The sequence below is a fragment of the Fringilla coelebs genome (genome assembly GCF_963513975.1).
Source record: "Fringilla coelebs genome assembly, chromosome: 2".
Taxonomy (NCBI): Eukaryota; Metazoa; Chordata; class Aves; order Passeriformes; family Fringillidae; genus Fringilla; species Fringilla coelebs.
In genome coordinates, this window is record NC_140029.1 from 79,523,642 (window position 1) to 79,595,157 (window position 71,516).

At 43.8% G+C, this 71,516-nt stretch overlaps 2 protein-coding genes across 3 annotated transcripts in view; one reads left to right on the forward strand and one right to left on the reverse strand.

Annotated features, from left to right (window-relative positions):
* The first annotated feature begins 19,951 nt into the window (after positions 1 to 19,951).
* SESN3 (sestrin 3) lies at positions 19,952 to 58,008 on the forward strand. 2 transcript variants are annotated; one of them, XM_084201249.1, is made up of 11 exons: positions 19,952 to 20,068; positions 43,218 to 43,283; positions 45,615 to 45,812; positions 46,486 to 46,668; positions 47,083 to 47,319; positions 48,876 to 49,023; positions 51,275 to 51,390; positions 53,731 to 53,921; positions 55,210 to 55,354; positions 56,246 to 56,369; positions 56,697 to 58,008. In XM_084201249.1, the coding sequence occupies exons 1-10, from the start codon at positions 19,967 to 19,969 to the stop codon at positions 56,330 to 56,332; spliced, it is 1,473 nt and encodes a 490-aa protein (XP_084057375.1). In that variant the 5' UTR covers positions 19,952 to 19,966; the 3' UTR covers positions 56,333 to 56,369; positions 56,697 to 58,008. The 2 variants fall into 2 exon arrangements, with proteins under 2 accessions (XP_084057375.1, XP_084057374.1); XM_084201248.1 differs by having other exon boundaries at positions 56,246 to 58,008.
* A 12,928-nt stretch (positions 58,009 to 70,936) lies between these two features.
* Positions 70,937 to 71,516, reverse strand: part of ENDOD1 (endonuclease domain containing 1) — a 10,231-nt gene continuing 9,651 nt past the window's right edge. Inside the window, exon 2 of the mRNA XM_084226134.1 lies at positions 70,937 to 71,516. This exon is cut by the window's right edge and continues 3,397 nt beyond it. The gene's annotated coding sequence lies outside the window, so the exon portion shown is untranslated.

Genomic DNA, 71,516 nt, shown 5'->3' on the forward strand with positions numbered 1-71,516 from the left:
GATGATTTTGACAACACTTTGACAGAAACTGGGCAATTTTCCAACACAGTCTCCCTTGCCAGGTGGGTTTCCAAACCCTCCCTGCTTCTTGTCAGCTCACACACAGCACCCCTGGCAGGCTGCCCTGCTGGATCCCAGGCACAAGGGTCATGGGTACACCAAGTTCCTGGAGCTTCCCTCTGCTGCACAGAAAGACCCTGGCAAAGGTGACTGATCTCAGAGCTGCCATGCTAAGAAAGCCATCCTCCCCAAGCCTTCTCTCTGAGAGTCTTGGGAATACTTGTAAATGCTTGACACACAAAATACTGTCTAAAAGTTTTCTCAAATGACTTTTGAAATTTCACCATTTCAAATGCTTATTTAATTTGGACTAAACTTTTTTTTTTGTGTGTGTCATCTGTGGAGCTGAACGTGGAATAAAATGTAGATCCATCTGTTCAAATTACTGGTTACCTCTGACTCTATCAACAGCAAGGTGTTGCTGCATTGCCTGCAAATGCTGCTGGGAGGAGAAATAACCTCTTCTCAGCAGCTTCATTCTTTCTCTCTGGGAGATCTCTCCAAATGGTCCCACTTCCCACACATCCTCCCAAAGGACTCTTGACTGTGGGACATCACAAGACGTTAATCCTGACAATTCCCCTTGCTCCCTGTGACCAAAAGGGAAGGCTGTTCAGCAAGATGAAGCATTCTTTTCTTTTTATCAGGTCTACAGTGGCCAAAGCCAAGGTGCTGTATCTCAGGTCAGCTCCTACAAGGGAACCACCAGTGCACAGCCAAGGATAACCCAAAGGGAACCCAGTGGAGGCAAGGTGAGGGTGATTATGGCAACATGGAAATGTGGTGAAAGCCATGCCAGCTCTTTTAACTACACTATTACACATTCTCATAATTCAGAGAAAACATGCAATTCAGAACTGTATTTATACTCCCTGATTTTTCCTTGGTGGTTTGAATGCAGCAGAGACACAGCCAGATGTGCAGTTAGGGTCTGCCCAGCAGGCTGTGAAAAGGGGCAGCCCATCTTTTCCATTCTTTTCTCACCTGTGATCAGGTGACTGCAATGCCCCACAGTGTTTGATGTATGCTGCAGTCAGAGCTCTGAAACAGCTTGACTCTGCTGCACAGCAGCTCCTCTCTAAGCAAGTGTGTAAAACACACTGGTTCCCAAGAGGAATTTGAGGGGGAAAAAGAAAAAAAGAAACTAAAACAAACAAACAAACAAAACCCCTCAACAAACAAACAACCCCAATTCAAATGTCTTAAGCCAGTCTGACATTTTTGTATTGAGGGAAGAGGATCCTGGGGATTTCATATGCTGCAATGCCAAACCAGGTAACAGCCAGGAGCCCCTCACTGGTGCAGGGCTGGGCTGGCAGCTGGTTGAAATCACTTGGTTCACTCTTTAAAGGAACACTTGAAAGGCTCCAACACAGAGGAAGAAAAACACAAAAGCACTGGTGTGAGGAGCTGGCTGAAGAGGCAGAGGCAGGCTGCAAGCTGGGGTTTAGCAGGTGAAGCCTATTAAATGGGCAGATCAATCAATACCCCTTTTAATGGGAGGGAAAGATCAATCTTTTTCTCTGCAAGAGCAATGAAGCTGTTGAAGTTTATAGAGCACAGCTCTGACCAGGAGTGGCTGAAGGAAGTGGGGTTGCTTAACCTGGAGAAAACATGGCTGAGGAGAGATCTCATTGATCTGTGAAAGAAGGTTGTAGTGAGGTAGGGATCAGTCTCTTTTCTTGAGCAGCAAGCAACAGGATAAGGGGAAATAACCTCAAGATGCACAAGAGGAGGTTTAGCTTGGATATCAGGAAGAATTTCTTGACCAAAAAGAAAGCACCAGATCAGGCTGTCCAGGGAAGTACCACCCCTGGAGGTACTTAAATGACGTGTAGATGAGGCACTGGGGACATGTGTAGTAATGGACTTGGCAATGCAAAGAATTCTATTTTTCGATGATTCTGTGGTTTATTCCTACCCCAGCTCCCTTCTATTCACTTCCTGTAACCAGGTAAGCCCAGAAGAGCTGGGCTGTGGGAGGCTGGATTTGGCCCAGAAAACTTGCCCTGGAGCAGTACCCTGCAGGGCTGTGCTGGCTGTGGCAGGGTGCCCACTCCATCCCAGTCCAGCTGGTCCATCCCAGCCCCAGCACAGAACTGGGGCTCTGCAGTGTCCGCATTACTAGGGGCAGGGAGGAGGAAAGTTAGGGTCAGCCATGCTGGTGTAACCTGTTAAAAAGCTGTCCTGTTAGACAACTGGGTTAGGTACAACATTTGGTTTTCATCAAAATCAAGTGAAAGTGAGTATAAATCCTTGTGATTTATACCTAAATTTGAGGAGGCCACTCTCCTGTTTCCCACAAGAGTCTGGAACTTCTTTCATAAGCAGACATGGCCTCTCCTAGCTGGGTATTAGCCCCAGCCCTGCCATGTTGCTTCAGAAATGTTCTTAATGATGTTTTGTAAGGATCCTTGTCCACAGTCAAGCAGCAAGCCCATAAGCCTTGAGAGACTGCCTTTCAACAGTGGCTCATTCTCTACCTACTTAACTTGGAAAGCTCCCGGGCACAGGCCAGCGTGCCCGCCTGCTTGCACAGCCCCCACAGAAACGGGCAGTGCTCTAGACATGATTTTTATTCAGAGTCATGAAAACAGCCCATCCAGTCAGACAGGCACAGCTTTGTATTGTTAGGAGCTGGTTCCACTGGGAAATTTTTGAATTCAGATTGCCCAACTCTAGCTCGGCAGGGCTGGGTGCCAAGGTATTTGGGCACAAAACGGTCAAGTGAGGTTTCATTCTTTTTTTGTAGACAGACAATATTTTTATGCCCCGTCATGGCTGGGCAATCAAAACAGCAATTAGGTTGCATCAGCAGATGTGCTTGCTTTTAGTGACTGTCGGTCTCAGCAGCACACAAGCTATATTCTGTTTGGTACAAAGATCTTTTCATTTCCAAATAAAACTTGGACCTTTACAGCGCTTTGTCAACCATCTGAAAAGCTGAGCAGGGGTGGCATTTGCTTTTAGCACTCTCAGCCTAGAAAAGTGCAGATGTTTATCTATAGAACTCCTCTAAGGTGAGCAGGAAATGGAGACCTTGAACCTGCTCAGCAAAGGCAGAGCACAGCGTGTGCCCTTGCTCACAGCTCTGGATAGGAACAATAGAGCAGATTCTGTTTCCACATCAGCAGAAAACCAGCCCAGCTTCTTAGGTCTGGCCAGCACAGCTCCATTTCATTACTCTTTCCCCTGGTGTGGTCTGGCACAAATTTAAGCAGCTGTTCTGAGAGTCACCTAATGCCCCTCTGTGACTGGGGGCAGTGATGGTGCTGCAGGACAAGTAACCTGCCATGAGCCCTCCAAATCCAGAGAGAAACAGTGACTCACATGGTCCTGAGCATCTGAAACAGGAGGGATAAACCATCTGCTGAGGACTCCTGCTTCTGCAGGTGACCGGAGGACATGGGCCACCAAAATGCATCACTTGGGTTACAGATTACCAAAACTGGATGCCATGAATCCTATCTTCTACTTTTACAGAGCATCTGCAACCATAATTTCCCAATCATCTTGCATTCCCAAATCCACCAAGCAGCAATGAAACTCGCTGGTACCTGCCACTTTGGAAAGCTAACTCTGAGCCATGCCTCAAGTTTCACAGGAATTTTTGCAGGCTGGAGCAACTAGGGGATTAAGTGCAATAATACACATTAATTTCACTTAAATTAACTGAGATGCAGCAATAAGGAAGTCTAGGAGAGAGATTTGTCTGCTGCTGGCTCAAGTCATCATGGGTGCAGCCACTGCCCATCCTGGCACCAAGGGAGCACAGGAACATCCACCAAGCAACACAGGCACCTTGTTTTACAGCTCACCACCCTGGAAACATGGGGCAAGGAGACAGTGCAGGAAAAACCTTGGCTTTGGAAAGCACGTAGGAAAATGGGCTCCATTTCCATTTGAGCTTCTTTGGCATTACTAGAACATGAACAGATTTAACAGCATGGTAATCTTCGGGTTGTCTGTAGGCTGCCTGTGAGGTAAAACAGTTTCACCTCTTCATGTTATGTCGTTTCTAATAATGTTTGAAACTAAGATGGAACACTTATTTTTTTCATATTGATTTACTTCTGTTATATTCACTTTATTATTTTTTCTACCTCTCTCTCCTCCCAGGTCTGTGTATGTGTTTGAGGTGAGGATGGTCAGCTTGTACAAAGTACATCCCTCATTGGATGCTAATGGGACTGGCTCAAAAATTAATTTCAAATCTGAGGTCTGAACCAAGGCAATGTAAAGTCACCTGGAAGTTTCTTACTGACTTTAGAAGAATGCTGGATACTTCTAACATGAAAGAAATAAAATTCTGAGCCTTTCAGCTTTGGCCTTGGCCCATGAGTTAGTCACTGCCAGTTGCAGTGGCCAAAGCACCAGCTTTGGGGTGAACGTGGGATGACCTGGATAAAGGGTTCATGAATGCTGAGGGGGATAATGGAGTGGCTGTGATGTATGGGCCCAGCACTGAGCTAAAAGGCTCCAAGGGAGCCAAAAGGACTTTCTCACACATGTGGCCATTGCAAGCAGATTTCATCAGATGCAATTTAAAAGATATCAAGCTCTTTCCTAATATCATTTGTCTTTATAAATAACTACTACAGTTGACAAAGGGCTGTTCTGGGATCTCGAAAAGGACAGGAACTAGAACTCAGAGCTGGAAATGGGAGGACAGACTTGAGACAGCAGTCAGGTTGGCTGTCTGGGAGCCCCCTTAAGCTCCTGCAGCAGCCAGAATGCTCACCACCTCCTGCAGGGCTGGGGCAGTCGGGCCAGGTGCAGGGGGTTGGCTGAAGATCTTCCATGTATTAAATTGATGGAGGATTTCAGCTGCTCATCCCCCTTTGGGTCAAGCAGTGCTTGGGATTCACTGCCGTTCATCCACGTAAGTGTGCTGTACATCAGTTAAAACCCACACCACCCACCTCCCCTTCACCAGCCAGTGTCACCTCCTACTGAAGGAAGGCCACCAAGGCTCAGGCCAGTAAGTGACAGCGAATGCAGTCTGCACTGCATTTCTGGCTCCTCATTTCTCCTGCCTATGCCAAAACAAGACTCACCAACACCAAGACTTGGGTGGCCTTCCTGGCCCGGACCCATGGCTGGACCGTGGCTACCAAGGGTGACATCAAGTGTCTACTGAGCTTAGGTGAGCTGAATAATGCCCAAGAGTTGTCCATGGGCCTGTGCAAACACAGGCTGAACTCCTGAGAGGAAAATGTTTGTTCATTCCTTGAACCCTTATGTGGGGCACTGTAAACATTAAAACAGGCCAAGGAATTTGGCTCTGGAATAGTGATGGACAAGGGAAGGAGATCAGCTTTGTGTGGCAAACAGGGGTTCTGTCAGTAGCATTTTGAAACAGGTGGCAAAGGGAAGGTATGAACCAAAAAGGAAGATGCAGTTTGGTTTGAAAGAAAGCCCGAGGCATTATTTTTTAATATAAATTCAGTTTTGAAGTTGCCCAAGCACCTTTTTTTTAATCCTACCTCATTCTTGTGCGATGGACAAGTACAGAGAGTAAGCAGGGTCACTGCATCAACCTCTAAGTACTTTGTGAAGCATTTCTGTCCCTCACCATCCTCTATGTATCAATAGCTACAGCAGAAGTGACCAGACACCAACCGGAGCAGCTGGTGGCAAAGTGCTACTGTTGCATACATTCAATAAAAGCAGACATTTGAACACCTTACTCCATTGTGGATTTCACAAATAATGTTTACATCCAGGGACCTGCTTTACTTGCAATAACTAAGCAGAAACATGAACAAGAAGGGCTTGTCATAGCAGTGGTTGTTACAAAACTACCGCTGTTCAAAATCTCCATCTCACTTGCTGGATACCATCCCTTTAGATGATGACTTTGCAGTATCACTGGTATGTCCTGTGTGACACCCTCGACTAAAAAGCATCATCTCTGCTGGCAATTGACTTTTCTGCTGGTGGGAGAGAACTCACAATACAACCTAAGCAAGAGTATACAGTCAAATCAAGCTGTTTCTAGAGTGCACCATTTTAGAAAGACACATTCAGAAGTTCAGTTCTCAGCTGTGCCCATGACCTGTGTTGTGACCTGTGCCAGTCACTTCATCTTCTCATGCTTCCTTTTCCATTCCAATCCTTTTGCATTTATCTCTACAGCTTGTGAACTGGGCAGATGAGTTTCATTGTGTTTGTACAATGCATACTAAACCAGAGCTGTCAGCCTGATTTGTGCCTCTTGGCACTGCCAGTGTTGCCAGTTCTTGGGGATTTACTGAAGGTCTGCATGTTTGGAGGCTGTGATGAAATATCCTTTCTTGGGATGTTGCACTAAATTAATTTTTCATTTAGAAGAAAAGTATATTTTCAGGCAAGCTTGAAAATGCACGCACTAGTAATTCATACTTGAGAATATATGCAGAGGTGAGGTGGTGTTATTTTTAACATTTGGTGTTAGCAGAAGGGCAGTAACACAGAAAGGGCACAAATGATATAGCCACAACAGTAAAAGCAATGGAGAGTCAAAATGTTGCTGTTGCAAAGGCACTAGACAAGCAAACATTTAATTACCATGTTTTAACTGTACGGAAAAACAGTTAATTTACCAGGAGTTCCATAATATATCTGCATATTCTGTTTACAAAGGAGGATGCTGCTATTCAAAGGCTGTGGGGTTGTCAGTGGTGTTTTTTCACCCTTTTCATCAGGCCAGCCCCACGCTTCTCTGCGCTCTGCCGCACACGATGCTGGCGGCCCAGCACTCCTCCCCTCCTCCAAACTGCACTGCTGAGCCAAAATCTGCCTGCTCCCTATGTGCTACTCAGGGCAGCCCTCCAGGGAGTAAGAAAAGGGGCTGGCAAGGAGGAAACATAGACTTTCTATTTTATTGTTGTTGATTCCATGGCTAGCTTCTTATGGAGTGTGGTGTCCTGCTAGCCTGCCACTAAAATGGAGATAATGGGTCATTATTCTGCCCATAACAATGTGCATCTTAATTTAATTCTCCTCCTAGAACCCTGGTTGCCAGCAGGTGATGCAGATTGCCCAGGGTGGGCGACAAGGAGCGACCACCAAGCAGCTGGGGTCAGTGCTGGGGGCCCTTGGAGGGTGCACGTACACCATGCCAGCAAGGTGACAGCACCCAAAAACCACCTCACACACGGATCTTTTGGAGAGGTTCTGGGGAGGGAATCACCACCCCCGAGGGCTGAGCACAGTGCAATGCACTGGGGAGAGGTGGGAAGCCCAGGGGCAGGGCTCCAGTCCATAGCCAGATGCCTCCCATTTGTTCATTTGCATGAATAAAATGCAAAAGTGGATTTCTGGAATCGCCCCTCCCAAGGTGAGAGGTGAAATTACTTGCTGTAGGGTGCTGGAACCTGTGGCAAAGTCCAGCCTGCAGGCAGATTTGTGACGGAAGAGAGGAGATGAGACCTTCCTCAGATCTTATCCACTAACATATTACACCTTGAGACTGCAGAGAGAAAAAAAAATTAACTTACAAATAACTTTATAAACTTAATCCTGAGGTAAGTAAGCAGTTCAATAAATTCAGTCTTGAGGCAAGCAAGTCACATGGCTCACTTTGGTAGCTTTGTGCTCAGACCCATCTTAGCTTGGTAGTTCCAGAGTTTTCCATTTCATCTGATGCTGAGGGGGTGCCCAGTGCAGCTCCACCGTGCCAGCCCCAGCTGGGCACCTGCTCAGTCCCAGCACTGCTGCAACCTGGCATCAGCCCTCGCCGGGTTGGTGTGCTGCGTACAAACCATCGCAGGCAAGAACAAGTAAAGCACCGCTCGAACCTTAGCACAAAGAAGCAGAAAACCAAAACAATAAATGCATTTTCCACAAGGGCAGAGACAGCAGCCTTTGAATAGGAATTGCTGGATCGGCTTATGACTCAGCTGGCTGCTCCCAGAGCGCTCCAGCACACGCTCAGCTTGGGATGGCGACTGAGGCTCTGTTGGCTTGGCTGGATCCAAAGCGAGCCGCTCGCAGAGATGTGCTGTAAAGGTGTGGGACGGGGCAGAGCTCTGCAGCACCAGTGGGCAGGGGGCATGTGCCGCCCACACCACCTCCCCCAGGCCGTGTGGTCATCCCAGCCCCCCCAGAGGAGGCCGAGGGTGAAGTGGCGGGCGGAGGGCGGCCGTGCTGCTCCCAGGGCTCGGCATGGCGCGGGGTGACACGCACGGGGCTTGCGGGATGCGTTTCACCACTCGGGTCAAGCCCTGCTCGTTGGAGTGGGAGGAGGGAACCAGCCCAGGCGCCAAAATGTCTGTGACTCTGCTTAGATCATAGTTATAATGTTTTTCTGCATACAGATCTACGTAAATAGAAAGAAACCATTCATCTCAGCTGGGAGGACTGGCAGTCTTTGGAGTCGCCCTGTCCACTGATATCCAGCCACCTTATTTTTTGCCCACTCTTTGATTTCTGCCCTCCTCCCCCCACCAGCACTGTTCCCAGGGCATCGTCTTCATGAAACAGCCTTTTGTTCATAGGTGCCTGAAGCCAACGCGCCTCTTTGACTAGCTGCCTCGTTTCACACCGACACCCTTAACTGCTGGTTTCATCTTCCTGGTAGCGATTGTCTCAGATGAAGTTTCAGTATCACTGTTTCTCATCTGCGGCTCCAGAGTCCCATTTTCACCAGCCAAAAGCCAAAAGCCTTGCACTTGCCTGACCTCTGCAATTACCGTCAGGACTCTTGCTTCACAGCGCTGCAGCCTCTGGCCATGAGGAACCTTTGGAGCTGGGGCCATTTGGATAAGCCACAGGAGACCTAGAAACAGCAAAGTTTGCTTAAAATGTCCGGTTCTTCCTGCAGTTTCTTTCAAATTCACTGCTGTGACCTCACTTGCTGTGAAGTAGAGTTTTGATTACAGAGTCATTTGAATGCTGCCTGTGACGGCAAAATGCCTGTCCTGACCTCTGGAGGGTCTTCCTGTTTTCTACTTTTTAGCTTCTTAATCAAAGAAAACAGTTGCTAACCACCCCAGGCTGCAAGTCTGCTGTGGGTCTTCATGTACAGAACTGCAAGAGAGTATTAAACACAAATATTTGAGGATTTGTTCCTTCCAATGCATATATGTGCAAGAACTTTATGCAAATCTCCTGGTGCTGCTCAGGATATTCTCCTAGATGCACACTACCTTTGGTTTTCATTATACCACGAGCAACTGACTTCAGCCAGCAGTTTTTAGTAGCTCTTCAGCAAACCCCAAACCTTTGCCAATACCTTCAGTGGTATTGGCACTGTGAGAAGCCCACAGCACACACCTCTTCTTAGGAGATGGAGAGTGAGGCATGGTAATACAACAGATTGTGAGGGAAAATGGCAATCCCACCACATGCCCATAATGCTGCTGCACAGAGTAGATCCATTCCTGTTTTCAGCTGCAGTGCATGGGACTTGGGGCTGGAAACCTCCTGTCACACCATTGCTGTGCTGCACGTGTGTTCAGGTCCAAATGCAAACCTTGCAGATCAGTAAAACATGCCAGAAAATGGTGGCCATTGCAGGTCTCATGGGAAGCGTGGCATTGGAATAGATCACCTTAGCTCCAAGTCCCCAAGAAATTTTGCAGCAGTTAGGCAAGGCATGCAGGAAAACTCGGAGGCCCAGGACCCACCTGCCTTCCTCTGGGCTCTTCTCAGATAGGTATTTGTCCTCTCAAGGAACAGGATGGGATTAAGGCTCGTGGTGCTGCTCACTGGCTCTGCTCAAGGGCTTGAAGAGGGCTAGGCATTCAACCCAGAGCTAGAGAAGCTAACTGGCTCTGCTCATTAATCACCTCCAGCACACCATTGTCCTGTGCGTCAGTACAAACCCTAGGAAACACAAGATTGTCAGTCTGAGCACCATGCTCCAGCACAGGCTATGGCCATGCCTTGGCTTCCTCAAGATCAGAAGTATTCTGCTCTTCTGACAGCATCCCAGCTTTCAGGGATGGATGCAACCATGGTACTGAGAGGGAGAGAGAAGCTGCTGCTCAGCTTTTCCCCTGCACTAACCAGGGGCAGCTAATTAGATGGCAAATGTCCCCCCATGCCTTGTGGCACTCCTAGGAAACCCCAACTTGGCTAATCATTTTAGCATCAACTGCGAGAAAACTCTGGATGGCAGAAGAAAATTAGCTCATATTAAAACTATCACACTGCCTTTCTTGGTGAGGAGAATAAAACTTCTGTCTATCGCTCAGATAACTTCAGACACGCTCTGCATGATCTGTTGGGTTCTTCCCCTTCCTGCCATTATCAAGAGTTCAGCAGCCACATCAGCTTTGTCTTCAGTATGAGTATTTTCCTGTTTTACTTTCTCTGCATCTTATCAAGTACAGACACTGTTCTTTGACAACTCCACAAATAACTGCTCTTTCTGGACTTTTATTTTCAACATTCATGAAGCATCTTACAGGACTGGATCTCCATATACTTCAGGAAGCTCTGGAAAGGAATATCTGGAGGCAGATGGGGTCTGATTCTCCAGTACCTCATGCTGCCCTTCATAATAACACGAAGCTTAAAGACCTGCAAAGCAATTTGAGGTGTGGGAAAGGAGAATCCACTTTCACAGAATTACAAATCCTGTCTGCCTTTCATGATGAAGTTGTATGCTAGTGGGCATTGTGTCTCTAGGAAATAATTCTCACAAAAAGACACAAGAAGTCTGTAGGAGTCCCAGAAGGTAGCAGTCAGCTGTCCCAGCCCCTTGTGCCCTGTTTTAACAGTGAGCCTCATGCACAGAGGCAGTGGAGACTCGGCCTCAGGTACCAGGTGGCTTGGGAAGATGACAGATTTTTTAGCACTTAGGATTTTTCACCACTGGTGTCACGGTGCCCAGGTGCCCACCCCCGACAGGTGCCTCCAAAGCAGCTGAGCAGCCTCCCTCCTTGTTTCTGAATAATCTCTCACGAACATCATCCCAGTGGGGAAAAGGAAAACATGTTACAGACAGGACATGCCTTGATTTTTTTTATAAATCAGACAATATTTTTTCCAGCCTTTTTCATATTAAATGCCAGCTTCTCTGCTTTGGGACAGCTAGCTCCAGGTATGCAAACCCAAAGACATGATTTATTCGCTTGTGACCCTCTCTCCAACCCACAGCCAAACAAATTGGCAATGCTTTAACAACAGCTGCATGTGGCAGCTCAGAACACAACCAAGAAAATTACCTGGCACGGTTGCAAGTTGTTCACCGCACTGACAAACAGTTACCAACCACTTTCTTCTGCTCCCCAAGCTTAATCACGTTGCAGACAGCGCTTGGAAACCACATCCTTCTGTTGCAGTACGACTTGTCGCCGCCGCTTACGACACGCTCTCTGATTAGACACATGAATGCCATGTTTCATCGCAGAGAGAACTCGCTGCGGGTGTTCAGAGGATCCCCAGTCTGCAGTGAAGATGCTTTGCCCACCAGCTGCAGAAACTTGCTTGAGGCACCAGGACCCCCTTTGCCTTTAGCCAAGGGCTGTCCTCATCCAATAGTGGACTGCTTAGCACTCTTTCTCCAGCGCTTTTGGCTCACACATTACTTGCTCGATAGCACATCACTGCTACTTTACTCAAAGGAAATCTATCAATCCTGCCAGGGATGTCGGAGAAGAAATTCACTTCTCATAAACTGACTAGAAAGAGGCAAATTCCCTGCCTACCAGCAGGAATGTGCCTATGAATAGCCGCTGTGTAAACACAGATTGCATATTGCAGAATGACATCGAGCGTAGTTACCGCCAGCCATCTCTTCCTGAAATTCAATAGACATTGATATTTATACCCAGCCTTTGAGGTTTAGCATGCTTCAGCACAAATATACATTTATTAATACCACATAACACCGGGCCTTATTGACTCTTATTGAGTCTTATGCCGCTCCCAGATATACATTTTTTCCAGGACTGTCATGCCTGAAATAAGTTAAGCCAAGAGTGAATGATCTTTCAACAGAGTAAGTAATACATTTAAGGCCACATTCAGCATTATTTTCCTTACTTCCCTTCACCAAAGTGATATTTACAGAGGGGGCTGCATTCTGCTCAGCAGTAGATCAGTGCTAATGATAGATGACTCCAGTGGTTATAGCAGAGTTGATCCGAACATATATTGACAAAACAAGGAGTGGGAATTTGGCCCAACATTCTCAGAATAGGAGTACTAGGACTGGGACTGGAGTTATGCCAGGGAAGAATGTGGTCCATACTCTTTCTGAAACAAGGGAGCCAAATAATGTACGAAAGAAAGCTGCTCTGAAGTCTGTTTACAAGAAAATCCATGCTCTCCAGTGATTGAGAGTCCAGCTAGGGGAAGGTTAAGTTCAAGAGCAATACAACCTGACTAAAATAAGTTATTTCTCCCCGTAAAATGACCTTTTAATAGAAATAAGGACAAATAAAATTCTTAAGACATGACCTTGCTGTGGAAATGGAATCCTTTTATGTTTTCTATCTCAGACCCTGTGCTGTGCAGACATCACTTCACCTATATAGCAGTCTCGGCTTCCACTGTCCAGTATTCTCACAAATCTTCATCAATATAAATGCTTCAGTGGCCTTAGCAAATAGTCTGGTCTGTGTGCCTGAGGTTCACTTACACCAGACAGATCTGGAAGTTAGCAGAGCAAGATGCAATGACCCATGTTATTATTAATTTATTTGCCCAAACAGGAGTTGGGTCCTGCCATTTCCAGCTCAGGAGACGCAGCACTGCAGCAGTGACTGCCAGGGTTTCACCAGCAGAGCAAAGTGCATTGATTACACACTTTTTTCCTTCCAGACTGACCCTCCCTTTCCCCTCTCCTGACATTACAAATAGAGCTCAAATCTACTGCAACACTGAGCTGAAATAGGTCAGGGAGCCTTCAAAGAAAAATCTCCATGCAGGAGTCATGAATTTCCGTGCGGCAGCAGACAACCAGCAGGCTAGAGGAGGCAGAAGCAGAAAGGAGTTGGCTGATGCTGGTCCAGGGAAACTGCTGTTCCTTTTCTCTGCTCTGCAGCGCCAGATGGCTGGTCCCATCCTGCTCGCTGCATTTCGGTGCATCGCAGCAGGCACGCCTAGCTGTGCAGGAGGGAGGGAGGTGGAAGTGCCAAGGTTAGCAGGCTGCGAGGCTCTGCACAGGCAAACTGTGCTGCTGATTCAGTCAGCCGACTCCCCTGCAGGGGGCTTGCTTTCAGGCTGAATCTCAACACCTCTCCCGTCCAAGAACGTCCCCAGCATCCAGACAGAGATGAATGAAAGAAGAAAACACACCATGCAAACAAGCCTTCAGCACTTTGCTGATTTTGCTGGGGAAGATCCCATGTGCTAACTGCCTCCACTCACACGCCTAATTGCTTCTAAGTGTGGCACCTTCTGAGAAAATCCCACTTGCACTGACACTCTGGTTTTTCAGGGTGTAACCATTGGAAAAATAATGAAATAGGGTAAAAACATTTTTGAAATAAAAATGAGCCAAGTCCATAACAGATTCATATTTTTCAGCACTTTAGATCTTCTTTGTCTGAAAACAAGGAATAAAACTCTGCCATAATTTAGCCTGACCCTCCAACATATTTATGTTCGTATCTCATGGGTTTCAAGGGGAAACTGAGCTAAAATATGTGCCATATCCCACAAGCTGCTAAGTTCTGTTTTGGGGTTTTTTGTATTTGTGTTTTCTATTTGAAAATAATGAAAGCCATCATTTTGCCAGCGAATACAGGAAGCTAATTTCAGCTATCAGCTCCATCCTTAATGTGGCATCATGCTGTACCAAGTGTTTCATTTGCAAAATACAAACAGACGAGTTCTGCTGCTTGAGAAACATTACAGTTTTCAGTCAGACAAAGACATTTGTGTGCTTTGCATTGGCCAGGCACAGACCTGAGCCAAAGCAGTGGGAGGAAACAGGCAGCAAACCCCCAGGTTCCAGTTCCCTTCCCCAGCCAGCTGCCTCCTGCTTGCCCTCTTCCGGCTCCTTGGCTTTTGAACTCTTGGCCTCATGGCATCCTGGCTGCAAAAGGAAAGCTGGAGGTGTTTTGTCCAGCCTGACCTACAGAGGTGTGGTTAGCCTGTGCTCCTCAGTGATACACATTGTAGCTGAGAGGCAAGGCAGGAGCTCCCACTTTCCACCCATAGGCCAACAGCATTTTTGTCTTCTTGAGGAAATCTTGCCACTGGTCCACAGAGCCAGAGGACACTTATACCTGACAGAGATGTCACAACTGCAGCTTTGATGCAGGCACATGTTTAGGAGAGGGACAAAACCTCGGGCACATCCTTACCAGGGCTGGAACTGGTGCCTTTCCTTGCGGCTGTGCAGGCAGTGCTGAGATCCAGACTTGTCCCTGCTCCGCATCCTGCCAGTCCCCAGGCACCCCTGTCTGCCCCATGAACTCCCCCTCCAGTCCTGGAGGGGAGAGCGTTTTCTGTCCCCACAGGTAGCCTTGCTGCTATCGTTAAATCTGTTTTGTAGGACTACCATCAATATTAATAGGAATACATTATAAGGGATTACTTGCAATTCTCCTTTTGTGGGGCGTTGGACCAGGCTGCCTTTGTCCTGATTTTCAGATACGATTTTTTCCATTTAATACTTTTCCCCTCTGTATCACTCCCAAAAATTGTACAGGCTGAAACATTTCCAACTTTAACTTGAAGCATAAAGTATTTTTTTTCCAGATGATCCCTATTTATGGGCTTGCAGCACTGGCCAGTGTGGTCTCAGAAGGCTGAATTGAAGTAAACAACATGTTGAAATACATTTAGTGAATTATCATGCAAACCACAGAAGAACATGAAGAGAGAGAGAAGAGGTTTCTTGGTAGATGGTGATTTAATGTTTTCTGTCAAAGAAATCAGATATTAAAAAGGCCTATTAGGTCACTGAGCTCAGCTTTCCTGGGCCAGCCCATAATTGTTTCTTAAGATAAACATAAATTCAAGCGCTTTATCTTGTTAGGGTTTAAACCCAGCAAATGAAAAGGCGTGTACCATCACCCTCAAGGAAGAATTCCACAAACTATCACATCTCTCTGTCTCACACAATTATTAGGATGTGTCATAGTAAGGATGGGAAGACATTTTATAGTGTCAGAGTGTGCATAACATCACTCAGGGCACAGACTTTACCTGTTGCTCTTCCTTTCCCTAACAACATAATATAAATGCTGTGCAAATGATATTAGGACAGCGCAACAAAAATTATGGTAAGGAAGGCAGAGCTATCACTCATTTGACATAATGTCAATGGGCTGGATTTTTGGCCTGAAGAAACTACATCTATTTGTGTGTGTATACATGTTCAGCTTTACTGAATGACTCATGGAGAGTCATGAAATGTAAGGCATGTGACATGTGTCAATCAGCTCATTTAATCACAGCACTTTACTGTGGCAGTCAGGGAGCTGGGTAAGGCTCCAGTGCTGGGTGCTCAGGTATGCTCTCTCTTCCTGCTTCTGAGCAAAACTTGAGGATCTTTTAATTTTGTATGGGATTTCTAGTCCTGCAGCAAACCAGTCAGAGCTATTGCATGGGAGCTGCCCCCTCCTGTCCTCTCTCTCCAAGCTGCTGGATGTCTATGAATAACAAACATTTCCACTGCATAAAGAGTTCAATTTTACAGCACTTGATCTTGTCAATCTAGCCTTTTCAGGAAGCATCAAGCTGTTCAATAATGTATGAACAACAAAAGCACTGCACACTTGAAGAGTAGGTGCATAATTTAGGGAAGGAGCATGTAGATTTTGGGAGCATCCCATAGCACCTGCATAGCACATTGCCACCAGGCCAACTGTTCTGGGACACACAATATGGTCAGTGCAGATAATCTACAGATCATCTTCTTACTGCTCTTGAAAAAAGTGTATGTTTATCACTCTGTGCTCCCTTACAGAATGGCTGTGCCACAGATGGTTGTTGGGTGTGATGCTCTCTGGAAGACAGTGGAGATGCATTTTCTCCAAATTCCAGGTGGAAATCCTGCAGCCTCAGCAGGAGTTCGAAGCTGGTATCACGCTGCTAAAACACAGCATGAGTATATGCTGGGGGATGAAGGCAGCTCAATGTTTGGATGCACCTGTGTCTCTCAGCCAACCTGTTTGAGCAATGTTAACTTGAAGGCTGCATAAGGCATTAGGAGAAATCTGACCTTCTAGCAAAAGCCATCACATCTCAGCCACTCCTATGGCAAGGGCAGCAGTCCACGCCTGGCTGCAATGTGTCTGCCAAAAATGCATCTGATGATTTCAGGAGGCAGAGTAATCCTTACTTCCTTTGGAAGTTTGTTCCTGCCTTGTTGTTTCATCACAGTGTTTGTTTTTTAAACCTTGCAAAAGTTATGATCATTGATGATATAAATCTACTTAAACCAGTAACCACTTGTGCAAATCTATCCCAGCAAGTCAGAAATCTCTGTGAAAGGATGTGATGGTCTCAAGACAGTATGCTCCATATCATCAAGATTAAAAAAAAATCTCCACCTTACCCTTACACAGCAATAGTTCACAGCCTGTCTAGGTGAGCTCAGCAGAGACAACTGACTGGGTTTACAGAACTGACAATCTTTGTAAAATTCCTGGGCAGGTCAAGATGCCATGCTGCTTGTAACTCAAGTACCTCTTAATTTCAGCATTCTGCTTTCCTTTATGACTCAGTAGCTGGGCAAAAACTGAAGGAAATCCACAGCAGTGGATGGCAAGCGAGGTACAGTTGCATCATAAAAACTGCCAGACAGTTGTGAAGGGAGCACTGGATATTTTTGCATACTTTGTTTGAGCAGTAAGCTTACAAGGAGAACTTTCAAGAATGTGGATATGTTCACCAAGAAACCAGCTTATACAAAGACAGGCTTTTATTCTGGAGAACTTATGCACATGTTTAACTCAAAATGGAGTCATCCAAGAGCTCAAAATCAGGCCCACATGCACAAGCCTTTGCAGGCAGCAGGACACCATGCATGCTGTAAACAGAGCACAAAACCAGTGTGTTTTACAGGAGCATTGTCACACAGAGCCCGGCAGTTTATTTCCAAATACGACATCTAGGAGGAATTCAGGTGTTTTGAAAAAAATTGTCATATTGTCTCTAGTCTATTCAGTAGTCTTCTAAGACTGATACTGGGAAAATATTGGCCCTGTTAAGTACGTCTGATCTCTATTAGCATTTAAACTCCTTATTAAAAAAAATTGCAGAGGGGGGAAATGAACTCCAGAGAAGATATACAATGGAATTCTTGTTGAAGGCAAAAAAGGGTTTTAGGCAACTTCCATTTGCTGTATTGTTTCCAAAAACAATGAAACACTTTCAAAGTTTATATTTCTCTTGACATTTCTCAGATACTAAAGTACTGAAAAGCAAGACTGGGAGCCACAAAGGTACTTAAGTGCTTCTTGTTTAATTAAGGGTTAGTCAACCAAATACTTAAGCATCTACGCATGCATGTCCTGCTTTCTTTCACAAGATGTTTGTGGCAGAACAGAGACTAGATACCAAATTTCTTTAATTTTAAACTGCCTTACAAGTCTGCCTAACTTTCACACCTGGCTAATGGAAAATTTTCCTGGCTTTAATGGACTATGATGAAGATCTGAAGTTGTCACTCAAGGCAGAAACAATTTCAGCAGGGGAATGGGACCCAACCAGGTTTCTAAGAATATTTAGTCATGTGTGCTTACCACTATGGATATAAAATAAATGGATGGATGCTATTACTGAAATCTGAGTATTTGTAAATGTTCTGATCTTAAATATTAGTAGTAACTCAGCCAAAATCTTTCTCTTACCTGTTTTTCAAACATATCTGCTACCATCATTGCCAATGGATTTGAGTTTTGAACCAGACACTTTAACAGCAAATGACTCAAAGTGATCTTATTTGAGCTGAAGAGTAAACTCCCCTTTGCTTGTGGCTTAATAACACCCATCCTCTACTGCTTCTTTTAAACATTCCCATTTCAGATAACATTATAATGAAGTTCAGCAAGAAATAAAAGGCTGTTTACATCATTCATGTAGTTTACTTAGATTTTAGCATTACATTCAGACGACACGATGAAAACGAACCTGTTTGGCTACCCTTCTCCCCTGGTTTAAATAGCACCATGCTGCAGTGTGTGGGATTCAGACAGGGCACAGCAAGTACCTGCACTCAGGCAAACAAGCTGCTTTCTCATGTTGGGATGCCGTTTCTAGTGCACTATTTGGGGAAAAAAAACCCCCAAAAAACAAAACAAAAGAACCCAACCCCCTTCCATGTATTCCTCTCCAAGCACTTTGTATGGCTGCCTGTGAGTGTAACATTTGGATGCATTCCCAACAGTGGAGTCCACAGAGTGTCCGTCTGTTGAAGGCTGCTCTGTCTAAGGAAAAGATCCCTTTTCAAATGGATAGAAGGGAAAGCATGGAGGAGAATGTTTCTGTGAATGTGGTTTTACTTCTGCTAGCAAGGTCTGATCTGAGAAACTTTTCGGTAGTTCTCAAAGACAGATCTAGGTTCAATCAGTCTCCTTTAAGATATGGAAATTACTAATTGCATTGTGCCCTTTTTAGCCAGCCAGTTGACTGAATTATACAACGCTTCGTTTTGCAAAAATAGAAAGTATTCCCAGGCAAAGCAAAACCAGCTGATTTGAAATTCTTTCTCCGAGAGAAACCTTGAAAACAACATAACATCCCAAATCTGCTTAGAAATTTTGGAGAGTAATAGCATTCTGATCCCATTAAAAAATAAAATACTTCTATATCATTATCTTCCAAAATACGAGTTATGTAACGCTCGACATTTAATGAACTTTTATTGACGTCGGTGGGACTACTTATGCTGAAGCTCCTCTGCACGCACTTAAAAGCTAAAGAGCGCACAGGCAAGGGAAACTGCAGCGATGCCGTGTTGAAAAAAAAAAAAAAAAAAAAGAGGTTCACACTCCAGCTCTCCGAGGCTGCAGATAATAGATTTGCCTCTGTCCTAATTATACACTCCATCTCCGTGCATTAGCATGGAGCCTAGAAAACCTGACTCATCATCCCTAACAATCCCGGCGACCTGAGGCAAGCACACACACACACAGACACACACAGAGACACACACATACACACACACATATGCACACACACATACGCACGCACACACACATATATATACATATACATATACACACACGCACACACAGACACACACACAAACATATACATATACACACACACACACACACACAGTCTCGCAGGCTGCTCCCAGCTGCCCCCAGAGCACGCAGCTCATCCTGCTCTGCCCGGCAGCAGCGCAGTCGTGCCCCTGCAAGTGCAGCCCGCCGCCGTGGCAGCGAGAACAGCTCGCCCCCCGCCCCGGGAGCCGGTGTATCTCGAGACGAGGAGCACGGCCATGGCCAGGGACTGGCTGTGGCCCCGGGGCGGCCCCTCATCCCCGCGGTGCCCACACCGGGACCCCGCGGGCGCCGCAGCGGGAGCGGGAGCGGCACCGCGGGAACGGCGGTCGCCGGGACCCCGGCCCCGGGGGCGTGGCCTCCGGGCCTGCTTTGCATGGCGCCCTCCCTATTGGCCAGCGGGAAGCACGCGCCGAGTGGAGGGCCCCGCCCCTCTCTGCCCAAGGCTGCCCAGCGACGCCACCGGCCACGCCCCTCCGCTGCGCCGGCCACGCCTTCCGCCGCGCCCCCTCTCGCAGGCTGCCCGGAGATGGGAGCCGGAGCGGGCGCTGCCCATTGGCCGGCGGCGGGCTGTCCGTCTCGATTGGCCGGCGGCGGCGGCGGTGGGCGGGGCGGACGGCGCGGATTGGCGGGGGCCGCGGGGGTGTGCGCGGGGGGCGGCGGCGCGGAGCGGGCGCTGGGGCCGCGGCCGGGGATGGGGGCGGCCGGCGGCGCGGGCAGCTGAGCGGCGCGGAGCGTCCTGGGCCTCCCCGTCCCGCCCGGCCGTCGCCGCCGTCCCCGCCACCATGAACCGCCTCGGCTCCGGACCCGTGGGCAGCGCCGCCGCCGCTGCCGCCGCCGCCGGGCAGTACCGGGTGTGCGGCAATTGCCGGAAGGTGCCGAGACAGGTATCGGGGGGCGCCCGCACGGAGGCGGCGGGAGCTGCGGGAGAGGTTTGTGGGGGGACTGGGGAAGCGAGGGGCAGCGGGACAGAGACTTGGCGGCTGGGACGCGTACGGCGGCAGCGGCCAGAGGGGCAGTGGGCAATAGGGCAGCTGCGGGGCGGGGGGATGGAGGAGGCAGTGGCGTGGGGGCTTCCCAGGAGGAGAGTGCCTAGGAATGTGGGGTGGGGGTAGCAGGGGGGAGCAGGGCGAGGGGAACCCAGGGGGCGCCGAGGGGTGCCGAGTGCCGCGCCCCCATCTCCCCCATCCCCCTTGGGACGGCTGTCACTTGCTCAGGCTTGTCCCAGGCTGCCCCCCTGCATCCCGAGGGTCTGGGCGGCACTCGGCAGTGGGGGGGCTTGACCTGGGGCCCCGCCGCGCTCGTAAAGTTTATTGTCCACGTATTCCACCGGCGAAATTCATCCCCGCGATCTCCGTCAAGTCTTTGTGCGGGGGGGGGGAGGGTTGGGGATCTGAGATCAGAGCTGTAAAAATGTAAGAAAAGCGGCAAAGAATGGGCAGGCCCCCGGCCCCCGGTCCGCAGAGCACATCCCCGCAGCGCCCGGCCGCTTCCCTGCGGATCCCCCGCGCCCCCCGAGGGTGCGGTGGCTGCACCCCCCGCCGCCGACATCTGCCTCTCGGGGAGCATTAGTGGAGGTGCTTTTTGTTTGTCCAGCGCAAATGAATTAAAATTGCTGAGCTGTTCAAATGCGCCGAGTCTCCGAGCGCCCGAGATGAACGCGATGCCGGTTTTGGTTTTATTTTAATTCAATCTCTCCCAACACATTTTGCGCCAGGTTGGTTCTTGCAAATGCTAAGAAAGCATATAAGTCAATGAGCTCAAATATTTGCGCTCTTTGTCCAAAAACTGTTTTTCTTCCTCTGTGGGTCAGGCCAAGTGCCAATCAAAGTTGTTTTTCAAGCCTCTCTTCCCTGCAGTAGGACTGCTTTTTTCTTTCTTCCTTTTTTTTTTTTTTTTTAAGGGTTTGGTTTTTGGAAAGGAGGTGTGTATTTAGGGGAGGGGGAGGAGAAACGTTAAAAATCGGTCAGAGAGAGAAGCAGATCTTAAAAATCGTGTTTCTTGAATGTTTTAATGGAAACAAAATCTTATTAAATGTGCATGCTTGGTATGTGCAGTTATTTTTTCCATAAACTCTTGGATCATATTACAGTTGATACTTGGTGCTCAGCTCTTAGCTCAGCTTGCGAGAAATGTAATGGATCAGAGAAGCACACATCAGCAGAGTCTGATTTTTAACCATTTTGTTGCAGGACCAAATCCCTTCTTGGCTTTAGCTTGCTGCTGTTCCCCCTTAAAGAAAAACAAGTACTTAAAACAGAGAAGTTCTGCAGGGTTAAAGCCTGAAACAGCTTCAGACTTGACATATGTCTGAAGACATACAAATTAACCAGTGCCAAATTTGTCTGTAGAGCAAGCAGGGAGGGAGCTTGCTTTGTTCTGCCAAATAATCAAAATGTTTTGTTGACAAATAAAGTGGTGCTTGGCAGCACTTGTAGATCTAAAATTAAATTTAAGTTAGTGAATTTTTTTGAAGTCGTATTCCCATCCTGCTGGGTAGGACTTTTTTTGTGTACCTCTTTAATATCAGTGGGAGATAGGAGGTGGGGTCGTGGTTAGACAGTACTTTTCTGGTAATGGGAAACTTGCTGGATTTGATTTATTGTTGTATTTTTATTTTATTTTAAAGTAGTTTAGGGATGATGGTGAAACATAGGAACCCAGTTGGGTCTGTTGAGGAAGGCAACTTAGTGCTGCTCTTCTTTGGCTGTGGTCATTTCAACCATACAAAACTGGGGAAGAATAAAGAAACTGTGTGACAGCCCATGAAACCCTCTTGAATCATAGGTGTTCTGTGCTTTCAGTGGTGCCACTGGGACATCGTTCCATCTCTGTTGGAGGCTGGACAACAAAAACAGAAGTGCAAAGCTTCTGACTACATCTGTCATTATTTAAAAGTTGCTGTAATAAAAATCACTGTAAATTTTAACCTTTTGCACCTCATTGGCAAGCATGCAAGTAGAAGACATGAGGAAAAAACCCAAAACAAAACACTTGATAGAAGCAAGATGTAAATTTGACCTGAATCTTGACGAGTAATAATCCTCAGAAAAGTGCTGCCTCATCTGTTCTTTTGATGGTGTGTGGGTTTTTTTCCTTAATGTTCATGTGATAATATACTGGAAAAAATGATTGGCCTTGGAACACGTTGAATCTCTTCTGCCCTCCTCCGTTTTAAGTCTTTATTTGAAGTCATTTGAATGCTCACAGTTTAGGTAGAGCTGTCGTCAAAATCATAAGGGGCAAAGCAAGCTTTCAACTCAGTGGCATATAATGAAATTTGAAATAGTCTAGCAGGTTTTGGATTCTCATGGGTGAAGGTAAGTTTCTCTCTCAGCTGGGAAACAGGAAAAGCTAGATGCAGCACTTTATGCTTCGTCCAATTTCAGATTAATCAAAGTTACATTTATTATGGAAAGTTCTATGAGGGCAGCACTGAGAATCTTGCTAAGGATTCATGGGTTGAATTTGCCTTTGAAGAAGGTTTCTCATATTAAAAGGATACATATTCCAGTTGGCTTTATTGTTACGGCACTCTATAGATAATCAGATCTACTTGCAGAAGAATTGTTGCTAATCAGAAGGGCTTAGACGGTCATAGATACAAAACTTCATCGTTATTTGGTTTAGGAGGGAAAAAAAATAAAAGGACAGACAGTAATAGGTGATTCTGTCTTGGGTTTGGTGAGTGAGCTTGTTGAACACACAACCAAGGCTAATGCTTTTAATCAGTTTTGAATAAATGGAAGAATGACCAAAACAAGTGCAGTAGCTCTGGTTCATGGGATGGATGGTCAGCCTTTGTAACAAAACTGTGGCATAGCAGTAGGGAAAAGTGCTTAACAGGGCAGAGGGGTGCTGTTGCCAAGTCTTTCCTAGAGGTGGCTGAGAGTTGCTGCCACTTCAGTAACCAGGACAGCTCCAGCTCTCCCTTTGGAAAATGCAACATGCAGGGGAGTCCCTGGGCAGGGGAGCTCCAGGGTGTTATCCTGGAGCCTGATGGAAACCCAAGGTTCTCCTGCTTAAACAAAATCCATATCCCAAGCAAGAAAGAAGAGAATATTATATAAGAAGAGCTCAGTATTTCTTTGGATAAATCACTGGTTCAGGAAGGCTTTGAAGAATAAGCAAAAAGTCTTCAGGGGATGGAAAAATCCTGATATGTCAGGAAATGTAGGAACAGGGAGGATTTGCCAACTGTTCAAGCTTGGTTGCAAATTGCAAAGCGTGTGAAGTAAAAGGTTCTTTTACGTGTAGATACAAGTTGGAAGGGCAGAAAAGTATAAACATGGTTCCAGGATTAAATATTTCGTTTGTGTTAGATTTCAGTGAGGGAGATAGAAGGGCTGTTGCCAGGTGGGTGACAGAGGAGTGTGGTTTGAAAGCAACCTTCAGTGTTGGCAAGGTGGAAGTGGACCCGACTTAGCTGACCCTCCCGGCTTGAGCCAGTGTCTGTGCTGGAGTGCAGCATAAAGGCATATAAAATCCAGGGCTTTTCCTGGTATTTATAGACCTACCTGACCAGGGTGAGCCTGCTAGAGGCGAAATACCCATAAAAATGATGGACATAATTTGCTCCTCATCTTCCATTGCGTGTCTCCTCCTTCAGTACAACTCTCAATACTGTACAAAGTTGCTAAAGCAAATATGAAAAAAATATGTATGACATGATATCACCAAAAGCAGGCCATACTAGACTAATGTAGTGGTCTTCTATTGATAAGACAGCTGCTAGAGTGTCCTCTTCAAAAAGCTTTGAATGGACTAAAACTCCACTTTAGTCATTAAACATATGAAGTAACATTTAAAGGTTTTACTTGACACTGCAAGTCAATGCAAATTAAATGTTTGTATTTACTCGCAACAAATGTTCTATGTATCAAAAAATTTAACTGAGTTTGAAAACTATTTGCACAAATTCATAACAGAAAAATTAAACAACAGATGTAAATATGAAATAGCAACACCTCTCAGTATAGTTTCTGTATGCTTTCCTGGCTGTTACATGTGTGCTGTTGTCCCCTGGCAGTGACAAGTTACTGGGCAGGAGGGACCTTTGATCTGACACAGTCTGTCTATTTTTCTGTTACTGTTAATTACAGGGATTGGGAACTGATGGGAATGGGAATTATGGTGGGCCATGCTGGAAGGAGAAGTCACTGTGCTGAGAGGACAATACAAGTGATAAATGTTGTTGGTCCAGGGAGAGAGGGACATTTTGTGGAGAGCTGGGAGATCTTGAGCACAGGCATAGTTGAAGTGGTGTGAAATGCAGTGGTATGAAATGTGAGAGTTACAGGCTTGGCTGTTTGCTGCTGATCACTATAATAAGAGCAGCTCCTTGGAAGGAGCAGGGAGGAGGATGTCAATGCAGGAGGACCAGCACCTTCCTGTCGCCCTTCAGAGCTGTGCTGTTGAAGAGGAGGGAAGCTGGGAAGGATAGATCCTAAGTAAACAGGCACAGAGGGGAGCTGGCTTGTTGCTGGAAAAAAGGTGTACTGATTTCACAGAAGGAAACTAAAAAAGTTTGGGTTTTTAATCCAGCAAAAACAAAGGCTGAGAGGGGATATGATCAGTGTCTATAAATACATCTCATGGTAAGAGCAAGTGAGGAGAAATTAGCTCAAGAGTAGATGGATGTAATATGGTCATAAATCATTTAGGCTGGAAAATTGAAGTGTCCACAGGTACAAGGATCTGGAAGAGTTTGTTCTAGGTCTGATGCTGCCAAAAAAAGCACCCACTTTTAAGATAGAAAAATGTGTGAACATCATTAAATGATGTGCTTACAATAGCACTAGCCTAGGCTCAGGGAGTTGAGGTCATATCCAAAAAAAAAGAAAAAAAAGAAAAGACACACTTTCATTCACATTATTCTTCTGTGTGGGTGAATAAGAAAGTAGCCCAAAAGTGAACCAAAAATAGTTTAATGTCAGGTCTCATAAGCCTGTGTAAGCTAAAATATGTGTCACCATGAGTCATGAAGATGCATGGAGATGCTGTTACCTGCACTGTAAAAATCCAGAGGCTTTTCAAGGATATCTCAGCTATTTTGAGGAAAGTCAGGCTGGTTCAATCTATTCTGAGCATAGGCAAATCAAAGTTGCTATGCCTTTGCTTGGAAAACACCCTGGGTTTTCCACAATGCAGCACTTTTGTTGTTGTTGTTGTTGTGTTGCATAGTCTAGTTGGCTTTGGAAATCTCATCAACAAACGTTGGCTGTCACAGAGGATCTTAATTTGTAAAATCAAATTATGTCTTCCATAGTTTGATGCCTCATAATAATAATCTCTCTTCACATTGTAGGGGGTGTGAGGAGCTGCCTAGATGGCTTTAAATCTCCAATGTGTTTCCTCTTAAAGGAGTTCTCAAAATGATTTGCAAAGTCTGTCATGAAAAATCAACTCTGTTTGCATTGGTTCTAATTTTAGCAACGTTCTGTTGTGTAAAACATTGTGTCTGTCTTCAGTGTTTGTGTCTTCCAGTCCCCTGGAGCACTGGTGAAACATGGTGAAACCAGCTCAGGTCACTCCTCCAACTAATCCTGCATGCACAGCTGCGGGTCAAGATGGAATTTTTTGGATCCAAAAATGTAAAGGTGTAAACCAAGAGCAATAAACCAAACTTTTTAGGGCAGTTAAAGTTGACAGCAAGAGGCCACTCACTCTCATAATTCATTCTCATTTTTTATTGAAAGATTTGATTTAAAAAAACTCCCATCAAATTAACAACTAAGAACAAGGTTCTTTCCTGTGAAATAAATGCAGTTAAAATCCAGAGTTGACTGGTTTCTCTCCTTCCCCATCGTCATGAGTGTTTCAATAATTTGTATCTTTTCAGAATCTCATCCATTCAACTGGTTGCTCTCCCATCCCCTGTGTAGAGTCTTTGTGTCTTGAAATCGAAGGGCAGTATTGCTCTTTACACATGTATGCTGGTCCTAAGACTGCCTGGGTTCTCCTACTTTTGCCTTAAAAACTACTGTAAAGAAACTTCCTTGTGTTTTCCTAGTTTTACTGGCTGAAAATGAGATGGCAGAACAATTAAATTTTCATTAGACCTGTAATGAGAGTGGCATGAGTTAAATGAACCTCTGGTGAATGATGCTGTTTTGCAATGAAAAGCTGTAAGAGGTGGCCTTGTAGCAACTATGTTCATTTAGAATAGTCATTCTATTAAAAAAAAAAAAAAAAAAGAACAAAAGCAAAAACACAATCTTTCCTGAATTAAAGGGAGGGAATGGAGGTGAGAAAGGAAAGTGAGCAGAAGGACTTTCTTCAAAAGAACTTTGAGGTTTAGCGTTGTGAGTGGGTTAGCCAAGTGTGGAGGTTGTCTTCTGCTAAGACTTACTTCTGGGAGTGGAGCATTGCATTAGCCAAATCACAGGCTGTGGTTTAGAGATGTGGACTCTGTGAACATTTGCTTTAAATTTATGCATATTACTTAATTAGGGCTTCAAATCTCACATCTCTTTAAACGGCAGTGTTTTGAAATCTGAAAAAAATGCTATGGTTCATTAAGCATCCTTGGTTTTTCCTCTCTCCCACATTGGTGAGGGAGCTGCTAATACTCATTTAGTTCTTTATTTGAACTGGTTTATTTCTGGCTAGGGAGATTTGAGAGACAGAAGATAGTGCTATAATTCTCCCCTGGCTATGCATAGCTGGGGTCTGGAGATTTTATTAACAGATTTCCATTTACAGGGCGGGAGAATAATGGGGGATCTCAAGCATAGTTTGTGTGTCCGGGCTGAATATTGGCTTTTGTCTAAGTGGGTCAGGATGGACCAGGGGGAGATGGGGCATTTTCAGTAGAAAAGAAATTTGAATTCTCAGGAGGGAGACCTCAGTTAATGAGAAATTGCACCTCATCATCTTTGGAAAAACCTGTATGGAAATAATTTATTCTGTTTAATTTCTCTGTTCTTTGCAGGTGTTCCTGTTTGTATGCAGAGGTGCTCCCCATTGTTGTCTCTGCAGCCCAGCCTGGTAGTCTTTGTGCTTTGAGTAGAAGCTATAGGGAATGTAATGCAGATGAATCAAATTGTGAAATGCCATTAGAGGGAGGTAGGGATACTCTCCACAAACAATTTTTTTCTGATTGTTTGCCTATCAGTCAGTCCATGAAATACATTACAGATAGTTCAAGAAATTCTATGCAGCTCTTGGCATGCCATCCTGGGCAGACCAGTGTTACTGATAATAGGAGAGGCATGATCAAGAGGTATTAATTTTAAATGTCTCTCTTAATTACTAGTTTCAGATTTTTATTATAGGATGCTTCTTGCATATCAGACATTAGATAACTATCACTTGAGCCAAAATGCTGGTAGAGATGGGAGACAATATTATGTGTTTATGAAGCTGAATAACTATTTTGTTCCTGTTACAGACCATATCAACCACTTATTTATTCAGATATCTTCATTCTCACATCTTTCTTAAATTGAGAGGAAGGTGTTTTGAAGCATGGGCTTTTTTCTTGTGGGCATAATCTTTGTGGCAGTCATGGATTTAAGTTAGGGAGAGGCTGATGTAAGTGATGGTGCTCAGGGTAAGAGACAGAAGTCAGTGCTCTTAATCAAGCAAGATATATTAATTCTTTCCTGAATGTCCCTGGTTACCTGAATTAGGGTAAGTTAAATAAACAGATACAACCTCCTGATTAAACACCTTTTGCTGTTGTTAATGACTCTCATGTTACTCCTAAGGTAAGCACCTTGTTTTGTTAGACTAGCAATGGATTTCTAATGGATTTTGAGCTCAGCCTCCAACCTTTTGAACTTGGTAATAGTGTGAGGCTACCTGTAGTCCCCTTCCTCAGGGGATCAGGTGGTAAAAAAATAATACTGGAGTGGAATATGAAGTATTCCTGGCTCCATGTGTTGAGAGTAGGCTGGAACAGAAGTAATAAGTCTTTGTCACAAGGGAATAGGTGTGGTCAGTGCGTGGACCACCCTTAGGCCTGTGGTTTAAGTCATCCAACATACACTAATGTTAGGTTAACGTGTAGGAAAGCCAGGAGGAATCATGAGAATTCTTTGGAGTCATAGATCGCTGTTACTTCTGTAAGTGCAAAAGACATTTAGAAGAAAAGTAAAAGGTAACTTGAAAATCAGGTTTTCATCTACTCAGAATGAGCAGTAAAGTCATAAATACAGTCAATATGTCTCAATTGCTGCAGTTTGGAATCAAAATGCGTAATTGTGTATCTGTTTTAAAGCATATTAAATTTCAAATTAGTTTTGTCATGAAATTGGAGAGAAATGTAAATTCCTTCAGAGTCATTTGACACTTTATAGGATGGATTAAAATTGTTCCTTAGAAAGGAGGAATGGTTGCAAGAATGACTCCTCACTTAACATTTTCAAATGAAAATTCATGCTTCTGAGCAATTGCACATAACCTCAGTAAACAAAGTTATGCTCATGACAGTGAAGGAATACAAGCTGTCTTGGTGTAAACCATTCTAGAGCAGTACACAGCTGCTTATTCAAAATCATCATTTATTTGTCTCTGGGCAGTTTGTTATTGCATTGGATTTGCTCTGGCTGATACTAACAAAACAATTGAAAGCTAGCATATGTTCTCTCCTCCATATGAATTCTGCAGTTAAAAACTATTTAATAAGACAGTGTCTTAACAGTGTTGAACCTAATTTAATAGCACATGCTTGTAAATATGTTTAATATCTCCTGCTGTAGCATGTGGTAAAGGGAATATTGTTACATTATTGTCTAAATGTATCTGGAGGGGTTTTGGCCATATGGTTCTAAATCTGTTTTAAAGTAATTATGCCTATTAACTAAAAAAATAAAAAATATTCCCCTCTGAGTTGATTGACATTCCTCTCAGTAAAGCACCCTCATTGCTGATTAGAGGTGTGGAAATAGTAATTTGTTCTAGCATTTAGAAATTTGATTAGACCTCTAATGAAATGGAGCGCCTACATGCTGTCTAAATATTCTACCTGACACCAGCTGGATCTCATCCAGTGTGGAAGAACACGTGAAATGTTGCTTTACTACAGTATGTTCTGTGTCTTGAAGTCAATGTGCTGCCTGCATGCAAATACCCACTGGCTATTCAGCAGGCAGAGCAAACCTTGTGCCTCCCTGGAAATCAGCATCAGGATGTGACTATTCTAGTGAGCAATGATTGCCTGACTGCAATATCTGGCTTAGAGTTAGAAAATTAAGGCAACTGTTTATAGAGAAGCACCCCTAGAACTAACTCTGTAAGCTAGACTTCAGGTGGTTGTGCACATATATTATACACAGCTTGATGTGTATATGAGGTAGAAACTTGCTGAAGTTCCCAGTTTGTCCCTGTTGTTGTCCAGGAATAAGATGACAACACCACACTGTAAATAAGAATTTACAGTTGAAGCACCGCATTTCTCTCCCTGTTATGAGCTGGCTCCTTCAGTTCCCTCCAAAAGCTGGTTGCAACACCCATTATGTGCAGTGGCAGCTGTTTGAGCACCCATGTTTTTCAAGTCCTCTTTAATTTAGTTGCAGCCAATTTCACTCAGGACACTATGGCTAGAAAACTCTAAATTGGGACTCTGGTAATATCCTGTGGTAGAAACTTCCAGTCCCCAGTGGTAGGAGACATATCAAAATACTTCAGGAACACTTGAAGTGCTTGGTGTTCATTAGTCAGCAGTTCATTTTGATTGGTTGCCTTCTCCCTATGAAATCCAGAAGACAGGCTCTAATGCATCTCACTAGAATCAGACATGGCCTTTTGTGTTCTTTCTTGTGTTTTGGTTTTTGAGGTTTTTTATTCAGTTCTGTTTCTCCACCATATTTAATATTTTTACATTTTTCAGTTGCCACATTTAAACAAATGCAGTGGAAATGTTGAACCAGAAAAACTCCTGACTAGTTTACGCCATATTAATGGTTCATAGAATATTTTCATCTTCTTTTCCCTCCAGAAAACAGAAACAAATTGTTCAATTACATTATTATTTTAAGTTTTGTGTTACTGGGGAGAGACTAGATGTGGCGGTAACATTGGGGGTCACTGAAGTGGAATCTGCTTTGAAATAAGTGACTTTTATTCCAGCAATTTAAAAGTTGTCTCACTTCTGTGCTGGTGCTTGACAAATAGTTAGGAGGAAAGGTGTGTTGGTTGAAAAGGTCAACTTAATGTAATTAAAGGTTGAAGGAGCCTGCAGCCAGCATTGTAGTTCTTCAGGAGAGATGGAGCTTGGTGCCTCCTCCAGCAGAGCAGAGTCCAAGTGGAAGGAAAGCAGGCTGCAGCCATGGAGGGTATGCTGCAAACATCTTTCAGACATGGCTTAGAAAAGCAGGAGGGGGAAGGAGGGTCTCCCTCCATGCCCCTGCTCTTTAGGCCACTAATGCAAAAGGTATTAGATAAAGGTGTAGTTGCTTGACCTATTTATCCAACAGAAACTTGCCATACAAGCAAAAGCAGTTTGACTCTCCAGCGCTGTTGCTGTTTTGTGTGGGACACTCCTTTGAGTTAAGCTGTGCCTCATGAATGCATAGAGGCAGCATCCAGCCATCCAAAATGATTAATTTGTCTTGTTTGAGGAGGTAGGTCTATGGCGTCAGTTCTTGTTTCCCAGAAAAGTTGGATGAAAAATTGCATCGTCTCACCTCCGTCTGCATAGAAGTAGGGCTAGGGCAAGTAAAGGCTGTGAATGTGTCTCTTTGGAGCTGGGCTTACTCTGTTGAAAAGGTCTCGGTTTGGGTTTGGTGACTTCATTAAGAGAAAGGGCAAGTTGACTGGAGGGCAGTGAAGAACTGTATTAGGCAGTGCATGTTAATCACTCTTCCATAGCTACAGAAGTCATTATTCAAACAGGATATAAAATAAGCGAGTTTATTATTTCTTTATTACTTGCTGGTGCCTTTTTTTTTTTTTTGGTAGAGTCATTAAGTCACCAAACTGTGGCAAAAGCCCTCTTAGTAAAAGTATAGGCAGTACTCTGAGAAAATGGTAGCACCTGCCAGCTGGGGGTAAATCTGTCAATCTGCTGGCCGGGGTGGCTGGAGAGAGCAGGAGTGGCTGATCTGTCTGTAGACAATTCTTGTATTTACATGCAATAAATCTTCTCTAACAGTTAGGAGTCTTCGTTTTTGAAAATCAGCATATCTTTTAAGCTCCATCGTGAAAATACAAATGTATCTTAGGTCTTTGCTGCCACCAGTTCAGCTGCATTAAGTCAGTGTGTTTTGGAGATTGTATCTCACTAATGACTCACTTTGGTAAGATGTAACTTAAGATGCAAAATGTTCTTTTAAAAAAAAAAAAAAAAAGGGAAGAAACTGCCTGACTGCAAGAATTCTTATGGTCGTTCCAGCAAGTCGGTGGCTTGCGAATGTGCAGCTGAGATGATTTCCCCTGTCTGTCTCTTAGCCAGACTTTCCCAGACTAATCAAATGTAAAACTGTGTGTCAGCTCCCTGCTCATTGTAAAACAGTCTCCTGCCTTTGCAAACAAGACTCCTTGGAGAAATAATTTGTTGTAATTGGTGACCATTTTAGGATTGCCTATCAGGTGAAAAATCAAAAGGGCTCACCCGTGGTTTTCCATCTGTGGCCCTAGCACCTATAAGATTTTTCTGGACTTCCTTCAGGGAGACTGTGTAAGCAGACTTACTTCAGTAAACTCAGAGGCATGGTGTAGATGCCACCTCCTTCTCAAAATGCTTACAAGTCAACTAATCAAAAGAGGCTTAAACTCCTGGCTTAGACAGCAAGGCGCTTGCTCTTGGAAATTGTACCTTTAGGCTAGAGGTAAAGCATGTTAGTCAGGGAGATTTTATTTTCGTCTGGCACATTCTCTCTGTTTGAGTCATCAGCCAAAGAAAGATGGCAAAAAAAGGTGCTTCTCTTAAAGCAGGAGGATATTGCTCCTTTTGGATGTCCAGGAGGGCTATTCCTTCCCAGGCAGAGTGAGGAGAACAGCATCAGTGTGCCTTGCATTATTTGAACTGTTGCAAGGATGTCAGTGATCATTAGTTGTACATAAGCTTTTGTCCAAGAAACTTGTGCCAAGGGGGTTTCTCATTTTCTTTTAAAAGCTTTTCAATGGATTAACTTAAAATTTTAAGGAACATATAAATTAGAAACCTTATGCTTCTGGCTCATGTTTTCGTGTTTGATGTTGTCTTGAATGTTAACACAAATGGCTTAAAGTTCTCCATGGTGAGGTAGCATAGCCAATATGTGCTTTTCTTCCAGTACCATCTATCTAAACAAACATCCTCTGCCCATTAGCTGAGTAGTGAGACTCATAAGTATATTGTCTTCACGTTTTAAGGCACTAAAACATAAAGACAATAGGCATTTCTTTTCCTTCACCTTTTTCAGATCTAAATTGAGGAAACTTCTGATGAGGTGCATTCAGAAAATGGGAATAATAGCACTGGCTTCCTAAAACCATGTTAGTAAAGAATTGAAGTGTAATGTACTTCAGATTCTGAAGTAAATTATACGATACCACCTGTGTTGAACAGGCAGTGCAGGAATGTACTCACCCAGGCACTAAGGAGCTCTATGCCATGGCCTGCATCATCTACCCTGGATTAGCACAATGCTTATTTCTGAAATGGTTCAGTTTCGCTAAAATGCTTCCTTGCTTAGGGGATGCCAATTTCTATCTCTGTTAGAAAATAAGTTCCATTTTTAATAGGACATAAAAATAAGTATTATTTTTGCACCAATCTGTTGTAGACATATGAGAGCATTAGGGCAGATACAGTGGGTCAGATTGCAAGTCAGACTCCGGTCCCTGACAGTGGCCAAGGGAAGATATTGAAGAAAGGAGACACAAAATGGAACAGTTTGTTATGCACTCCCACAGCACTACCTCTCAGGATCCAAGTATTTGCCATTTGAAATCTTCCTGAGCTGGGAGGTGAATTTTCCATATTTAATAACTGTTCTTCTATTTCTCTTTCATGAACTTGAACACTTCACTTTTAAACACACTCTGGATTTTTGTCCTTAGCATCTTACAGCAAGGATTTCCACAGCTTAGTTGCACATTGTGGAAAAGGCTAAGTATCTCTGCTTGAGCTTGTCTCCTGCTGGTTGGTTGATAATTTTTTATTGAAGGTGGCAGAAGCACACTGTGCATGGACTGTGACATCAAGGAGGCAGTCAATTAAAATTATTTGACATGCTTGTGGCAGCAACATCAGCAGTTCAGAGTTGCTGTTTCCAAGACTCAAGCTACTGTGTTTCACAATCCTGTATGAAAAAGATGGCAGAAAACTAGCTGAAGGAGCTCCAGTACTGAGCAGAGCACATTTCCCTCTTCAATCTCTGTGAGAGGATTTTGTTTTCTAAATCTTGGCGAGTTACTTCCATGTCACTGAAGATAGTTCATACGCAGAGATTCAAAATAACTGCTATGATCATTTGGTACATTAAAGGTATGGGAAAAGCAGTTTGAAAGCCCATGTTTGTGCCATTTGCTTGATTTTCTTATGTCTCTGAATAGAATTTGGTTTTATGTAGTACTTGCTTAGTGAAAGGTGCTTGGGAATGTATGTCTGCAGTAGCATTTACTCGAGAGATTTTAGAAATTTTTATTGAGCTGAAAACACTACAAGGAGACAGACTTATCAGAAAGGAGTGTTGGCAGGACACATGCTAAGTTTATTTCTGGAGTGTGGGGCTTCTGCTCATGTACCTATTCCCTGAAATGCAATGAAGAAGCACCTTTGATATGCTCCAGGTAGCAAAATGCATCTCTGCAGCGGATTTGCCGCTCTTCTGATAAAATTTAGACTTCCTACTCATATGTCCTGCTTCAATGGCCAATCAGGGGAGCAGGCAGAGTGCATCTCCTACTGAATTTTAAAAGAACAAACTACAAGAAGAATAAGCTGTTCAGTGACATTGCAGAGTGAAAAGTAGTGGAAATGCCTGGGAAGCTGGATTGTGTGATCTAAAATCTCATAGTTACAGGTCAGGCAGGTTTTCACATGGAAAAGGTCCTCAACCTTTGCCTTCTTGAGTTAAATTCTATGATGGATTTCCACCACACTCAGCTCGTGAAGATTTTTCAGTCTTTGGTAGTCTGTGAACATCAAGTGTTTGACATTAGTCACGAACATTGCTTGAATAACACCTCAGGCAGCAAAATACTTTGTGTGGCCAGGAGACCAGTGCAGGGGACCTTGTTGCTTATGGCAATCTGTCATGCAGGTAAGTTGAAGCTGGGAAGGAAAACAATTTTAGTGAGCTGGTGCAGAGGTCAAAGCCCAGCTTCCTCCCCTGCAGTGTGGGGGACTGAGATGCTAATCAGAGGAGGATATTACTATTATTTTTTCCAGTAAAGTGCAAAGGTAGGACTCCATACTTGCTGCTAGCAGATCTCTTTATGTTTGCTCTGAGCTGTCAAGCTTTGTCCTTTTAACTGGAAACTCAGCAGTGGCTGACTCAACATTTGTCTATTTTCTCAAGCCTGTTGTGCAGGAGAGCTTCATGTGCCTGCCTGACTTAGGAACTGTTAACCAAGGACTTCTTCAAAACCAGTGAATCAAAGACCTTCTTTAATGCTGACTTGTAGAAGAGCAGCAGTCGTGCTAGCGACAGCAATGTAGGCATAACCTCAAGAGTCTTACCTTGGTAAAAATCCAAATCCTAATGTTTTAGGGCACACTGTACCTAAAATGTCTCTCTCTCTGCTGTTTGTCATAATGAATGCAACACCAGTAACAAAGAGGAGAGATGAGAGAATGCAGCCTTGGTGATGGTCCCTAGTTAAAAATTCACCCAGCCTGTTTTTATAGTAACATGCTGTTAAATGCATCTTCTTTTTTATAAAACCTTGGTGATGATGTCTCTGCTGAAATACTGTAGCATTTGAATTTTTTACTAGCATGAATTGAAGTGGAGTCCTTTCAAGACTTTCTTTAAAAAATTGTCAGTGTTGTGTGGTGTACTGCCCTTACATTAATTTAGTGTTTCAATCATTTAGTATATTTGAAATACTTGGAAAAACCAAAACCAAACAACAAAAAACCCATCAAACCCTGGACCACTTTCTTAACAGTAGGAGGATGCCATTATGCATTTACAGTATGGATGAATACCATTCTATTTTGCTTGCTTACAAGGCATGCCTTTTAGACAATACTTCTATTAAAAATTTGGTAGAGCATTCTTGGGAGACAGTTCTGCCAGAGATACATGATGGATTTGCATACCCCAGGGGTCTTTCTCTCTTTTTGTTTTTTAATCTCTAGTTGGCAGTATGCCAAATAAATCAAATGTGTGTGTGTGTTTATGAACTGAAGTATTTAACCATTCGATTACTGTATTGTAAAGAGGCTGTGCTCTCAGTCATTAATTTAGGTATTAATTCAGGCCTGTCAAAGCAGCTGCTGTTCTGTCTGCACTTTCTAGCAAGTGTTTGCTGTACCTGTTGGCAGTGTTCTGCTGCGTGGATCCAGTGGGGAGGTCGATCTGGTCTCTCCCTGAGAGGATGGAGGCCACCCGTGTGACCACAGTCACTGCCCTTGCCCACGCTGAGCCTGCAGCCTCCTGAGCTCCTGGGACCCTTCTGGCAGAGCAAAACCAGGCTTGGTTAGATGGGCTGTGCTCAGGCAGGACAAGGCAGCCCTCTGCAAGGAGGCAGGGGATTAAAGGATATGCTGTGCTGCCTCCGAGAGCCTTTCTCAACACGCAGCGCTCCTGTCCTGGCTGATGAGCAGCCAGATTAACTCAGTGCAGTTTTGCAGTTTTGCCAACTTAATGGCTAAAGGCTATGTTCTCCAAACTAGATAATGCTGGTCTGTCTCACTGTGTCAGATGTGGACTAAACCTGAAGGTGGAAGGGAGCCAAGGTACAGATGAAACAAGTCCCAGCTAAAACCACTGAAGTTTTCTAACTTTTGCTCTTAATATCTGGTGCTGTTGAAACATAGAAAATGCTTTTCTGCTGCACTTGTAGTGTATTGAGTCATCTAGACATTCACTCACAAGATCTTCTGTCCTGAGGGCAGATTTGAGGAGCACACAAACTCCAGTGTTACTGCTGGGTGTGCAGGGAGGGAAGGAGGTGAAGTTCTCCATGGACGGATGAGAGAAGCGTTGTTTCTCCTTTTTTCTATTCTCCCCATAATTTTGGTTTTGTTTTTTTTTTGAGGGGCTCTTTGAAGGCTGAAATAGACCAGAAGACCATTTGTTGTCTGCTGGTAATACATGTTTTGCTGCTCTTCAGACTAATACCTGGTTAGCCATGAAGTCCTGTTAGTCTATGGTGAAAATTCAGGCTTTTCCATGACACAGTTGTTCTCATCCTGAGTTCGACATCACCTTCCTTTTTTCATTTGAACCAGGAGGCAGCTGGCTAACTCTGATTTGGGTACCTGTGTTTGGTAAGTTGAGTTTCATCCTTGGTATTTGAGAACAGCTGGGGCATGAGTAAAAAGTCAGACTTTGAGGTTTGGCTTATGTTAAGTGGAAGTGATTCTCAAGCAACAAGGAAGTAGAAGAAAGTAGCTGTTTGTCTCTCGTCCTTTTCAGGTGTTAGTAATCAATGTTTAGGTTTGACTTTGCACCATTAGTTGAGCGAATTTTGTTGTGAAGGTCTTCCTATTTTTCTATTTTGGAGCTTCAGACTTAATTACACAGCTAGATGTACTCTGAACTTCAGTCAGCATTAAGTTACAGGTGTGTCTTTAACTTGATACATTTAGATCTATTCTGACCAAAAAAAAAAAGTGAAATACAGTTCAGGTTTCCTAAATAAAGAAGTGTTTTTCAGGATACTTGTTACTCTGACATGTAACTTGTGGTCCTTGTCTGTCTGCTCCCAGGTGCAGTTGGAGGCTGGTTTTGGTTCATAGGAATGATCTCCAGCACAAGGAGAGAGAAGCAGTAAGGATGCAGACGTAGGTTTGCTCTGTGGAAAAGGTGATAGGCTTTTCTGCCATCACTTTGTGTTCACTGCTGGGTTTTTTTCCCATGTGTACCAGATATCTTTCAAAGAGCAAGGAACCATTGTGGGACTTCTCCTGCCTGACCATCCATCTTGGGCTGGGTAGAAATTGCTGACCTTTGGTTTCTAATTAGTGTGGATTGTGTTCTTAATAGCTGGTAGAGGGACGGGAACTTGGGATAGGCTTCCTTTTATTGTGTGAAATCCAAAAGGGCTGTAACCTGTTACCAGAGCAAAAGCTCTCCATCAATTGTACTACATTGGCTCTTTTCCCAGCTCTTTGCACCACTTCATCAGCTGTGAGGCACAAAGATGCCAAATTCTTAATGCTAAAAGTTACTGGTTTAAGTATTTTGAAATGCTGTTTCATTTAAAAAAAGATTTCCTGCTGTGTGACTTCCTCTGCTAATTTTCATCTTTATGGCTTAGTTTGCATTTTTGGAGTTGGACAGTCTGTTAAGAGGAAGAAACTGTTGCAAAATCACTTGAAATACCCCCTAACAAATGACCCTAGGCTAGGACTTTTGCTTTGTGAACCCTCAACGTTTTGACGTTGTTTGTTCTGAACATTTGTATTATTGCTTCTGGAGTTATATCCTGGGTTTAGTTATAGGAATAGGTCAGCTGTAAGGAGGAGTTCTACACTGTCAGCAAATAAAGTGTTATGCATCATTGAAATCATTGCTCTTCACATTTTTGTTTTATGGCTTTTTCTACAGAAATTGTTTTGAATAACAGGACACCAAGGTTTACCCTTCAATTGTGTATCTAAATTTTTGAAGTTGCAATGGAAACTTCATGTGAAATGAATTGTAGATATGTTCTGAAGCTATAAAGATCCCAATTTTATTATATTATATGCCATAAACAGATTTTTTTTCTTTAAAGAATGATACATCAAAAAATTGTTGTCAATAAATGTCAAAATTTCACAGCTTTGCTGAATATACTTCTTTGTTCTTGTCGATCAGAATCTCCCAGGAGAACTGACATGTGAAGACAGGTAAACTGTGACTATTGAGGCTTTCATTTTAGTCAGCAAGACTATGTGTAGTTTTAACTATTACATTAATCCTCTGCAAATTTACAACAAATAATAAGGTTACCACCTAAAATGAATTGGATGCATCCTAAACTTCTGCCACATTTCTAAACTACTCTTCCTCTGCCAAGGTTGAGTGGCTAAATCAAAAGGCAACTTGGCATGTGCAGAGATAAACAAAATCCCTCCTGCATCCTAGAGAAGAGTTTGAATAAAAGTAAATGCTAAGACACAACTGGCATTCAGATAACTTTTTTTAATGCTTGCTTCACTTTTCAGTGAGGATGGAATAAGCAGATGGTCCAGTATGACTGTGTGACTAAAACTGTGTTACAATTTACTGAAAATCAGAGCATTTGACTGTAATTAGAGCCAGTCGAGGTAGACCCTGTTCCAGGATCCAAGAACAAAAAATTAAAATATGTTCAGTAAAAACAGTGGGAGTAGGAGAAAGCAGTTTATAGGTAGGGTTTTAACCAGCAGCAGCAAATAATGCTGCTTGTAATGTGAACTAAAATTCAAGGCATTTGTGTCTGTCAGCTGAAAACCAAATTTGGGCTCCATAACATTAAGTCAGTGAGATTGAACTGGTATATTTTGAGTTTGAAGCACTGTAAGATAAAGCTGAGACTGGGGAATAAAACCTATTCCTTTGGTAAGATTCCACTCCAGACAGGGAATCCTAAACCTAGTTCTCCACTCCCACCCAGTGACATACTTGACTCAGATTATTGCTGCAGCTTATAATGAGTATTTGAAAGAGATAGATCATTGAATTTAAATAACAAAGATCCTTACAAATGCTAGATGGTAGCAAAATGGCTTGTAAACTATAATATAAGAAAAGGTTTAAGAAATAATAAGTTACTCATTACCTTCCCCCCCCAGAAACATTTCTGCTTGTTTAGGAAAAATAAGTTGTTCCTCAGGAGAAGCTAATTTTGGGATGCTCTTAGGATTTATATTTGATCTGGTGTAGTTTATTATCCTGATGTCTTGGCAGTGGTGGCAGGTGTTGTGAGAGTGGAGGTTCTGAGCCCCTTCATGAGTGTTTCCCAGACACTTGCACTGCTCTGGGAGTTTGCAGGGACACAAGTGGCAGCGCTGTCGTGGCTCACAAAATTCCCTCTTGAATGTTTCTTCCTTCTTTCCCCTCCCCCCATCCCATTGAAGCATGACCACCTTGATGTCAAGTCCAGGATGAATTAGATTTTATGTGCTATGTGTGTAAGAATCCTCCCTGCACCCACAGCAGTGCAAGCCCTTGCTTCTTGCCCGGTGTTTTCTGAATATGTAGATATTCAGAAGTGCTTCCTAAAGCAGCTGTTTGATCAGTTCCACCAGCTAGCACTTCCATTCTGAAGCAAAACAGCCTCCTTTTACAGCTTGCTAAAAATAGCCATTTCTTTAAAGCCTGAGGACACGGTGAATCATGTGGTGAAGAGGAAGAAAGGTTATTTCTTTTGCTTTGGGCTTCGGGAGGAAAGCTGCTGTGCAGCCCAGTGCCAGCTGGGCTCATGCTCGCTCCCCCTTGGCCTTCATGGCCACATCACCAACCCCAGTGGCTCTGGCATTCCTTGCTCTGCCACCTGTCAGCTCTTTGAGATGCAGGTGCCTCATCCCAGTGCCCGTCCTGGCTCTGGAGGGAAGGGTGTGCAGTCACTGCCACCACTGAAAATAAACCTGTGAGATGGCAAGTCGCAGATTTGTGTCTGTGGGTTTGTGCAGAGCTCGCCCAAGGACGAAGGTATTTCTGACAGTTTATCCTGGGCAAAGAGGAAATGCTGCTGCTTTGTCACCATTCAGATTCCTGATGAAGGTTCTGACACCATTGCCAGTGCAGTTGAAGGACGGGAAGAAGTCGCAGGTAGAGTTTATGTTGGATTTTTCATGGATTCCTGTGTCAGCTCACCCGTGCTCAGCAGGGGTCTTGTTCTGCTGTCTGACACCACAGTGTGACAGTGACACTGCTGCTAAACCTGCTCTGAGGCTCTGGCTTGCAGCAGCCCCTCTCTCAGGAACATGCTCAGGCACACTTTTTTCTGCTTTGAAGCCCTTTATCATCTCATTCCTTCTGAGGAAACAGCCCTCAAAAAGGTACTAGTCTTAATGTAAATGGAAATTGTTCTTACTCAAGTAATTTTGTTTCTGGAGGATCATGAAGCAGAGAATGACTGGTAGATGTGCGTGCAGCATTTTAGTTGCTGAGCAACCTGTTTCTTCTTTCAGCCTCTTAGCAAAAGAATCCAATTTCAAATAAGGTATTTGGGACCCTGGCTGACTTTGTGATAGTTAGTGTAATCTGCAAAGACTACTTGGACAGGAAAACAAAATGGCTTTCTTGGAAAACAAGAAGCTTTGCAAGAATTTTCACCATAAAGGATCATAAATCTGCACTATTGCTTTCTAGTTCCCATGTACTGTTTTTTATGTTTGGGTTCTTGGGTAGACCTTAAATCATTGTTCTAGATAAAGCATGCCCAGAAGGAGTGGTTCTTATCTACAGCTCAACAAAGCCAACATTATCTTTCTCAATGCTTGTAAACTTCACGTGGTTTTATTTATAGCATCCCAAGAACTTGGGCAACCAGATGATGTTTGCTCCTTTTCTCCTCAAAATCTTATTTTAACCAGTTTTAATAAAAGCTTTGGCAAGAAGGCAAAATAATCTTTCTTGTTGGTGGAAGGGAAAAATATCACTTCTAATGTCAAAAAAGCCCTGCTCCCTGTAAGTGTCTAGTGATAAGACTCGTCAGCTTGAATGATCATGTTCAGCCTTTCGGGGTTTTGTTCTTGTTTCGGTTGTTTGTCTTATTTTTTTCCCCAGGCTTGTTTTTTTTAGAATTGCCACCACCCAAAAGGAGTAGGATTTTGTTCTTTTTGTAGTAGATTTGCATACATTTTTCATGTCTGACTATCTCCTGGACTTTCTGTCATCATTCACAGGAATTAACTGTTGATACTTGCCTATATTCATCCACCCAAGTACTGTTTCCTCCTTTCCTCAGCAGTAGCTTATCTGCAGGCACAAAGGAGTAATAGCAGTCACACTGAATGGGAAAACAGGGGAATGGAGCCCAGATCCTGCCAGAAGCAGCAAAGGGATTTTTTTTGCCATGCTCTGGCCTTAAGAACCAGATTTGCAGAGCCTGAAGAAGGTGCAGATCAGAGAGCAGGATGGAGAAGGTTGAGCTCTGGTATGCTCCAGCAAAAGCTGACAGTGTACAGATATCCAAGTTGTATCACTCATACAAGCTGCTTCCTCCAGATTATGTAGTGTGAAATAAAGATTTTAAACTTTAATTTCTAGATAACCTTCATGAACCAAGTAAAATCCAAGCCTGGATCCAATCTTGGAAAGCATTTCTTTTTTTTTAATGTTGCTGGAAATGACTGGCTACTGGCAAGACTGTATTCGGGGGCAGATGTCTTCCTGTGCCTTGTGTAGCTGTGTGAGGAAGGGGTTGCATATGCAGATACCAGGACTCTCTTCACTGTTTCTTCATACTTTAGATTGAGTACTTTTTGTACACGAGAAGTATTTTACAGGATTTTTGGGGCTGTGACAGTAGGCAGCAGAGGCAGGAAGTTGTCTCCTGGCTGCTGGGCTTCATGCAGTTGATCCAGCTTATTTCTGCATCTTTTAGCAGCTAATTGTTCCAAAGTCACAAATTCAATTGTCCTGTGAGAGTTTGCTTTGGAACATCTTTCCTGAATAATCATTGCTGATTTTTGCGTGTTATTCCTTAATCTAATTTAGAAAGGACAGAGGATGTTTTTAAGGATAAGGACAATAGTTACGCAGCTCCAGTGGCTTAATTTTCCTGGGTGGAAATCAGTGGCACATTCATTATGGGACTGGCACTGCTGTTTGTGCACACTGGCAGTTAAGCTTAAAGCCCCCCTGGTAGAGGTATTTAAGAGTCATTTGTTATGGAAAACTTCAGCCTTTTATGTTAGGGGCACGAAATACTTAGTATGCAAATCCAATACTGCTGTTTATGGATAACATATTAAGAGTCACCAACACTGTGGTTGCAATTAGGGACTTGAGACAAGTGTGCAGCCAGCCAGATAGGTGGAAAATAACCATAAAGAGGAAAAGAAGAAACGACAAGAAGCAACTGCTTTAAATTATTGTAAGGGAAATTCAGATTAGACATTAGGAAAACTTTAAACAGTTTGAAGAGTTAGTCACTGAAATAAATGACCCGTGAAGAGGAAGGAACCTCCAGGAGAAGTGGACCAACACTGTATAGGAATCATATAGACAATGTTGGTCCTGCCCTTAATGAGCTGGAGGAGCAGACAGCCTCCCCAGGTCCCCTTCACTCCTCTGGTTGGCAGCACAGTTTATCTTAATCCAGTTTCTTATCCCTAATAAATCAGTAAAGTCCTCTGGCTCTTGTTACGCTATCAGCTTGTTCTGTACTAAATATATCCTCCTGCCTTCTAGCTGGGGTTTGCACACCAAGGCTCATGCTGCTTGTAGTGTGCTCCACACTCAGCAATGAGCCAGGTGGCCTTTTCATCAGGTTTCTTGAAAATGCATGTAACTGGGTCTTGCTGGTGTGCTTTTCATGCCAATATTTGGCACAAAAAGTTCTTACACTCTTCACAACACTACGGATCTCATCAGATGCCAATGTTGGAAAAAACAGCATCTTGCTTATAATTTCCTGAGTGTGGGTTTTTTTTCCCCCTCTGTTTTCAAATTTCCATTCAATCCAGTAAACTGGCTATTTTTAGCATCATGCCACATGTTTTGTTGCTATTGTCTGTGTATCTTAAAACTGGTCTGTCAACCAACTGGAATTAGATTTTTGGGGTTTGTTTCTGCCTTACCCCTGCCCAAAATTGGTGCTGTTCCTTGCCAAAATGAATGCCATTCCTTGCTGCAAAGTACAGGGGATGCAAAGCTGATCTAATGTGGTGTGGTGCCATACATCCTCAGTGAACACCCAGGGGGCTTTGAGAAGAGAACAGAATCCAGACCTTGAAGATCTCATCTTGTGAGGTGAATGTGTAATTCCTGACAGTGACTGAACTATGTTTTGCAGGAGAAGAGAGTGCAGGTCTCCCCGCCGTTGACAAGAGGACCAAGTGCCTTTATACCAGAGAATGAAGTAAGTTTGCAGTTAGCTGGGCTGGGTGATAGTTCTGAAAATAATGACAGTGAAGGATGGTTCTATGTTCTGTAACCCTACTTGTTCCATGGTACCTGGATGAGCTCCCTTGAAAGCAAAAGCAGTAGTTTCTCTGGAGCAGATTCCAGTGGGTAGACCCACCGCATCCTTTCACACAAGTGGTACTGTTTGACATCTTTTATGTTACCAGCTTTCCAGGAGACAGCCATGGGTGACAGCTCTGCTCTTCTCGGGTGGGTGTGAACACATTATTTATAATGCCAGACCTGAAGGGAGGCCTGTCCAGTGTTGCAGCAGTGTGATTATGTAGCTCTCAGAGCAGTGCCTGACCTTCAGTTTGAGAGAACCTGCAAATATGACTTCACTCCTTAGACTATAGCTGTGGCTCTTGAGAGAATTTATGGTTGAAAGGTGGGAGGGGATTTCAGACTCGAGATTCCTACCATGTCAAATGTCAACTGTGGTTTGTTGAACAAACGACTGCCTTTCTCCCTCATTCCTTGTCATGAAATAGTACAGTGAATAGAGAGGGTTTAGTGACAGAATAGTAACATACTGAAGTGATAATAACACTACTGGTGTTAAAGGCTGCTTTATTGTTGCAATGGAAAGAATATGGGCAGAGAATAATGACTTAATTGTAAAGGTTCCTATTAACATGCCACAAGGTTTTGAAAGCAGAATTTTTAAAAAAATGTCTGTGGATGGAAATAAATCAGGAGGAAGTACATGCACAGTATGAAGAGGATAGTAATAGAGATGAAGATAAAGCTTAGAAATAATCATATGGCATATTGCTATGCCTAACATAGCAACAGCACAGTCCTACAGGATTATATTTTGATTCTGTCAGCAGAATTTCTTTCTATAACTTGCACTGTTACAAGGAAAATTCCTGACAAGCTGGAGAAGATTAGAAACCTTACTAGAGACACAAAAAATATGATTTCCCCAATAAACCCCTAAATGAGACAAAAATCTCTTAAATACATGGGAGATACACTTGCTGAAGAATAAGGGGGACTCCTAGAAGTGGAGTGAGGTATATACAGGGAGATAAATGATCTCTAATGTGTGAATGAAATTCTGATGGTAAAAACATTCTTAAGGACAACTGAGAAGGCATTGGCTTGGGTATAAGACACAGAAAAGCTGCCATAGTGAAGATACACAAGTAAAAAGGATGGAGCTGTCTAACTGTGTAACTGCTTCTCCCCTTGCTTTCAGGGCCCACAAATTAAACCAGGAAAGTACAGTGGTGAGAAATGAAGATGTAATATGTTGTTTTGTTTCTTTGCATGTGACTTCTATATAAGATCTGATAGAAAACTATTTGAGATGTGGTCCACTCACCAGCCCATCATAAAGACGAAAACATATTTTAAATAGAAAATTTCAGCAAAAGCATTGTGCTTCTTGGTTTTAGGCACTTTCTACCTTCATGTGCAGTAAAACAACTAAAATATGTTCTCATTTCATGGTGTTTGCAATAGTAAGCTGGCTAGTTTATTCCTGCACAGTGTCAGAATAAATACTGGGTTTTCAAGTCTTGTGCTTGTAACTTCAGTGGTGAACATGTTGAGAATGGCTGTTCCTGGTGATAAACACTGAGTAATAGCACTCATACTGTGTCAGGGCTTGCAATGCAAGAGCTACTTACTGTTCTGCTGTTTCATTTCATCTTATGCCCAAGGTTTGGATTGGTTGGAATAATTAAAGAACAGCTTTTGTTTAAAGAAAGCATTAAATTCCTATTCTAAATAATACCTGAATGTTATGGACAAATTAGCATTTGATCTCCTCTTCAATTATACAAGCACAGAAGGGGTAGATTGCCAGGCTGTTTCTATAATTTGGTTACATAATCCAGTTCCTCTCCATTAATTTTGAAATTGATTTTAGGGCTGAGCACTCAGGTGGTGTGTGTCTAAGCAGGTTGTCTTCCATAAAGAATTTACTTTCATTTAGCTCTTACTTACTTTCAGCTCTCTGTACAGGTTTGATTTCAGCATCTGTGACTTCCTCTGTTTCAAGAAGATGTATAGAAAAATGGTTTTGGGTTTTTTAGAAATGTATAAAAATAACAGAGGTTCAGTGTAAAGTGCTCTTCAGTTCTCAGTATACAAGTAGGATCTGTGTGTGTGTATTTGCATTCATGCAGGCATGTATGTTTGCAAATACACATGCAGAACTCCATCATTGTCTTTCAGTCTGGACACAGTGTGCTTCATACCACAGTGTGCTTCTCCCCAGGGCCAAAGCTAGAGAAAATCTCTCCCTTTGTTAATATTTCTCCCTCTTATTTTCAAGGTTATGCAAGCAAACGGTTTGGATGAACGTACTAATCTTCTTGTGGAAGAATATTCTACGTCTGGTCGCCTGGACAACATCACACAGGTCATGAGTATCCACACTCAATACCTGGAGTCCTTCCTCCGCAGCCAGTTCTATATGCTGCGCATGGATGGGCCCCTTCCTTTGCCCTACAGGCACTACATCGCTATCATGGTATGTACCAACAGGCTCTCTCTTTTTTTGCAACTCTGACTTCTGTATTTAAAAAGAGCAAAACCAGGAAGAATTTAGAAAGGAGAAATTAGGGTGGTATTTTGATAGAGGCTGAATTTTTGTTGCAGATGTTAATCACAATAAAACATGCCTAGCCGGAAGGGTTTCAGTGAGAGGGGAGAATTGGCAACCTACATCATGCCCTGTTTCCCACAGTGATGCTCCTCTCACATGCCCACATCACTGTGCAGCAGTAGGATGAGATGCAGTGGACTCAAGTCACAAGAAATTCCAGATGGACACTAGGAAAGCAATTCTATCTTTGAGGATATTGAGACATTGCAGCAGGAACCAAGAAAGGTTCTGTGATCTCCAAGGGTAAAGATCTAGTCTGGACAAGGCTCTGAGCAACAAGTTCTAAGTCAGCTCTGTGAGCAGAGGGTTCTCTTCTAGTGATCACTTCCAACCAAAATTATATTTTGCAATCCAGAGTAATCAAATATATTTTTGTTGGAGAATGCTCCACACTGTATAGAAGGGCATTGCAATGCATTTTCACAAGGCCCTTTGGAATGACATTGTACTTTGTTTCGTGTTATTAACCTGTCTCCCACCCAAAACCAGATCATACGCTAATGTGCTGCACTGTTCACTCTGTGTTCAATTATTCCAGGCTGCTGCCAGACATCAGTGTTCCTACCTAATAAATATGCACGTTGATGAGTTTCTGAAGACTGGTGGGATTGCAGAGTGGTTGAATGGTTTAGAATACATTCCCCAAAGACTGAAAAACCTGAACGAAATAAACAAACTTCTTGCACACCGGCCCTGGCTGATCACAAAAGAGCACATCCAGGTACCTCTTCAGTCATGCCTTGTAAATACCAGTAAATGTCTGGTGGAAAGAACTGCCTAGAACTGTGCAAGTTAGGCTTGGAACTACAGGCAGAACTCTGCCTAGTTAGGCTTCATTACCCCGAGGTAAAAAGTTCAGGGAAGTACTAGTGCACCAAACAAACTGATTCTCCTGTGTGACAAAGCCAGTAAGATTTTATTTTTAGGAATAGCATTGGCTATTCCCAAAATAGCCCAAAAGAAAAGAAGTAGTATATTAGGTGTCTCTTTTTTTATCCGGTGAGATTTTGTGTGCAAGGGGAATATGGTATTGTTGGAAGAAATAATTGATAATTTTGAAGTGTGTAGTGTTTTATAGAAGAGCTGGGGGGCAAAAAGAAATTTTATATTTACACTTTTTTTATTCTCATTTCAGAAACTTGTCAAGACTGGGGAAAATAATTGGTCTCTTCCTGAACTGGTTCATGCTGTTGTCCTGTTGGCCCATTATCATGCCTTGGCAAGTTTTGTGTTTGGCAGTGGCATTAATCCAGAGAGAGATCCGGATACATCCAATGGAGTCAGACTTATAGCAGTCAACAACTTCTGTGTCTGTGATCTTGCCAATGACAACAACATAGAAAATGCATCCCTCACAAGTAGCAACTTTGGGGTTAGTGTTGCAAGAAAATTCTTTTGCTTGCCTCTGTTTTGCATTAGAAAACTTACTTCCATTCTGATCTGTTTAAATTTTAGTTTGAATTTTTTTTTGTCTACTTTACAGGAATGCTTGAGTCCAGTTATTCTTACATACACTGGCAATTTCCAGTGTAATCTGTTGAAAACCACCCTGTAACAGTGGATGGTAGTCAGAGCAGTGTGATTTTGATAGTTAATCTCACCACCAATTGGGCAGGCCTAAAACTTTGCTTTCAGCAGAAAGCTCAAAGTCCCAGTTTCTTTAGACAGTGTGGCATTGACTGGAGCATTGTTCTATCCATGTTCCTAACATAGGGAGTGAAAAGAAAAACAGAAAAAAATAGAAGTAGTAGTAGTGGTAGTAGTAGTAATAATAATAATTGTTATTATTTTTACTTCAAGGCCTACAGTCATGAAATAGCTTGAAACACTTCCATGTAGATGGGAGGAAATGTCTGAAATAAAATTACTTAATTCTTCATGCTGGCATTCCAGTTTTGAATCAACAGAGAACTTTGATTACTAAGTTAATTAACTTGATTAATTTGATTACCAGTTAATTAGCTGGACATTTTTTCCTGGAAGGTGCTCTAGAATGCTTTTGAAGACGTGCCCTTGAATTAATGCCGACAGATGAATTAGCCTCATTGCCTTTGATGGAAAATCAGGATTATGAGCAGAGTTGCTAGATACAATTTTTACAATTACCAGTAGAATGTAAGCATGTCATCACTCAGTTCAGTCACTGTGTTTTAAATTTCTGGGCTGTAAAACATGCCAGCTCATGCCATGGAGGTCCCTTATTTCCCATTTGTAGTGGGCAGAGCGTTGCTGCTGACTGTGCTTATTGCTAAGCAGTGAGGAGTCTGCTAGAATTGTAACTATGGGCAAAAGAACAGACTCAAAAAGATGGAAAAGAAAAACCAAATAATTTGTCTTATAAAAAATCTGAATGATAGGTACAGGGCACCCAAAATTTTGACGTATTTCTATTAAAAAGAGGTTTTTTTTCCTCACAAAAGTAAGGAAAAGGATCGACATAGTGGCTGTTTTGGTTACACGTAATGAAAGAAAAGTACTGATTTGCCATCTCAGGTTGTGTTTCTATAAGGCAGTTGCACTACATCTCTTCAGAATAATATTTTCCTTTGCCAATGGACTGAATATAGTTACCTTAGTATGAAAAGTTGTTTATAGGAGACATAGGGCACACAGATGGATTTTCCTGAGCTGTCTATGTGGTGGAATATGAGTGACTGTGGTTTCCACATTCAAACACTACCTCTTCACTGTTAATCCCACTGCAGTAAATTACTGCAGCAAGCCACATTAGCACTTCCCAGCTCCTGTCTTCCTGCTGTGTGCAAGCTGTTTGTCTATGATGTATGTGGCAAAATGCATTCTGGCTTGAGTTTTTGTGTTTGCTGCTGCTGTCTGGTTTGGAGAATGTTTACTGGCAAGCATGAAATCTGAAGATGACAGACACTGTCTGTCTTCTAATTTTGCAGAATGTCATGGTGTTTTTTGCAGATTGCAGATTCTTTAAGTGAGCTGGAGGCCCTGATGGAAAGGATGAAGAGATTACAAGAAGATAAAGAGGATGAAGAAGCCTCTCAGGAAGAAATGGCAACTCGCTTTGAGAAGGAGAAGAAGGAGAGTCTGCTAGTAATTAGTGGAGGTATCTGGGCTTTTCCAGTTCAATTTTGTTTGTGCTTTTTAAGAGATAAATGCTTGAGGCTAGTTCAGTGACTGAAACTTTTTCTGTCCGTTTCCTCATTCTGGCTCTTCATGTGGGAGGTGTGTAGTAAGGGTCGTTCCTTTTGCTTCATCACCTTAGGATTTCTTGATTGACAAATATCATCCTTTTTACTACTTGAAATTTAGCTTTTGTATTGAAGGAAAAAAAGGCTTCTAGGCTTCTTTAAAAAGTAGGATGTACATTTTTCTTTCTTTATACGTTCTGTATCATCAAAATAATTAATTTATTAATTATAATTAATAAATTAGTAATAAATATTCAGTAATGTTTCATAGGTGTAGGTTCTGTGGAGCTTAGAACTTCAATGACACTCCTAAGTAGCTTTCAGATATGACATTTAGTTTAGGAATAAGATGATGAGACTCAACTACTTTACCATTTTACTGCCCACCTGGAAAGAACATTTCCAACTTGCTGCTATGACTTCCAACTGCTGGGCTGTTCCACTGCCTACTTTGTGATAGAGATTGATAGCATTTTTTTATTCTTAAATGATTTTCCAAATTTTGAGCTAAAACCCCTTCTTTTCCCATATTCTTCATATGCTCTGGAGGCCTTTAACAAACTACTGAATGAAGCCTGCTTCATACAGACAGAAAGGTGCTTTTTCCCCCAAGAAAGTGTTGGAAGAAAGAATATTATTAAGGCAATCAGAATCTCTAGCTATTTCCTCATAGTAGAAGTACTTGAAGATGACTGCTTGTGTCTTTTTAAAAAGTGACTGCTAAAATGCTTCACATTTTACTGCACTGTTCTTAGTGAATTTAGGTCTCCACAGCTTCAGACCAAATGTGTTTGAAAAAATCAATGGGTTTGTGCAAAGAGCCCAAAAGGGAGGAAGAATGTACTGAGGATCAGCAGAGAGATTGTTTTGGAGCTCTCTAGGAACATGGAAAAATCTGTGAAAGAAGATACATCCAGCAACATCAAGTTGGATTTTTTGAATGGACATTGTAAATTCCTGCTGTAGTTTCCTTTGGTCAGGCAGTGTCAGCAGTGCAGTTAAATGGACACTCATTGCAGTTTCATTATCAAATCAGGACTTCTGTGAGTCTGTGCAACTTCAGGTGTTTAAGGAAAAGGGGTCATTCAAGACAGGAGGGGGTTTTGAGTAGGGTTGTTAAAGGTTTTGTTGACTTTCTTTCCTCTTTACCATTTGCTGATTTCAGTTGAGGAGTCTGTGTGTGTTGGGCATTTACCCTTTCATGAAATCCAGTCCTTGTCAGTGCAGAGGAGTGTTTGTGTACAGGTTTTTTTATTCTTCGCTGAGAATTTACTGTAGCAGATGTTGTCCAAGCTTCTTCCTACACGGTTATGTTTTGATTGTTTAATGAGGCAAAGAGGAGATAAAGCACTTCTGCAATTCTTAGATTAACTGACTTTTCAAGGTGCTAACAGTGGACATATGGCAACTGTTCTACCAATGCACGTGGAAGCAAGCCATGATTTTAACATCAGGGTCAAATGCAGTCAGCTATGCGGTAGTCAACTTCTGCAGAGGTAGTTACACAATCAAGCCACCTGTTTTTTCGGGAGGGAAAGATTGACTCCTGATAGAGAACCTGTGTGTGCTTAGTGATATGTTTTAGAGCTCTTTGAATATGCTTAGTTACTACAGCTTCTGGCAGAATTTCACCCTGATGTACTGTAGAGCTCTTTGCTTTCATATAATCTTCAGCTGATGTTTACCAGTGGAGTGTTGTGTTGCTGTCTGGTGCTCACACTCCAGCTTACAGGACAGAGCCAGTGGGATTCCTGACACAAAGGCTAATCAGTACAACAATCCTGCTGTCAAGGATCCATGACTTTTGTTTCTTATGCTAACACAGTGACTTTGCTAATGATGTTCATCTTCCTGACTTTAGATATCTGGCCTCCCTCAGAAGTCAACAGAGAGAAAAGGAAACTTCCAGACAGAAGTATAGCCCATCTCTCTCTTTTTGTAGAAGTACATTAGATGTCTGGTATAGGCTGACATTTAATGGGCTCAATTAAAGCAATGTATCCAATACAAGCAGATGAGAATTGAAATTTTCTTTCCCTTGTACCACTCTTCTCCTTTGCATAACTTCTAAAATTGTCCTCTAGTCCTGCAGTAGAGCAGTAGTTGGAAGTTGACATTAACTCATGTTCTTGCCTAAAGCAAAGCATTTTGCTGTTTTATTCCCAGCATTTGATGATGAAATAGTTTCTACAGATGTCTCCCGTTATGTTGAAGATCCTGGGTTTGGGTACAAAGACTTTGCAAGGCGAGGAGAAGACCATCTGCCAACATTCAGAGCTCAGGTACCATCACTTTAAAGAACATTCAGCTCAAAGAATGTTTACATATCTCACTTCAGAGCATAAAGTGGTTATAGTGGGGCATGTTGCTTGCATGTTCCTTTCCTCGTCCTGGTTCATGAAATAACTCACAACCTTGCATAAATCTCCCTGAGATGGAGTCTTTCACTATTTGTCAATCTCTGGCAAGGCAATACTTGGCTTTCTACTTTACTTCAGTTGTTACCAGTATTAATGTTTGAAAAGTGTAAGGAATATCTGAAATAAAAGGGGAAGGTAGAAAAGCAAGAATTTCTTTCCCCTCCCTCCAGATGTTCTACAAAAAAAATCCACTGAAGCAACTCAAAATCCTGTCCAGTGGCTTTCAATACCTGGATACATACAAGTCTGTGAGAGTGATTTGGGGAGTATTGTTCTCATATGTGCACCAAATCTCTGGACTTGGAATGCTATGAAAGATAAGGAATTTCTAAATATGATTACTGAAGTTTTTGCTGTATTTTAATACATTTTTCTCAGTGTTGTTGGAAGAACAGTATATATATTTTACGTGTAGATTGTCTTTCATACTGACATCCTTTACCATGACCAGAATCATGAGGTTCATATTATATATAACAGGAGCAACATTCTAGGTGGTTCTGTTCTATCTTAAAGAGCACATTCATAAGCAGTCTAGAAGTAAATGGAAAGCAATGAATGAAATCTTCAACCAAATCAGAGAACTTCAAGTAAAATTACAGTGGATGCAGGAAAACTCCATGGTCAGAAGATGTATCTGAGACTGTAAAATAAAGAATCCACGATGGCTCTCAGGAAATGTATTTAGCTTTATAGCAGTCTCTGCTGAACTGGATAATATATTCTGCGGTCTTTATATGAGCCTGAAGTAGGTTATTACTGCCAAAAAGAATAAGGCATAGTCAGTGCCTATAAATCAAACAATCTGCCTAACTACTTTAGGAGCAGCAGGCTCCCTCGGAAAAAAGCTCCAAAGAAGCTGAAATTGGAACTGAAACATCTCTGCTCTTAAATAAACAGGACAGCTTCTGGCTTACATTCAAAGGAGTCACCTTGATAATTTTACTTTATTATGTCCTGCTCGTAGCAGTTGTATGTATGTATCCACAGCCTCCCAAATTCTCTGCTATTAATGATACCTAAATTTCAGTAGCATCCCAAACACCTACAGTAAGTCTAATCCTTATCTGATAAAACTGCCTTTGTCTCTGTGGTTTTAAATTTATTAATAGAAAAAAGGTGTTCTATACAGAGCAGGATGTCTTTAAGCTTGTTTTTGGGGGGGGGGAGGTTTCACTGATAGTAGGATCAATTGCTGTAAGTCAGCAGCGCTTTCCCCTCTCTGGGTCTTATGGCTCTCAGAGGCTTTTGTGATGTCCTGGACACCTTTCCAGGGCTGTATGGGTATGGCATATTTCTCACAAGCTTTACATCTTTTGTACTGGCAGCCAGAGGCCAAACATGATGATGTGACATGTTTTAGATGTCATTGATGCCTCCGTGAGACAACGGAGCACTGTTCTGCTCTTCCCTGCTGTCCCACTCAGGGGACAGGACAGTAGACATGCTTCAGCGTGCCCAGTTGAGGGCCCTGGCCTGGCAGTACCTTGAGAAAACAGCCAGAAGCAGGAAGGATATGGAGATGATGCGCTCAATTGTAAAGATGCCATCAGTGATGGAAAGATAGAGCGCTTGACAAGGATGTGGTCACAGTGTCACTTTCCGTGTGATGGCTGTGCGGAGCGCCCTTGCTCCCTGCTCTGGAGCAGGATGGTTCTTCCTGCTGTGCCTCCGCTCTGCAAAGATTCCCCACTCCTCATATAAGCAGGCAGGCTTTTATCTTGCAATCCAGGTGCTTGTCTAAGACCAGAGCAGCCTGGGTTTTATCCAGTTTTTCAGGGATGGTTCAGTACTTTACCCAATGATTGTACATCCTCGCTGGAAGTAGACTCCATCTCTGCTTGGAGTTAAGCACTAAAACCTCCAAGAGGGGCAAGTTTTTAAACTTAAAGGCCAGTCCCACATGGAATGATGCTGGTCAGAGTGGCAAAGCAGAAGATTCCCTAAGCACTTCAGGAGAAGCCTGGGGTTTTTTTGCCTGTAGGCTAATGATATCCAGGGCTGGAGTATCACAACATGATAATCCTTGCCAAGAATTCTGGGGGAATGGAGCAGGTGATGCGGATGAAGGATTCAAAATGCAACTCTTAGAAGAGAATAAAGTCATAACTATCAGAAAACAAAAACTTTTGAGTTGTAGAGAAAATGACATATGGAATTCACTTCATTTGTGTCTTTATATATTTTCTTCTCTTCCTGCAGGACTATACTTGGGAAAATCATGGCTTTTCCCTTGTAAACAGGCTTTATTCTGATATTGGGCATCTCCTGGATGAGAAGTTTCGGATGGTGTATAACCTCACATATAACACTATGGCATCACATGAAGATGTTGATACAACTACACTAAGAAGAGCTTTATTTAACTATGTCCACTGTATGTATGGAATCAGGTATGGACAAAAATTCCCTGGCTTAGGAATACATGTAAAAACTATGTAAACAGAAAAATAAACCATGTGTAAAGCATCGTTTTAGATTGGGTGTTTAAAGTGGAGATAGTATCTCTGTCTGGAAGTTAGAGTGGTTTTGCTGGCATATCAGTATAATTTCTCCTTCCAGTGCAGAAAATGAGTCAGGATGGAAATTTTTACAGAAATGTCTTCTCTGAAGCCAGTCTGTATCCTTCACTTAGGAAAGACAACATCCCTAAACAAGTTCACCAACAACACCAAGTTGGGCAGGAGTGTTGATTTGCTGGAAGGAGCTTGAAAGGCTCTACAGAGGGTTCTGGATAGGCTGGATCAGTGGGCCAAGGGCAGTTAGGTGAGGTTCAGTGATGCCAAGTGCTGAGTCCTGCACTTGGGTCACAACAACCCCAGGCAGCACTACAGGCTGGGGGCAGTGGCTGGGAAGCTGCTCAGTGAAAAAGACCTGGGGATGCTGGATAACAGCAGCTGAACATGAGCCAGCAGTGCCCAGGTGGCCCAGCAGGGCAGTGTCATCCTGGCCTGGATCAGCCAGGGTGTGGCCAGCAGGAGCAGGGCAGTGACCGTCCCCCTGTGCCCAGCACTGCTGAGGCCACAGCTCCAATGCTGTGCTCAGCTTTGCATCCCTCACTACAGGAAGGACACTGAGGGTCTGGAGTGTGTCCAGAGAAGGGCAGTGATGCTGGGGAAGGGTCTGAAACACCAGTCCTAGGAGGAGCAGCTGAGGGAGCTGCAGGTGTTTAGTCTGGAGGCTCAGGGGGCACCTTATCACTGTCTACAAAAACCTGAGAGGAGACTGTAGCCAGGTGGGGGTCAGCCTCTTCTCCCAGGTAACAAGTGGCAGGATGAGAACAAATGGCTTCAAGTAGCACCAGGGGAGGTTTCATTTGGATATTAGGGAAAATTTCTTCGCAGAAAGATTTGTAAAGCATTGGAACAGCCCACAGAAGTGGGAGAACAACCATCCCTGGAAGTGTTCATAAAATGGTGGATAGGGCATGTGGTTTAATGGTGAACATTATAGCACAACATGGTTGTGGTTTAGGGTTAACCATTGGATTTGATGATCTTAAAGGTCTTTTCCAGTTTAACAATTCTGTGATCCTACTAAGCCTTTCAGATCCTCTCTTAACACATGGTTTTTGGTCATGTATGATAAACGTTCCAGTTCCCAGACTTGAGACCATGATACTGCAAAAAACAATGCTTTTAGAAAGTTCCATCAAGCAGAGTGATTGCTTGTGTTATGTAGGTATGATGACTACGATTATGGAGAAGTGAATCAGCTACTTGAACGCAGCCTGAAGGTTTACATAAAGACAGTGACCTGCTACCCAGAGAGAACGACCAAGCGCATGTACGATAGCTACTGGCGTCAGTTCAAGCACTCGGAGAAGGTATGTGCTCCAAAGCCACAGTGGCTTCACAGAGGGCCCTGTGCTCTCTGAAAATTAAAATATGGGGACACCTAAAATGGCAGCATCTGTCACATGAACTGTTTTAAATCAGAGGAAAACAAATGAGAATCATTCCTTGAGTGTTAGATACCAATTTGACAAAAGTACTTCTTAGTGTGCTGCAGATAATTTTTATTATTATTCTTTTGAGTCACTTCTCCATAAAATTGAATGGACAACTGTAAAAGAAAAGTAAAGATACTTTACTTTTATAAAGTTTAGATAAACTTGAGAATGCAGAAGTGGTCAACTATGCCAATTTGGAGATTTGGAGATCAAGAAATACCTAAACTCATATATATATATATATATATATATATGTACTTGATGGTGTTTTTCAGCAATAAAAATGTCAACATGCTTTCAGATATCACATTAAATGCTTCCTGAGAAGGGTTCAGTGCATGAGTCCCTGCTAGCCTATCTGGCATGGAAACCGTTCCTTATTCTGTTCTCCTGTATAATGGTCACAGGTAGTAGTAAAGATAACCAAATATAATTTATTGGTTAGAATTAATAGTTCTAACTTCAGTTAGAACTAAAGAACTAATGCCATTAGGATACAAAAAAAAGGTTTAAGGGTGGCTTCTTAGATGGAAGATTGCTTGAAGCAGCAGTTGAGGCTGGTTCCTTGCAGTCCTGGGATGTTGTCCATGTTGGCATCACTACACAGCTGTCTCTGGAGGAACTGTAGTCCTGCAGCAGGGTACAGGGAGAAATCACAAAGTTTTCTTGCAGCAATACTTTACTAAAGGATAGAATTTTCAGCCTGAATGAATAAACCATGTTGCATTCAGAGGTGAGCTAAATGGCTGATGTAATTTTTTACAGGTTCACGTCAATCTACTTCTGATGGAGGCTCGGATGCAAGCCGAACTTCTGTATGCCCTTCGTGCCATAACCCGTCACTTAACCTGAAGCACTCGCTGGCCAGGAGTACAGGGGCTTTTACTGAGTATGTAAAGACCTTTCGAAATAGATACACACCAGAAGCTGTTTGTGATGTAGCATCAGGTTATTCAATTCTCTAGTGTCAAAGTTTAGCCGTGCTTCTTGGCGGCTGTAATGTGCAATGACGTGTTTTATTTTCTTGATGCTTAACATTACTAACGATAACAAAAGTAACACTGAGGAGCGCTACTCTGCATTGTTTCCGGCTGGAATTCTGCACGGTGGTCAGGAACCTGGAACTGGTTTTATTGTATCCAATCCTAGCGCTTTGTTCTTTAAGCACTGGAGTGAAGTGCTTAGAGACTTCTTTTTCCAAGCAATCATTTTTCAGATGAGTGGAGTCCAGCAGAAGATCAGTTCTGCCTGTCCTGAGAACGTCCCACCACGTCGTGACTCGAGACAGAGACGCGCGGGCTGTGCTGCGTCGAATTGCCCACTGGATTCTCCTGTGTGTCCCGGAGACTGCTGCCAGTCACTGTCTTACTACAGCAATTGGAGGTGATGCGAGATGTGGATGCAAACATCGAGCACACTTTAATGTGAAATTAATCTTGATAAATCCTACGGCATGCTACTGAAGTGCAAAATTCATTCACGCTTTGTCGCGCCCCTTCGCAAGGAGAAGAGGCCTCACGATTTGCCATTTCAGCCACACTTACTGTGTTTCAATCATGCATAGTCTTGTTTTACTGACAGTCACCCTCAGTTGTCCTGACAATATCCATGCTCATCACGTGTTGCAATTTGTTTAGTTGGCACCTATAAAATTAATACACAGGCTGACCAAAAATAGGGTTGTGGGGTTTTTTGCACTCTCTTCTTTATCAATGTTTTAACTAAGGAAAGTAAAGGAAGGCTAGTATATCTATTCTTTCATATTGGATGTATAGAAATTATTTCCCGTAACTTTCTCATAGCATGAAATTGTAATATTCAAAGTTTTAAAAGTTTCTATGCATTAGTGTGAGTGAACAAAAGAAAAGTGCAATATTTAAAAAGAAAGCAAGCTTTTTTCCCTGACATGCCACTGCTAAAGTGTCCTTCTTATATAGCCATAAAGAAATTTTAAAAACCAAATTTCTTTATTGTCTAAGGCCTAGCAGTTTTGTTTTAGCTTTTACGGCTTAAGACAACCTGATATGAGATGCCAAAGCATCCCCAAAACAAAGCATTTTTGGACAACCAGTAATATTGGGGAAGGGAAGAAATAAGCTGCCAAAAATGTCACACTTTTGTGCTGTTTTCTGTTGCTTTTGACTAATTTTTGAGAGCACAAAATGTTGATATTTATAGCTTTATTTTGTATTGCATTTAATGAACCAGTGAAGTGCCTAAAGAGATGCTTAAACTTACCCAGTAGAACACAAGTTAACTGCTTCAAATTTGTCTGTTGGTTTGGACTTTTCATATTTCTTTTGAGGAGGGTGACCTTTATTTCTGTGGTATACATTCGAAACTAACTGGACAGGTTTATTTTTAATGTTCTGTTGGATTGTAGTAGTTAATGCAGGACTTTTTTTTCATTGGTGATTGCAGAATAGTTAGAAAAAAATACTACCAGTCATATTTTGACACTTTTCATTTACAAAACCATGGACCAGTACTCTACTAAAGTTAGTTTTCTCTTTTCTTCCTTTTCCTGATCCTTGCTTTGACTTTGCATGTTGTTTTTTCTGCTTTATCTGTCCGTTCCAGATTGGAAAGCCCAATGATTGTACACTTTTCTGCACTTTCAGACTGCAGACTCTGCATGTGAAAACCTTTTGAAGAAAAAGAATCAGTAATTATTTTTTTTAAGTGTCATGTTGGCTATTTAGAAAACTACCCAACAGACAGCACTGGTCTGTCTGCTAAAGAGCACTGGGTAGAACATCAGATTTATTTATCTTGTATAGCTAACTACAAAGATTTCTCAGAAATACTGAGATGCTCATATGTGTGAACTTAGATTTGCTTTCTAAATTGTTATGATCCTTTTCCCCCCCTCTTGTGATTGTAGTGGCCATAATGGCTTCTGCTGAGAGAAGTTTTCATGCAATATTTCTGGTTTTTTTCAAGTGATGGGAACTGTTCAATACTACTTTAAATTTCTTTGCATTGAAAAGTCAAGTAGTCCTCAAGAAGCACAGTTGAGCTCTGGAAAGGAGGTGAAACTAGATTTGAATAACTAATATGATGGCTTCGTTTCCCCTCAGAAATGCAAAGACTTCTGGAGTAGGTTGAGTTTTACATTTGGAAACGTGAGTGCCTTTACTTCTTTCCTTATGAAATACACTTGCCAGCTCAAATGCCTTCATGTGCAAAGTACATGAGCAGATTTGAAATACAGAAACCATAAATGGATTGCTTCATAAAACTTGTAGTAAACCAGTGTTTTGTTTTGGTTTTTTTAAGTGCCATATCAAGTCCCATATGGCCTGCAAGACATTCCATCACAGGAAATGTCATTGTACAGCTAGTTTGCTATTTCTCTCTCTTTTTTTTTTCTTTAATATTACATGCAAACTTGAAACATCTGGAAATGTTTTCCACGTGGCATTTTTTTCAAAGTATTGCATTTACAGTGCAACAATTTATAGCCTAGTTTTTATACACAAATTTGGGATTTCTGATAGACATTTGCTCAGAATAGTTGTTTAAAGTCAGACAATGCTACCATACACTTTATGCGTGCTTTAGGTTCACACTGTGCCGGCTTTTAATGTGCAAGTGTTCTTGGAAATTTTTTTTGCATTTTTAAAGCATGCATGAATGTGAATCTTCACACTTTGTTCATTAATATTTTTCTTAAGGGTACCATAATGATTGGAAGTGTAGATCCTCTCCCTCTGTGTTCCTTCATTGGAATTGGTAATTACCAGCGTTCATGTTAGTCCGCAAAATCCCAGCCGTGACCAACATAAAAACAGTGTACAGTCTCCTGTCTGCTGAAGAGAAAGCCTGAGAGGTACAAATTAACCAGGGAACACTGTGAGTAGGGAACAGAGCTTTTGAGCATGAACAGCTTCTTATCATTGCAGAGTCATAATGTGTGTTGCTGTAGAGTATGTCCTTGCTCTATTTTTTTTGGTAATGAAGAGAAGTGAAAAAGGTGCCAACTGGAGAAAGCATTTGCATTTCCCAGAACACTCTACCCACAGCTGAATTTCATGAGAGTATCATTATACAAGAACAGAAATAATTGTTAAAACAGAAATAATAATTTTAAATTTGGGTGCAGTTTGTGCCGATAGCTGCTACAGCTAGTGCTGTGGTGTCCTATGAGAATTTTGGTGAGCTGTAGATGGATTTATTTTCATCAAGGCTGAATTGAAACATATATCCTTTGTCCTAAAGCCTTCATTAAAATGAAAATCACAGAATCATAAAATCTGGAGTTGGAAGAGGCCCAACTCCTGACCCTGCCCAGGACAGCCCACGAGTCACACCATATGCTTGACAGCATTGTCCAAACACTTCTTGAACTCTGTCAGGCTTCTCTGGGGAGCCTGTTCCAGTGCCCAACAACCCTCTGGGGAAGAAACTTTTCCTAATATCCAGCCTGAACCTCCCCTGACAGAAGTTCAGGCCATTCTCTCCAGCCCTGTCACTGGTCACCAAAGAGATCAGTGTCTGCCCCGACTCTTCCCTCTCAAAGAAGTTGAACCTACAGTGAGGTCTCCCCTCAGTCTCCTCCAGGCTGAACAGACCAAATGGCCTCAGCCACTCCTCATGTGGCTTCTCCTCAAGGCCCCTCACCATCCTTGTGGCCCTCCTTTGGATGCTCCCTAACAGTTTAATATTTTTCATATTGTGGCACCCCAAGCAGCACACAGGACTCGAGGTGAGGCTGCCCCAGTGTGGAGCAGAGTGGGACAATCCCCCCCCTTGCCCCACACCTTGATCCTTGAAAGGATGTACTTCAGCTGTAAGAGTTAAAGACTTGCTACTATCACCTCTTCCTATATATTAAAAAAAGTTTTAAGGACAGGAAAATCAGTACTTGTAAACAATTACAAATATAAATTTAGAACAGATCAGAAGAGAACAAAAAGGAAAACATTTTGTTGCTCTATGACTTGAGTGCAGAAAGTCAAAGCACCAAATTATTTAAGTGTATTTTTGTTTGTAGTGCTACTGATATTTTCATGGGATTTGAAAAAAACAGCTAGCTGCCTAAATTTCAATGGGGATTTAAGCACCCAGGCACTCAGCAAAATCCTAGAAGATGCCCACTTGAATATTTGAGTCAGATTTTTAAAGAAACTGAATCACCTAAATAAAATAGAATAAAATTAATTTCCATAGAGACTAAAGGAATAATATGTACCACATCCATGTGATTCACAGTGATTGTTAATGAAATGAGTTGTTTTGGGGACTTAATGTAGACTTAGAGAAATCTCTCCTAAAGCAGTTAAACTGTAAGCCAGTGCTCTTGCAGAACAGGTTCTCAATGTTTCTCATGCATGTGTGTTTTCCATGAACATAGGCATGCATTTCAGGCTCATGATCCAGGATTTGGACTCCCTTTCAGAAGAGCTGGGTTGTTTAGGGTCTGCTTGCAGAAAACAGTCATTGGTGGTAGGAAGCAGATAGCATGTGCCTGAACTAAAAATTTTTGGATCAAAAGAAATACTCCAAATCTTCTTATCTCAAGTGATGTTCTTTCAGTTATTTTCTATAAATGTTTGGGTCCTTCTCCCATAAATAAGGGGTGATGTTGCACAAAACAAAGGAAGAGGGAGTGGATTTGTTGTAAATGAACTTTGCCAGAGCAGATCTGACTACAAAGCTGTAAGATTTAGTTGTTGTTAGCAGTCATTCCAAGAGCTGGACAAAATGTCAATTTTCATTACCTGAACTTCAGGTTTACTGTTCCTCATGTCCCCCAGCACTATGTTTGTCTGAAAAGATGCATCCACCAGCTTTCCTATGTTTGGGAATTGTAAGTGAAACATTTTATCTCCAAATGAAAAATAATATAATATTTCATACCTACTGCATAGATTACAGGTGTGAGAGATGGAGAGAGCACAGTAGTATGAGGAAACTTCAGGAGCATCTTGATCAGTGTTAATTTATTCCTTAGAGCACATTTCCTGGCAGGTGGTTGCGCTGCTGCTCCCCCAATCTGCATCAGGTCTCTCTTGCAGATATTTAATTTTTTGCTGCTCATCAGGGGAAAAACTGTCATTTTCCAACCTGCCACCAACCCTGTCCTGCATCAAGTGCTTCCTGTCTTCCCAGTTCCCATCCCCAAGCAGCCTCCCAGCTGCAGGGACAACCTCCCAGCCTTAACCTTGAAAACAAGGTTCCTCTGTCGCTGCCTGTTGGTAAGGGCAGAGGCTCTTTCTCGCATTTAGAAACACTTAATTGCCATAGTAGATTATTTCTGGACAGGAGAATGCTAAATGTGGTTCAAAAGGATGAAACTCAGTATTTGCTTAGTAGTGTGTCAAAGAGTTACAGAGTGTGTCTGCAGTTACAGTAAAAATGCAGTGGATTCACTAAGGAAAGTCTGTCTTTGGTGAAACGGCCCATGCTTGAGCTATCAGCTGTGCAGGTTTCTCAGAGGGACATCTAACAGGGAATTTGAGGTCCCCTTCTGCCAGGCAGGCCTACAGGACCACCTGGCTGGCAGTCCCTTGGGTGCTTTGCAGCCAGGCAGACTGCATCCAGCCTCTGGAACAAGTGGGTTTGGGTTTTTCATTTATCTATAGAAAAAAATCCAAATGCACATTGTGGAGCAGCTGCTGGAGACAGAGTTGGGTGTTCCTGGGGTACTGAGTATCACCAGGGCTTGTGGAAAATCGAAACCTTGTTCCTGACAGTAGTTAGAGGTACTGGAGATGCCAATTGTTACAGGAACTGTGGGGAGCAAGGCATCGGGAGGCACAGGCGCTCCAAGGGGACACGGCCAGCGCAGGAGGAGTTGGGGTATTGGTCAGCTGAAGAAACTTCCCTGATGTGTCTGAGAGGTTCTTTTGTGTGCCTGTGCACAGGAGAGGTGATAGAGGATGCATCCCTCCACGGTGTCCAGAGGGCTTCTTTGGGAACAGAGCTGGGACCCTTTCCTTACTCCAGAGATGGAGTAGGGGAAGGGAACCATTCTGCCCAAGAAAAACTTGCTGCTGTTGAGTTGCATTTTCTCATGCAACTCTTTGAAGGGAGTTTTGAGGCAAAATGGGTCAATCACTAAGCATTGTGTCTCCAGCTGAGGAGTCTGGGGGGCAGCAACAGCAGCAGCTCCAAACAACGACAGTCCAAAGCTGTGTCTCATTCCTCACTTCATGCTCATGTCGTGTCACCAGAGCCAAACCTCTTCCCTCCAGCCCAGCTGCCACGTGCCCAGGTGGCTGCAGGAGCAGCCCACTCATGGTGGTGGGTGATGTGGCCACTTTTAGGGGGAAAATAATAATATGTAGGCTACAGCCCTTGGACTGTGCTAGGCAGTGCAGTCAGAGGTCTTTTCACGACTGTGACCAGAACTGGATATGAACTGTAGCTTAAAAAACTAAGAATTTTGCAAACTTGAAATCTCTCACTTTTACCCTTTTCTCCTTTTGCTGGAAAGCCACACGATGAATGTATATGCTTTACCTTTCTATCTGACATAACTGAAAATCAGACTGCCAACTCCTTGTTTTGTATTAGCCTTTAAAAAAAAAAAAAGGAAAGTTTGTGAGCAATATATGTAGCATGCTGTGAACGTCTGTTTTGATCTTTATAGTTACTCTTTAATCCATCAGTATTAACACCAGTTCTTTTTTGTGTTCCCCTTGGTACTTCGTATGCAGTGTAAGCAGAAGCTGTGATCGGCTTTGCAGTCCTGTGCCATGTTACTGTAACTCCCTGATTTTTTAGGAAGCACCTGACTGTGGGCCACCCTGGGGCAGGTAGCGTGCCCGTACACGACTGCCACTTTTCGGTCTCTTGTACTATGTATAGTTCTAAGTAGAATAAGCTTTTTAACAGAATATTGATGCGGTTATTGATGAGTCACGCAGGCTGCAAGTGTCTGGTGTGTGAGAGTCTTTGTATTTATAGTTGTTGGGGTTTGGTTTTTTTGTTTTGTTGTTTTGTTATGTTTTTTTTTTTAAATTCATAAAGTAGCAAACTTGATAAACATAGCCACTTTAAACTGCTCTTGCTAAACAGACCCTGCTGTAGATAAGATACCACTGTAGATACAGGGAGAAGCACCAGCCGACCTCTCTCGACTGCGGGGAGCCGAGCCCCTCTCTGCGCAAAGCACGGTCCGAGCCTCACGGCCGCCCTGCGTGCGACCCAAACGCGGCCAGGGCTGGAGCCTGGCATCTCTTTGAGCCCCCTGTGCCCCCAAGCCTGCTGCAGGCTGCCTCCACACTCTGCTCACCAGCGCACGGGGCAAGCACGAGCTCGCCGGCATGAGAGGGATGGACAGAGCAGCTGCTGGACCACGAACATGGTCATGGCACTTCTGCAGCCAAAAAGCTGCCAAGCCTCTCTCCAGTGCAAAACTTAGCCCCTGCTTTGCTGACTGCAGAGCCTGGCACATGGGGGTAAGAAGCAGCACTGGCTCCCTGTTGGCAGCCGTGGGTCTGAGCCCCCTTGGCTGGGGCAGCAGGCAGGGCAGCGCCGTGCCCAGAGAGGGGCATTTCACTGCATCTCCCACCTCTGACCCTCTGGACAGGGGGTGAATTGTACCCAGCCCAGCAGCTGTCAGCTCCTGCCTCCCTGTGCTACGGCCGTGCGGGCGTTTTGGGACAGAGCTCTGATACTGTAGCTCCCTGGCACACTGGGAAGTGAGGAAGTGTGGTAGCTCTGTGGGTCCCACAGGCCCTACAGCATCCTGTGGGCAGGTGGCACATCTCCTGTCCTGCCTCCCAGGTCACCACCTGTCCTGAGCCCCAGGCATAGGCCACGGGCTCCATGCTTTCATGGGAGGTTTGCCTGCAAGGTGAGGCAGCTGCTAGGAGCTCACTGTGAGTTCCCACAGCAGCTTTTGTCATTTCTTTCCTGTTGTTGCTGGTTGGGTTTGTTGTTTTTTTTCTTTTTTTTGAAAGGACAGACTGACCTAGTGGGATGGAATTTTTTGTGTGTGACTTTTGTTAGTTTTTAAGTTACCCGACTTGAATTTATCTGAACAGATGCAGAAGGAACTTTCTTTTTTTGTGAGTTAAGAGACAAAAACGCATTTTTAAACAAAGGAATCATGTATTAACATTTTAACAGCAATTCATAAATCTGCACTTTTTATGAGGTTTTGAAAAATCTATTTATAGGTACGGAACAATGGGGTTTGTTTAAAACTGTATCGCATTTATACTTGCTGAAATTACTTTCATTGTTATCAGTAGGAATTTCATTGGTTAAATAAAATGGATAAAACCTGACTCCTGTTTGAGCCATCATTTGCCACATGCTGGGGAACACATCTCTAGAGCAGAATATCCTGTGTTTTGGGACAAACCCAGGCCTCAAAGTGTCCTTCCTCTCCATGCCTTTGTAGTGGGTTTTAATTTATGTATCATTCAATACTGAGATTATTTAATCCCTCTTCCAGGGAGACCTGGGCAAACCCCAGGGCAGAAGTGGGTGAGAGCCATAAAAACAGGAAGGGCAAGCAAAGGTGAGAGGAAATGTGTGCTGAGGGTGCTGGCCCAGGGCAGTGCCAAGCTTACCTGGCAGTCAGATTGCCCCCAAGTCCCCAGACCCTGCCCCCTGTCCCCTGCCCCATCCATCTCCAGAGAAGGGTGACTTAGTGCTGAGGGATCACCAGGGAAGTTTGTCCTGGGGGAGATGCTCACTCCCCCTCAGAAAGACTAAGCTAGTTAACACAAGCTGCAGACCTAGGATATTTGGGATGTAACTTTACCTCCAGCTGCAGGATGCACAGCTCACGATAAGATAAATACATGTATCTATATAAATATCCGCACTGGGAGGGGCACCATGTCGCCAGCACCATCGTGAAAAAGATAAAAATCTTGTAGTATTCCTCAAAGCCAAGGGCTGCTGTGGAATTCCTGCTTTAGCCCTTAGAAGTCCCAGAGCATGGATGATCAGCTGGGCAGGACAGTGCCACCCTCAAGTGAGCCCTGCCCTGATTTTGGTCCCTGCTCACACCCTGTATGTGGTGTGAGTGCTCAGATGGGGGTACCCAGCACAGGAGAGGACAGCCCTGCTCCCCCACACCCATCCTCACCTCTCCAGCTGGTTTCCCACAGGAAATTCGGAGCCAAAACCATTTGTGTGTTGGTGATTCCCCAAGACCTCTTTGCTCATCCTCCTGGGCCACCGCTCTGCTGCTCTATGCCCTGCCCCCTGTGCCCACTCTGGACACCAAGGGGTGGTGGTGGCAGACCAGGGACCGTGCCACAGGGGTGCTCATGTGCCCACACCGAGTGGCTGTGGCACAATCTCCCTGCAGCCCATGGTGACAGCTGTGGGATGTCCCTGGGACCTGGCAAAGGGCCATGGCTGAGATAAAGGTAGCCCATCCCTGGGGAGACACCCGGCTGGGCTGACCCCAAGCCTCACCAGGTTCCTCCCCTGCTCATGGAGCACAGGGGATGCCCCCACGAGCAGGCTGGGGTGGCTGCAGAGGGGTGTGCCGCTGCCAGCAGAGACTGGCTGCCCACTCATGGCCCGAGCAAGCCCACAGCTGGAGGGCTGGAGCTCCACTTCTGCTGGGGTCTCCTTTGCTTCTTCCCAGCTCCTGGTGCCATAGCACAGGGGAGAAATGGTGACCAGCCCCAGACCCTGCACAGAGCCATCAGTGGATCTGCTCTACCACGTGCACGTTAACTGAGGTGCACCCACCTGCACCACTTCATTCCAGCACTACATGCTTCATTAGACCAAATTTTAGGCAATGTGGGGGCATGGAAACTCCCCCCAAAAACTTAGATGGAGTTATCTGGTGAGGCACCTGGACAGAGGACCAGAGGCTTTACAGAGCTAAAATTGCACAGATTTTAAATAACATCATTCATCAAGCCAATGAGCTCATGTAAATATCATTGATTTTTTGTGAGCTTTTCAATATATAAGGAAGATGATCACTGCATTTGTATCTCCTGCTAAATTAAAATTCTCCTCATCTTCCATGTGTGTTTTTTTCCTGTCAGGCTTTTCTAAGGCCCTTGGAGCAAAACTGGAACCTTTCTGACATGTGGGAAAGTGCTTTTACAGAAGGGAAGCCCTCCTTCTCCTGTCTGGGGCTGGTGTTCAGAGTATCTCTATATCCAGGCCGTAAAACATAGCCAAAAAACTAGATACAGCAAATACAACAAAATGTGATTACAGTCAAAACAGAAGTGTTTTAGCAGCGCTGACCTGCAACATTCAGTGTTGACTTGCTCAGGAAGGAGTTCCCCAGCAGTTTGCTGCCCAGGCCACCTCTGCCCTGCTGATTTATGTCCCAGCGTCTCTGAAAGCACCAGAAGGGCTGGGCTGGGGAGGTGGTGCTGCCTGAGCACCGGCGTTTAATTTGCCTTGCAAAATTACCTAGCTCTCTCTCTTGGCTCCCTCTGCAATGCATGGAGAGAAGCAGAGACTCCACCAGAGGGTGGCATCTGCCCTGGGCCATCTCCTGGAGGACTCTGATCCGCCTCCACCCTCCACGGCAGGGGAAACGCGCTTGGGATGCAGCGTTCAGCTCGCAGAAGGTGAAACTGCAGCTCACATCTGCAGTACAGCACAGTGATGCTGACAATATCAGCTGAGAACATGGTACTAGATTTAAACTAACCCCTAGGTTTTTTCTTTGTTTTTTTTTTTCCTGATGAAAAAACAAAACAACAATTTTTTTTTTGGTGAAAAACAGGAACGGGAGCAGTTCCATTGAAGGCATCATTACCAGCTCTAATTAGTAGACCTGAGGGCAAATCCCCACAACCACAGAGGTCCAAAGCCTCAGTGCTGTGCCCACAGGAGCCCCAGCAGTGCCAGCAGGACATGTTGTGGGAATGTGCTCGGTGTTGAACACCTGCATCTGTTTGCAGCTGGAAATGGGGGATGGAGAAAGAATGAGATTCTGAATAAGCTCCTGAGAGAAATAAAGAACAGGGACCAGGTTCCCAGATAGATCCTGTGCCACCAAGCCTCCCTTGGGTTTGGAATGGGGGCATGAGCTGAAATATTACAGGATCTGGGAATGGACAAAATTATCCTTCATCACTGGAGCCTGAGAGCCTGTTCACTTGTCTTTGATCGCGCCTGAAAGTTGATTGTAGCCAGGAGCAGATCAGTCTCTTCTCCCAGGTAGTGGAGTGACAGGGCAAGAGGAAATGGCCCCAGGTTGCACCAGAAGAAGTTTGGTTTGGAGATTAAGAAAAATTTGTTTACTGAAAGAACAGTCAGGCATTGGAGCCGACTGCTTAGGGAATTGGTGAATCACCACCTTGGAACACTTGGGGACACAGTTTAGTGGTGCATTTGGTAGTGCTGTGTCAATGGTAGGACTCGATGATCTTAGAGGTCTCTTCCATCCTTAATGAGTCTATCTGAGGAGTCATCCTCAACTGCTGTGGTGATAGGCCTCAGATTTGCACCCCTCTGACACCAGGACAGCCACTGTTACCATTCAAGCCTCTTCTGCATCCATGGGCTCTGTGCCCTCACAGATCCTTGGGAAGGCAGCCCCTTGCCCTACATCAGACACTCATCTCATTTTTGCAGGGTGTAGTGGTGTTTTCAAGTTTAGGCTGTCACCTACAGTGCAAAGGTGTACTTCCTACAGATGCCTGAGGGTGAGGGATGAACTCATCCAACCCACAAATGCACATGTTTTCCATGAACTCAAAAAAATTGGGCCAAGTTCTTTGGGAGCTGGATTCATTCCACACAGGTCAGGCCAAGCTGTGTGCTTGAGGTGCACACTGTGGTTAATCCCATCTGTTTCAAAAGGGCCACACACAACCCCCACCACCACCCAAACGTGGCTGCAAGCACTGCAGGTCCCGTCCAGCAGCACTCAGGAGGCATCAGACCCTGACATTAGTCCTACCTGCATGGAAGGATTTAGTGACCCCTTCCAAGGGGCTGTGGGAAAGACCATCCCACCTGTACCATCCTCTGGGTGAACCATGTCAATGGACACCTCAAAGGTCTTCAAGGGTGATGAGACAAGGCCCATCAGCCCCCAGCCAAGCTCCACTGGTCCCAGCTCTTCAGGCATCCAGCTGAGGTGCCAGGTGAAAGCCAGGTGACATATTTATACTGAACACAGGGACCCCTGTGCCTGCAGAGAAGAAGTTTTAAATGGCTACATTTAGATGGCATAAATCCAGAAAGTGATGTCTCCATGAGTCTATTGCATCATCCCTCTGGAACTGCTTCACTCACATCAGCAGCTGGTCGGTGTCAGGATCAAGCAGAGACCATTTCTCAGCCCTCACTGTTCACTGTTTAGCTACTGACCATTTGGCTTCACAGAGTCATAGAATGCCTGGGTTGGAAGAGACCTTTAAGGGCCACATATTTTAACCTGGGACATCTTCAGCCAGATCAGCTTGCTCAGAGTCCCATCCAGCCTAATCTTGAATGTTTCCAGGGCTGGGGCAACTACTACCTCTGTGGACAACCTGTACCAGGGTTTTACTCATTGTAATCTACCTTCATTTAAAAGGAAATGTCTTCCTTTTTTTTAGTCTGATGTTCTTCTCCCATATATTCTCCCCTGCTCACCAGCATGGTCCTGCCCACCCGCTGCAGCTCCTGGCATTGGTCCATAACCATCTCCTACCAGCAGGTACTGGGGATTTGGAAAAGTCACACAGTGACATCTGCTCCAGATGTCCATTCTTCACCGTGTTAAATTAAAACATAAGCTTATTAAAACATAAGCTTATTAATAAAGGTGATACTGCAGAAGAATTTGAAGCCTCTGCTTCAGTTTTGCACGCAACTGCTGCTGGCTTAGTAGAAAATGGCTTCTACCTCCCAGGAATGTGGTGACAATTTCAGTATTTTTGGAAAGGAGACAGGGTTTTTTTCACCCTTACAAATGGGAGAAAATCACACATATGGTTAGATGGGCCATGGCTGCAGGATATGCCTCTGAGAAAAAAAGAGCCGCGTTCACATGCCAAACCTGCTGTTAGGCAGGACTGGGTGCTGAATGTCAAGATCCAAACTGCTAATCCAGACCCTGGGCTGCTCTTGGATGTTTCCTGTGCTTGTTCCAACCTGGACTTGAAAACTATTTTCCACTAAAAATGGTAAATTGCCATGAAAAGAACCCTGTATGATAAATCACCTCATTCTGAGAGAATATAATTCCTTGGAGATTTTCCAACCAGCTGTAACACTAACACCACTGGAAAGTCTTTCGGCATTTCTGCCTGGCTGGAAACACCAGTTGTGTGGAAATTAATAGCAGATGTTACCCAGTGTGAGATCCACCAAAGTGAGTCCAAGAGCCCAGGAGTCTGTGCAGCAAGGAGAAATCATCCCATGCCAAACCCACAGTATTGCAACCTCACTAATACACACACACACCCTGGACACACCTCACACCCCTTGCTCCCAGACAATCCCTCCTGGCCAAACGAGTTACACTGGTATTTATTATCCAATACCTTTTCCATTTTCTGGCACTGGCTACGCTGGAGAGATAACCTGTGAGCAAGCATGGCCCAATTCCCTGCTGAAAAAGAGCAGCTCCCTGACCAGAGGGAGGAACAGAGCTGCTGATGGAGCTCCATGCAAGGTGAGCAGCTTCAAAAGGTGCAGTGGCAGCAGAGGTGTGACCCAGAGGGACTGAGGGGCTGTCCTGCAGGGCTGCTGAGTCCCTCTGCCATTATGGGTGATCTGGTTAAGGCAGGGACACCTTCCACCAGACCACCTTGATCAAAGCCCCATCCAACATGCCAACTTGACCTTGACCGTTTCCAGGGATGGGGCATCCACAGCTTCTCCAGGCAGCCTGTACCAGTGCCTCACCAGTTCCTGCAGACTTGAGACAGATGCAGACTCAGCTGCAGGGGTTCATCTGCCCAAAGAGAAGTACCTGCAAAACAGAGGTGCCAACATCTGGTTTACTCATCACAGGACCTCCATACCATCAGTGGAATATAATTAGAAGAGGACTCAGTTACTTCTCTCCCTGTAAGGAAGTTGTGACAAAGCCAGTCCAGGGACCAGCACTGCACAAGAGGGAGTTTCTTATTGTGAGCTGTGAAGAGCTGTGGTGCCGTGCTGTGATTTCTGTATGAAAACTGGCTATCATGCTGCACTCCAGGTGCATCTCACTGCATCTCACAAGAATAAAACAGTCCCCTCTCCTGGCACACACAGTCATCCTCACTGCCTGCAGCACCTCAGGTTTTACCTACTTATTCTGCAGCTTAATTAATTGAGTCTTAGAGTGCTTTGAGAGAGGAAAGGTGTTTAAAAAGCACAAGAGAGCCATTAATATCAGATGTCAAGCTGTTACAAGGAAAAACTGTGCCGCTGCTGTTTTCTTGATTAGTCAGGACACCCTAGGTTGTTATCTCATTTGCAACTGTGGCAGAAAATATACCAGCCCCTCTTAGGAAAAGTCACTTTATTTTGTTGAAGCCATACGTTTCCAAGGATAGAGTAAAGCTCAGGAGCCATAAATCATGCCTAGATAAGAAGAATCTCAAACAGTGTTTTTTTGCAGGATGTTGCTTGTTCTGTGATAATTGCTCGATGTTCAAGGCAGATTTCCCACTGCCTGCTCAGACACGCAGCACAGAAGAGAAATGCCCCATGCCAGTTACTGTTCTTAGCATGTGAAATCTGAGCATGTTAAGACAATTTTAATAATACTGTTGCACCTCTGCCCAAATCCTATAGAGCTGCAGCGCCTTGGGTTTCAAGGACTGTCCACTTGCTGTCAGAAGTCAGGGCTGGAGCAGAGACACGCTGGCCTGAGCGAGGTGGGGTAGCAATGGTGGTGCCAAACTGACAATGCAGAGCTCCTGAGGTGCCTCAGCTCAGCAGCTTATCAGCACACGAGCTCCCACATCCCTGGGACTGCAGAGCTGCCCTGGAGATGCTGGCGGACCTGGGATGCAGGGGCTGCTGGGTTCAGGGGCAGGGAAGCTGCTCTGGGTGCAGAGCCCCAGGAAGTGCATGGCTGGCTGCTGTGCAGTGCCATGCAGCTAAAATGGGCCAGAGAGAAGGTCACACAGAAGGTGCAAGACAGCTGTGGGGG

What these genes read in the sequence shown, in the direction of transcription:
- SESN3 (XM_084201248.1), top strand. Translation starts at nt 19,967, where the DNA reads ATGAACCGCCTCGGCTCCGGACCCGTGGGCAGCGCCGCCGCCGCTGCC. An exon ending in TCACAAGTAGCAACTTTGGG is followed by an intron (nt 47,320 to 48,875) that starts GTTAGTGTTGCA and finishes TGTTTTTTGCAG; the next exon opens with ATTGCAGATTCTTTAAGTGA. An exon ending in TGCCAACATTCAGAGCTCAG is followed by an intron (nt 51,391 to 53,730) that starts GTACCATCACTT and finishes CTCTTCCTGCAG; the next exon opens with GACTATACTTGGGAAAATCA.